We start from the raw sequence: 70,905 nt of genomic DNA, 5'->3' as shown, positions 1-70,905 counted from the left end.
ATTAGGGAGGATGCTAAAGATTTTGTTTCTAATAGAATTAATTTTACTTGTGAAAAATCCCATGAAGTCATTGGTGCTGAGGGCTAAGGGAATAGATGGCTCAGAGCTATGATTCTGTGTAAGTTTAGCAACTGTACTGAAAAGAAATTTAGAATTATGCTTATTCTCCTCAATTAATGCTGAGAAATAAGCAGTTCTAGTTTGTCGAAGCTTATTTTTACAAAGCACAAGACTATTTTTCCAGGATCAGTAGGAGTCCTCCTGGTGTGTAGAGCGCCATGTTCTCTCCAAGTTTCTAGAGTTTTGTTTTAAAGCTCGTAAATGAGAATTAAACCAGGGAGCCAACTTCCTGACACAGCCCATCCAGGCTATTTTTAGCCTAACTGCCTCTGAAGTTTCACTGGAAAGATCTTTTCTCTCATGATGACATGACAGCAGCCTGAGGCAGAAGAGAGGAGATGTGGGAGGTTGTTGCAGAAACTGGATTCCTCCACGGTGCTTAAAAGTGATGAAATGATGACTCGATCGGTGTAAGACGGGGCCAACATTTATGATCATCTGCTGAGTTTAAGTTGCATCAGATAAATAGTGATGTTAATGTAAAATTCAGACAAGTGATTCTTATCAAGAGGAACAGGTGGGCGAGTCCTGGAAGGCAGGTGTGTACGGATAAAGACTGGTTGGCTGAGGGAAAAATTGACGGGGAAAACCCGAACAGAATCCAAACATCATAGCTGGTGTTTCCACGAAAAAGCAGTTTCCACTGACGTGTTTCTTCTGTTTGTGATCTGCAGCAGATCTGTTGGTTTAAGATGTTTAGCTGCTATCCAAACCTTCATGATGCAAAACAACAACAGAGAACAACCCGAATCCCATTCAATTCAAGTTTATTAACCCTCCCACTGTCCTAATGGGTGACCCCGCGAGGAAAGGTGACCATTGAGCAGGATTGATGGTTAATCCCTTGAGGTCCACGTGGCAGGGGTGAGGTACACACACACACACACACACACACACACACACACACACACACACACACACACACACACACACACACACACAAACACACAAAGGTTACATTGTGATTTCTAAGTAAATATTCTATTTGGTGAGAGATAAACTTTATTGTATTTATTCTAGTGAATCTATAATTAAACGGGTAAACTAGTAGTAGCACATTCAATGTCAAAGAGAGTAAAAAGTTATTATCAGGAGAGGGAGAAATTTTAAGTGGTTAGCAGCAGTGTGCTAGCCGATGGCCCCCTCCATGAGGCCACCACAGCTCAGCAGAACGTCGTTGTAGCTTCTTCTGGGGAGAAAAACACTTAAGAGAGAAAATAAAGTTAACAGCTGAAATAGCAGGAAATAATGCAGTTAAAGAGCAGATTGTAGAAGAAACTAGTCGAGTGTGGAAAGTGGTCAGTGTGTCCTCCAGCAGTCTAAGCCTATAGCACTGTAATGGGAAATAATAGAGTAATGTGGGCTAAATAAATTGCTTAAAAGCTATTTACTTCTATTCTCATTACTTGTGACCGATCGCTGTAATACTCTATTAATTATAGAATATCACCTTGCTTGGTCTTAGGATGATTAATTAGAAGTTTCTAGGATTCTTTTAATTATTAAGGGATCGTTCACACTTTGTTTATGATTCAAGAACCAGTCAGTGTTTGCAAACAAATAAGAATTTATTTTACAAACAATGAAGACTTGACAAATGGTTTAAACTATTATCCTGTGAGTGGATGGAACTAAAAGATGGTTGTCTGGAACCTATGTGTGAATCTACTGTATTCAGAATCTCCGTTTCTCAGAGCTGAGTTCTGAGTGGAAAGAATTTGGTTTGCAAATAAGCTAGAAAGATGTTATTATCAAAACCACATTCAGACGCCATCTGTGTGTCTACATTACCCGGATTCGGAGACCCCCTTGAGGAACCGAAAGGGAGAGTGGTCGGATGACCGCTGGCACCGGAGGGCTGTAGAGTACCGAGGTACCACCTTTCAGTCCAGAGATGTCTCCCGGGTAACGAAAGATGGATGGAAACAACGCGTCTTAAAATAACTCTGAAGGAGTTTTGCAAAATCAGCTTTGTTCTGCAGGAAACTATCTTGTTGTTCAGCTTCGCAGGTGCGAAAAAGGTTTAAGGTTTTGACTGCGTGTCAAAATCTTTCTGAGCTAGAGATCTGCTAAGAGACGGCCAGTCTTTAACTTTCTCTCTCGACTCCCGAGAAAGCAGAGCGGCTGGTTTATGTACCCGCTGTTATCTATGACCAACTTACCAAGAATCTCACACACACACGCTCTGAGACGCTGAGTCTCTGAGTCTAGGTTAGTTATGTGTCATGCATTCTTAATTTTACTTCTTGTGACGAACCCGGAGGTTCTGCTCTCTGCTTTGCCCTGGTGTTCTTCTTGCTGCAGGCCTCCAGTCCTGAAGTCCTGCTATCCACCACTAGAGACCAGCAGAGAGAGTGATGAAGGACAGCTGCACCTGGAACCTTTGTAAGCCTCCCCTTTTCTTCACTCGGGGAGACAGTGACAGGGGGGACGAGAGCGTTAAAGCTGTTATCTCTTTAGAAAACTCTGTTGTGTAGGTGACCAGACTGTGATCTCCATGCCTGGGGTGTTTGATTAACTACTTAGTGCCCCAGTTTTGCTACAGCTAATTTGCCTTTTTGCCACCCGTTTGGTGTTCTGAATCTCCTATCCTCAGTTTTAGGCCTAGTCCACACGTAGCCGGGTTTTTTTTAAACGAATATCCGCCCCTCCAAAAACTTGCATCCACACCACCTCGTTTTAAAAACAAACTCTGTCCACATGTACCCGGATAAATACGTTGTTAAGGACATGCCAGACCTGTAGGCGGCAGTACTTCCCCCGTTCTTAACCTCGTCCTTCGTCTGTGGTCTTCCACAAGGAGCAGTAATTTCGCTTGCAAAAACAAACAAACAAAAAGCGCTTGGACAATTGATAAAGCGAGCGCAGCTCTGAGGGCATCCATGCTGTCGGCTAGTGTAAACACAGGTCGCACACGTGATGTCAGCATTTTTTTGTCGCGGAAAGTGACGTTGCGGACCTTAAAACTCCGGTTTTGTCTGTCCACACGCAGACATCCAAAACGGAGAAAACGCAGATCTTCACTTTGGCCGGAGTTTTTAAAAAGATCAGTTTTCGTGTGAAAAAACTCCGTTTTCGTGTGGATGACAGGCCAAAATGTAGAAAAATATCTACGTTTTGGCAGATCCCCAGCTACGTGTGGACAGGGCCTTAGTTAGTCTTTGTTCAATTCAATTCAATTCAACTCAAAAATACTTTATTAACCCCAGAGGGAAAATGATTGCTGTAGTAGCTCAGGATAATAATAATAATCAAGTCGTCAATGAGTTGTTGTATATTACAATGGCTGTTGGCAGGAAGGATCTCCAGTAGCGGTCAGTGTTGCAGCCAAACTGAAGAAGCCTCTGACTGAAGACACTCTTCCGTTGTCGGACAGTCTTGAGAAGAGAACGCTCAGGGTTGTCCATCATTTTCTTGATTCTCTGGAGAATCCTTCTTTGCATCATCTCCTCCAGTGGTTCCACAGTCGTCCCCAGAACAGAACCAGCCTTTTTTATTAGGCTGTTGAGCCTTTTCAGGTTCCTGCTTCTGATGCTGCTACCCAACAGACGATGGCTGAAGAGATCACACTCTCAACAACAGACTTGTAGAAGATCTGCAGCATCTTGCTACAGACATTGAAGGACCTAAGCGTCCTCAAGAAGTGCAGTCTGCTGTGTCCCTTCTTGTAAACGGCTTCACTGTTCTTTCTCCAGTCCAGTCTGTTGTCCAGGTGAACTCCAAGGTATTTGTATTCCTCAACCACCTCCACTTCTTCTCCCATGATGGAAACAGTGTTTGACTTGTGTTTTAACTTTGAGGATTGTAGCTCAGGGGAATTCGAGTTCAGTGATGGTAATTGTGGGTCATTTTGGTTATTTGGTCCTTCGGTGGTTGGTTTAGTTAAGATCAGTATATTGCCCCATTTTTCTTTATTCTCTCCTCTCTCTGGTTAGAGCGCTTTAAGCTGGTTATTGTTTTGCACACTCCCTATTTTAGCGGAGGGAGTTTATTTGGTTTAACTTGTTAATCATCTTAAATCCAACCTTTGTGTGAATAAATCTTTTAAACCATTTCGTAAATCTTTCTCCAGTCACTCATTTACCTGACACACCATCTCTCCTTACTTTTCCTTTCGTTTAACATTGCTTTATTTTACACTGTATTCTCCCCTCATCACTCCTAGACAAAAGAGGGGACGTAACACTTCTTGTCTGGTGTGTGATGACCTCATCCTGTGAACATTACTAAAACATTGAGCACATTAATGAGACATTTCATTGCTTATAATTCTACATAGCAAAAGTTCATTCAATGACTATTTTGAATTATAAGGATTACTTTTAATTATGAAATCTTTTCTTCTGGGAATAAAGTTTATCTAAAGCAGTTCTCTTGGGAAGGGCCTTGGGGAAAGAATGCTACTGTTCATCTTTATTATCTGATGAAGCTGCGCTCAGCTGATGAAGTCATCTGATTAAAGTGCTGAGTTGTGCAGACTCAAGACTCCTGTCAAGGGAAGATACAGCATGTAGTAGCCAGGGTTATTTGCTCTGGCTGCATGTTTGTTTATTTATTTGGCAGACGCTTTTATCCAAAGTGTCAGGGACTTGCCCAAACCAGCCAGAGACGCACTACTCATAAGACTCAAAAACCTCCATTTTATTTTGGAGCAGCTTCACAGGTAACAGAAACTTTAACCCAATCACAGCACAAGACCATCTCCAGAAAACAAAAGACATTTCAGACACACCAGGTTCAACTTAAATAGTGGCTGATCAGACCACTCTACATACAAGAGGGGAACAATTAACATACAATTAACACACACATCCTCACACACACACAAACTAACCAGTCTAATCAATTCAGGTAACTCAAATAACTAAATCATTATTACAAACTTCCTATCCATAACAGAAAACATCTACATTAAATTAAACACAAGTATAAACATGAATCTCCCCTCCCTTGGGAGTTGGTAGATCCCAGGAGTACCGATTAGGCTTCCTCAGGAGATGAGCTGCAGGTGTGAGACTCCATGGGAAACTCCAAGTCACTGGTAACTCAAAACAGAAACACAAAATTAACACAAACATTCATAAACAGAAGACTGATTGTGTGCACATCAACCAGTCATCCCGGACAGAACACAGAAAACACTACCAGCAGACCATGTCCATGAGGTGACAGACACCGCTGTCACACAAAGTGACTTACGATTTATAACCTGTAGGGCATGTTGTGATCTGTGGGGGAAACCGGAGTACCCGGAGGAAACCCACGCACGCATGGGGAGAACACACAACTCCACGCAGAAAGGCCACAGCCGAGTTTCGGTCCTGCGACCTTCGTGCTGCGAGGCAACAGTGCTAACAACTGCGCCACCATGCAGCCCAAAAAACCGTGTTACTGAAATATTTCCATTCTACTGATCACGTGGGGATGTATTTAGATAAGTTATTTTGACTAGGATGAGGGATTTTAATAAAAACTTAAAATGTGAATGAAATATAAGTTAAATGTTGTCCAATAAAATATGTATTAACTATAAATATCATGTCATCCATCTTTCTTTTAACCATCCTACCAGAGCCATTCTGCAGTTTGACCCGAGGGCCGCAGGCTGGAGACGACCACGAGGTAAACCCGGCACCCGATGGCTCAGGTCGTTGCGGGCAACTTCCAACAGTTCGGAGTTGCCGTAGCGAATGCAGAGCAGCAGGCACAAAACCGCCAGCACTTTAAACTGTCATGAGCCGGGGTGAGTACTCTGCCATCTTCTCACCATCTGTGAGTTTTTGCCGACAGGAGAGGGAGCGCAGCTGATCCTCATCAGCCTGATCAGCGGGACGGCTTTAAAAGGAGGACGGTTATCCAGATAGGATGCCGGATGATTAACTACTGCCTGGTAGTCTCTAGCTCATAGTAACTTTGAAACCTCGTCTTGTCTAGTAACTTTTGGAACTCATTTTAATCTGTACTCGTTGTGCTTGATACCTACCTTCAGACTCGCTTCTCCTCCGGATTCGCTCCCGTCTTGGATGCATCAGGAAACACACCGGTTCGCTACCTGGATACCAACTCCGCTCTGCCGTCCCGCTCTCCACCGTGCTCCCTCTCCGCTACCTCATCCTCGTCCTCCTCATCCGTCTCCCCTTCCACCTGGAATTTACTATTCTCCTCTGGATATCACCCCGGCTCAACTCCCCTCCACTTTCACCCCGAACTTCCGCATTGTAAGTTCTGCCTACAAATCTCTCTATGAACTACAATTCCCGTTACTCACCTCTGGTTCTCCTCAGTTGCCGCTTCCTGGTTTACCCTCCGCTGGATCATCAGTGCGCCCTCAGTTCTCCTCATCATTAAGAAATAAATTATTATTTATCTTTACCTCGACTCGTGTCTGATTCTGTATGTCTTGGGTTAGACGCTTACCCCAGAATATGACAGAAACAACTGGTACACCTGGTAGGCTCAACACACTGGTGCGGGACGACACCCGACCCTTCGCAGTAGCCTTGATGACGACGTTATAAATATCAGCTGGGAAAACAGGAACTGCACAACTAAAGAGTGGCTGGCTGCAAACGTCCTATGCTTGAATGCTGCAAAGAGTCAATACTCTCCAAGCACCTTTCACATGCATCATCCACCCTCAGTCCTCCGTTTAGTGAACTCCAGAAGTGTGTCACTAGTCTCGACCTAAAACTAGATGCAGAACTCTCGATGGTGCCGCAGATAAACACAGTTGAGTCAGTTTTTTCCAACGGCGCCGCCTTGCACGCCTCAAACCGGTCCTGAAGCATCCTCGTTTGGAGCCTGTAACACACGCTTTCATCACATCTCGCCTGGATTATGCAAACTCACCACTTATTGGTGCTCCTGCTTCAGCATTAAACCGGCTGCAGACTGTTCAAAATGCTGCAGCTAGGTTTCTAACCAACACAGTAGATGCAGTCACATTACTCAGGTTTTGGCTCATCTCCACTGGCAGCCGATGACTTTCAGGGTTAGGGTTTTATTTGCCTACAAGACGTTGAATGGCCTAGCACCCCCCTACCCCCACCCGTTGGGCGACGGGTGGCACAGGAGTTAAGTGCTTGCCCTGTAATTGGAAGGTTGCAGGTTCGAGCCCCGCTCAGTCTGTCGCTGTCATGGTGTCCTTGGGAAAGACACTTAACCCACCTTGCCTGCTGGTGGTGGTCGGAGGGACCGGTGGCGCCATTGTTAGGCAGCCTCGGCTCTGTCAGTGCGCCCCAGGGCAGCTGTGGCTACATCGTAGCCAGGGGTGGACTGGGACCAAAATTCGGCCCTGGCATTTTTACGAATCGTCGGCCCTCCCCATTGGGAGATCAGTGGGGGTGTTGCCGGTCGCTGCCTCGTCTCTAGGTCGAATGTGAGACCGAAAATGGACTGGGACTGTTAAATTACAAGCAGGGCCAGACCGCTGCGACCAGAAGCCCTGGCCTTCAAGATCAGCTCATTCTTCACGGGTGGAGACCAGCGGGACATTAGCTACATGCTAAAGCGGTAAAACAACTCCTACGTCATCGCTCTACCGCATTTTTCTTGCTAAAAATGCCTGGAAAAACTGTTAGCTTCGGGTTACCATGTAGCTAATGTTCTGCAGTTCGCCAAACGTGGAGTAGTGTCGGCCCAAGCTGGGCAAGCAGCCCACTTGGCTAAGCGGCCCACCGGGACAGTACCAGAATGCCAGATAGGCCAGTCCACCCCTGATCGTAGCTCATCACCACCAGTGTGTGAATGGGTGAATGACTAGTTGTGTTGTAAAGCGCCTTGGGGGGTTCCAGGACTCTAGACGGCGCTATATCAAATACAGGCCATTTACCATTTACCAGAGCTGCTTATACCCTGTGTGCCGGTGCGCCCCCTAAGATCAGCTGACCGCTTGCTGCTCTGTGTTCCCAAAATGAACTATAAAGCGAGAGTTAGCGAGCTTTTGTGCATGCTCTCCCTCTCACGAGTCTTCAACAGTCTCGGTTTTCAAGTTTCGACTGAAAACTCACTTTTATGTTTTGGCTTTTGGACGGTGACCTCTTCTATGCCGTGGGCAGGACCCTGTCTGAATGGGGTCGCGCGTGGGTAACGGTACAGAAGCTGCAGAGGGGTGTTCAACTACGACTGCTTCATCTCAAAGGTGAGAAACCATGTTTTAATGGTTATTATGTTCGAACCTCTTTTGGGTTTTAGCATGAACCCGTCTCGGATCGTCTCCACCGTTTCATACGGGACACTAAAAATGACTCAGAGATACATCAGAGTCTTTGAACACAAAGAACCCACGAGTCTTTATTCTAACAGCATTTCTCCACAGCGCTCATCTAGATCTGGCCTCTGTGCTCACTGCCACTTCTGTTTGGTGGTCCGTGAACATGCTCCATGTGTCCTGATGGACCAGACCTGCGTTAAGTCCCGCCTCCTAGTTTGATTGGCAGCAGCTGCTGCAACTTTCTCCACACAGTTTATGAAACACCGAACAGGAGAAAGTCAATAACAGACTTTTAATCTGCAGGACGCATGAAAAGTAATGAAAAATGTGCGACTGTCCCGCACAAAGTGGGACATTAGTCCCAACTAGCAGAAGCTACCCGTTAGCATTAGCAACTGCACCACAAGTTAGAACTCCTCCAGGCTTGTATTATTTGTGGAGATTAAACATCAATGAGCAGACAGAGTCAGTGATAGTCATGTTGCTGTTAGCCAATCAGAGTACAGACATCCAAATATCAGGAAGTCCTGTCATCTGATCTGGCAATCTCCTAAATCCTGAAACATGCGCACCAGAGTGTTTTGTACCCAGATGTTACGATCCCCGCCGATGGGGGGGGGAAGCATCCATCTTGTGAGTAAACAAAAGCTGCTGTGCCGGAGCAACCAGCTGATTGGTGCTTAGGATTTCCTCGCCCCTCTACTACACCATTGCTCTGAGTGACTGCACCTGTGGGTGCTGCATGATCAGAGGGAGCTCTGGCTTGTGTGGCATTTCTGGTGAGGTCGATTTTTTAATGAAATTACTCCTCAACTTGCTCTAAACCACAACAGCCGATGATGTTGTGTTAAACCTGCCTAAAGAGTTTATCCAACACGTTTCCACATAAAACAGTCACAGGTTCGTCCGGAGCTCATGTCTGGTTTCTGAGTCAAAGTAGAGAGGCGTGGCAACGCGGGACCACAAAGAAAACCCATCTGTGTCAATCCAAAACACACTTATAGAATTTCTCCATATTTGCTCCAGTCGCCGAGTCCCGGTGAGACGATATTGGTCAGAAGTCCTCTCAGCGATCTGGACGGTTCAGTGCCACCACTGACGAATCTGGTCATCATGGCTGACTGCAGACAGAAGACACAAACATGGCGTTCACACGTGCATGCTTTATTCCACTCCAGCCCAAAAGCAAAGGGAAGAAGGACGAGAACACGACTCCACTCAGACACGCGGAGTAGACAACACGCAAACGTGGGAAAGCAAAAACACGCAGAATTCATAAAAGAAAGCAGAAGCTGTCGGATCGTTTTAAACTAAGAGGTCAGCGCCACGCCTCAGGAGGAAGACAAGTTCAGTCATGATTCCTGTTAAAACAGTAAAAACCTCGGAACAACGCCCAATAAGACGGGATGTCCAGGCATCCTGGTCCCGTGTGGAACCAGAACCAGTCCAGGTCGTCCTGGATGATGAAAGTTACCCGACATGAGACATTAATCGGTCAAAAGCTGAAAGTCTGACGAAACGAACGATTCTCCTCAGCTGTGCATGTTGGTTTTTTCTAGATGGGACAGAAAAGTTCTTCTTTCCTCGAGGAATCCAAAGCTCTTCCCACTTCCTTCCTCTCCATTTAGGCTCCTTCATGGACATCTCGGGAATGAGTCGGCAGTGACTCACACACCACATCTGGACAGGCTCCGCCCACAACAAGATAAAAACAAACCCCCAGAAGCAGCGCCTCAAAGGGTCTGACATCACGTGATGTGATGAGCAGGTTCTCCACCGAGCCAGGTAGTTCTCACGCATCCTGGCCTCTGATTGGATCTGCTGGAAACGTTCGTCTCAGGTCCCTTTAGTCTGGTTCTGATTGCTCCCTCAGCCCGTGGATCCGGTTCTTCAGCAGAGTCTCGTCAGGAACATGAACATCTGGATCTGGAATAAAATGCCCCCCCCCCCCCCCCCCCCCCCTGGCTTGCATTGTGGTTTGTTTTAAACCGATGACTTGGAAACGTCAGACCCGTCAGACACGGGCCGTGGTTCGGCTCTAAAGAACAAATAAGCACATTTTAGGAACCATTAAAGGGGTGCATCTGATGTAGGGGGACACATAAAAACAGCAAAGAAGAGAAGTTTTCACACCAACAGTAAAAGTCAGCCAACAGGAGAAGGGTGATGTAATCCCGCTCCAAGTTACTGGAATAAGAGAAGTCCGTCGGATCACGTGGAGTAGATTTGTTGACCTGGGCAGGGGCGGCGTTAGGCCCAGCTACCTGGGCTGAAGCCCCAGATCTTTCATGATAAGCCCCGGATCTAAATCGTGGAAGTAACATGCAGTACCAAAGTCCAACAGAGAGGGAGCAGCTGGCAGTAGTTTGTATACAGCCTGCCTGAGCCTCCACCACTGAAGAAGAAGCCCTTCAGCAGCCGGCTTCTTCTACACTCTCTGCCTGAAACGCATGAGTGAAGATGGACATAAGGACGTTTTTTAGACAAAAAGTACGGCGACAGAACCCCAGCTTTGATGATACTGGTGTTGACTCAGGTTTGTGAGTCTTATTTGAAAATATTTGTTGTGCTGCTGGTTTGCCTAAAGTTAGCTTATCAGGTAAAGTTGTTGGAGAAAGAAAGGGAATATTTACTATCATCTCACAATAAACACTAACAGGAACAATACTCTGCCCTGAATATGCTTAATATGTAGCTTCAGATTAAAAATTATGTGGTACAAGACATATATATATATATATATATATATATATATATATGATGTTGACTAGTGCGTGTCACGTATGTGTGCGCGCGTGCGTGTGTGCACGCGCGTGTGTTAAGCCCCGGATCTTCTTCAGTCCTAAATCCGCCCCTGGACATGGGTCACATCAGCATGACGGCATCAGAGTAACAGGAAACAGCTGGATGAAGGACTGAAGCAGCCGAGACACGAACTACAAACATGAAAAGATTCGATAACCAGATTAAAACAGGAATAACGATTCATTCCCTCTCGGCCAGTTTTAGTGCTTTACGCGATTATTCCACCTGCTGCCGGCGCGTTTCTCCAGTTTGATAAAACTCAATTTTAAAGAAAACAAATAAAAAATCATACAAGTTTCTTTTTAGCCGTTTCTCTTCTTGAACCGTCTCCTTGTCTTCATGCCCTAAGATAGTTGACTTAGTTTTCCGTGTCCTTGTTTCTGCACCAGGACTGTTAACGAAGGCTGCGTTAACTCCGGGAGGCGGAGACGTGTCGTCCATCTTTAAACACGGGATAGTTTAAAAACGAAAGGTGTGTCCAAATCCAGATGTTCTGTTCGTGTGAGGACTCATCCTAGCCGTCCGTGTACGTCGGCCCTTCCTCGACCACTAAGACCGCTTTAGCTCCGCCCCACCTCAGCATAATTAGTCTTGTTGCCTAGCAACCACAACGTTTCTAAACAGGTCAAAACTACGTAAGACGGAAAAACAATGTTTTCTATCGCGCCTCTCAAGATAAAAACCACGAAGCGCTTCACAAGAACAAAAATTAAAAAATAAGATTAAAAATGATTAAAAATATTAATTTGGGGGAAGTAAAAAATATTTAAAAACAAGGTGAGGAAAGGGAATGAGAAAACGAATAAGAAAAGCGACACCGGATGTTGAGAAAGACCAAATCGGTTGAATCAGCAGGTCCTCCCAAAGCCTGAACAGGTGAGTTTAAAGGAGACCACTGAGTCCACCGATCTCAGGCTCTGGGGGAGAGAGCTCCAGAGTCTGGGGGCCACAGCAGCAGATGATCTGTCACCTTTGACCTTTAGCCTGGTGCTGCACAACCATTAGGCTTTGGTCACTGGACCTCAGGGACCTGCTGGGGGTGTAGGGACTGGTTATACAGGACCCACCAAACTAGCTTGTTTACCAGGATTTTTCTTATTTTTATTGAAAAATACAAATGACAAAGCCTAAAAACACGACCGCTCAATGTTAATATATTAATGTTTAAAACCGTAACCCTCTCCTGCTTCGTCCGCCTGAATGCAGAGCCCAATTGGACGACTGTGGTTAGCTTGGTCTGGGCTGGGCGGGGTCGTTACATTCACATCGGCGTAGTCCGTGACCGTGTGGAGCCAACCTCTTTTTTTAACCCTGCTTGCCTGGTCTTGTGCTGAGCCGACCATACAAACCCACTTTGACCTGATTGGCCAACTGAAGTTAGGTCATTCTCAGACCTACCCACTAGAGGAGCCTCTGATTGGCGAGCATAGAAGCAGCCAGCAGCAGCTTCCCATGTGCAGCGGCATGAGCGTCTTCTCTGACTGCGGCGCCGAGCGGGGACTGACCATGAGCGCTCTTGGATGGGAGGAGCCCACGGCAGCAACGCTACTCAGAGAGAGTAGGAAGCTGTGTGCTTCACCCCTGCTCCTAAAGCAGCACGGCTCACGCCCGCTCTGTGGTGGTTAGGAAGGACACCACGTGCTCAGCCACATCTACGTTCCTGAGTCGGCCCGGGTCGAGCTAACCAGAGAGTAAATGCAACTTTTAGTCTCCTGAGGGGCTCGTGACAAATCCGGGGATAACCTTTGCCAGTGAGGAAAGACCAAACCCGTCTTTGGAATTCCGACAGCCTCGTTGCTTCGCTGTGATGTCATCGGTCTAAAATGCATACGCGGAAGGATGCAGCCCCTGGATTTGAACACACACTCAGAGAAACTATATGCTAATAAGCCTGGTTAGTGAGCGCACCAGCTAGCTAACCCTGCTAACGCCACTGCTTTTCTGGCTGCAGCAGGTGTGATGTCGTTCCCACTTAGGAGTCACCATACCATACCATACCAAGTTTATTTGCATAGCACATTTAAACACGGCATGAGAGCCGACCAAAGTGCTGAACAAAAACACACAGTAAAAACAATCAGAAATAAAAACTAAAACCATTAAAATCGAGTAATCCAACTCGAAAAGAAAAGGAGAAAGAAAATAAGTTAGACTGAATTAAAAGCCAATGAATAAAAGTGAGTTTTTAAATGAGACTTAAAAAGGGAAAGAGAGGAAGAGAGTCTGATCAGGAGGGGCAAGTGGTTCCAGAGCTTCGGTGCACAAACCGAAAAGACGCGCTCCCCGCGGGATTTACAGCGGGAGCTAGGGACATGTAGGAGGTGCTGGTCGGCTGATTGGAGGGATCTTGTAGGGACATACGGGTGAATGAGCTCAGACAAGTAGCCAGGTGCTAAGTTATTGAGGGATTTAAACACAAAATCACATCTAATGAGAAGCCTGACCGCAGTGTCGGCTAGCTGCTAATGCTAACTACATGGTGGCTAATGGTGCAAGCAGCTAGGTTTTCTCAGTTCAGTCCTTCATACGCTGCTTCCTTAGCGGTTGATGCTACTTCTGATGGTTGGAATTAGCCCAGATGTTGCCTGATGTGCATTAGCATACGTTCACACCACAGAACCACCACAGCCAGATGTTCTGAAGGCAGGCGGTGCTAACCACGCAGAACGTATGCTAACAGCTAAGAGGAACAACCTGAAGCTCGCTGATGTGCCTGAACGTGACCGAACAAACTGGGTTTTATTAGTGTGAGCGCTGATTGGTCAGTTAGCTCAGCAGTTCCAGGTAGGTGACGGGAACTTTGCCTTTCTCGTTCCCCCGTTGCCCAATCAGCCAGTCCGGGTCCATCCCTGGTACCGTGTAGACGGAGATCAGCTGGAGAGAGAGAACAAAAACAAGCATGACCTTCCTGATTCCTCTCAGCTCAGCTGAACATTCAAGAGCTTCCGCTCCAGTAAACGGTTCCAGAGTGCATCGGTGAAACCCGCTAGAATCAGTCAGGCGGTTCTGTTCCCGGTGGCCCGGATCGGCCCCCGACCTCCTGAACCAGGTCTGGGTCTGCAGCTTGACCTGGGCTCAGAAAAGGACCGTTTTCTCTTTTCCATAACAAAGAAACATAAACTGAGAGTTGAACAACGCTGCAGCAGGTTTCCACCTGGCTGCAGCAAAGCTGGACGGAGGCTGGGACGTAATTTTGGGGGGGGACGGGTGGGACATGTCCCCCCCACTTTTTCAAAAGGCAGTTTTGGTCCCCTGCACTTTTTTCCGTCCAAAAACAATATTACGCTCCATTAAATGGATTTGGTTAAGCACTAGGACCGAAACGGAAACCGGTTTCCTATTAGACCCGCCCAAAAGCTAATCTATTGGCTCTGCTGATACTTGCTAACGTATTATTGGCTGTTGCTGCTGTCACTCAAGTTGTAAACAGTCAGAACGTGCTCACGTTGTTTTGCTAGTTTGGAGCCGCTAGGGAACACCGGTACTGAGTCACATCGTCAACTAGACGCTGTGTAATATCAGAGCTCAGCTCAGCTTCCATTACATAACATTTGAATAAGTGTTCATTTGTGAGTCTTTGGTAGTTAGGCACAGCCAGGAGGCAGCATGTCAAGAAAACGAAAAGTGATAAGAGACTTCTTTCAAAGTCAAAACGTAAGTTGGAACATGTGACACCCCTGCATTAAGCTCAGACTCACCTCCTCCTTCACAAACATACTCAAAACTAACTTTTACAAACTAATCTCCTCCACATAACTGACTCCTCTGACACAATTTATTCGTATTATTATAATTATTGTTTTATTATTATTACTAGTAGTAGTAGAAGTGTAACTTCAAAACTTTTATCATTTAACTTTATTGTAAACGTATCTATTGCAATGTATATGTTCACATTAAAAAGCTCTGAAAAATGAACAGTATCATCATCGTCAACAGATTTTTTTAAGCTTAATGTCAAAGATGTACACTTTTCATTAGATTTATCTTATTTTTTCCATTTATTTTTTGTGTGTTGAAATGCAACAACTGTTTAAACACTTTTAAGGGGAAAAACATTTAATATGTTTTTATACACTCAAATGTTAGGGTGATGATCATGTGTAAAACATTAGTTCAGCATGTCCTCTAACACAGCAAATGAACAAACGGCCAGATCTCAGGAGGGACCGTTTATGTATAAATAATTTTTATACTTTTGACTAGGCCTGGGAATGTAACAAATTTTGCTGGACGATATTTTGTCCAACAAATTGTTGATGATAAACGATATCATTGTCAACATTATCTAGACCAAAATAACCACTAATATAATGTTAATATATCATAATAATGCAAGTACACCTTTTAAAATGCAACAAATAAACCTTCATTTAACATTGAAATGTCCAGAACCAGAACTTCTAAATGAATAAAAATAACAAACAAAAATTCAATAAAAAAGGAATCTCACTCCCTGTTAGAAAATGTTGCACCAAAAACAATAAAAAAAAGACCCAAAACAATAAATACAATGGCCTATCCATTGTCAACAGCCAAAACTGCACTTCAATAATGATAATAAATAAAAATAATAATAGAGTTGTACATTTTTTAACTTTGATATATATATATATATATATATATATATATATATATATATATATATATATATATATATATTGAGGATGGAAAAATTATTGAGATGGGCACGTGACGTGTCAAGGGGTCTTTACATAACACCCCCCACCCCAAATCCGCATAAGCCTGCTGTGTCCCCCCCACTTCTGAAATCAAAATTTCGTCCCTGGACGGAGGAGAACCAGACCTGATGATCAGAGTCGCACCGGACGGGTGTGCGAGGCGGAGGAAGGGTTAAAAACAACAAACAGGACTCGGTCTGCTGGTGGAGCCGTTGGTGCTAGTGTTTGTCATCCTGAGTGGGGGGATAGAACCGAGCTCATCATCACATCAAAACAGCTGACTGGGACATTTGGGACATCTGGATGGTCCAACAGGACATTTACTAAAGATCATTTCAGTGGAGAAGAAAACGTTTATCCTCGGATTTCCAGACTGGATCTGATGGTGACTGTTTCTAGTCGGGGCTGGACCAGAACCTCGTAATGAGAATGGAAACGGACGTAGACTAAACTCCCAGCAGTAGAAAAACGCAAGTCATGCTGATAAAGATGTGATGTGCTGAATCACGGCGACGCTGGACTCCACATTAGGGCTGCAACAACGAATCGATAAATTCGATGAAAATCGATTACTAAAAGCGTTGGCAACGAATTGCGTCATCGATTCGTTGTGTTGCGCAACTCTTCCAAAAGCCCCCTCCCCTCCTGCCCGCCGTTGCGCGCAGACCGGTGGAGAGCCGGCAGGTGTTTGTAAGAGGAACATGGCAGAAGCAGCGAGACTCCAAAAAAGTAAAAACTTCTAAAGTTTGGGAGCATTTTCAGTTAAATCAGGCGAAGACATGCAACGTTTGTAGGTCAGACTTAGCATGGCACGGGGATACTACGGTGATGATGCAGCGTCTTAAACGCAAGCATGTCAGAATCATCAGCGAGGAGGGAGAGAGCTCTGTCAGTGGCGGTTCTACATCGAATTACTCCCCGGGCGAGGCCCCCTTTGAGCGCCCCCCCCCCCCCCACCACCACCACCACCACCACCACCACCACCACACCACCCCACCTGCATGAACACACGCATGTTTTCTACAAACAGGCATGTTTTATTAGAACGACTATTGAACATTCATTTTTCTAAGTTGCACATATTTACATTAATTACTATGAAGTTGTCAGAATGTAAAGCACTATTCATTATATACTGTATCAAAATATATAGAATCAAATATACAAAAACAAACAATAACTAAATATTAAGAATATATGAACATAATAGATAATAAATATTCTAAATAGCAAAAATATTTCACACGTAACAAACTAAAGATAATCACTACAGCATTGCACTTAGAATAGAAAACACAAACTAAAATTAAAACCTAACCTTGATGCAAAGTCATCAATAATGTCATCACATGAAATCTGCTCCCCTACTGAGTGATTGATACTAATCAGAGCCAGGTTAGTGAGCCGCCCCTGAAACATAGTTGACCTCAGGTATGACTTGATCAAGTTTTGAAAAGCTCCTCTCAGCTTGAGCCACAGTGACTGGCAGAGCAGTCCAAAAGTTGGGGTAGATCTCCAATAGATCTTTATCATGATCCATAATATTTTAGAATTGCCTCTGAAATTGTAATTTAAACTGACATAAATAAAACTGTAGACTACCAAAAATGCCAACTTTTACAGAACAAATCATGTAAAAAATAATCAGTGCAGCCATCTGCAATAAATAAACAGGATAGTTAGTGGTGACTGGGGAGTTTTCTTCTGCTTGTAGAATTGTTTTATTTATTATTATGTGAACATGATCAACATGCGTTTGTTGTTGTTCAGGCAGGCCACGGGCTGCAGTGAGCATTTAACAAATCCTAGTTTGAATCAGTAAAAAACGATTCGAGGACTTTTTTCAAACCATTTGAATATTCGTTTAAATATTTCAGCCCTATGCAATTAGTTGACCGCATTTAACCGTTAAAATCCCAGTTAACTGGTTCAAAAAATTGAAAACATGCATCATGAGAGCTACATACCTTTATCTTTCTGCTCTTTTTTCTTTTTTTCCCCTGAATGGGGGCACCTGGTGGTTTTAGCCTTTTTATGTTCATCTCTTCTGTTTGGCTCCTGACTCAGTAAGTTTCCTTTAGTCAGGACTAATCAATTTGAACTTGATGGGGGGTGACCACAAAATCGTTTTGTTTTTCCTTTTTTTATTCGGCCATTTCACACAATTCAGAGAAACCTGAAAGAATGATAGGCCTGTGTTTATGATATTATGAATGAAATATGGAAGAACGTTAAGATGTGATTGACTTTAGCCATGTTAATACAGTTGATTCAGCCCCTGCACGCTCATTTCATTTGGGAAAGACGCAGAGGTGAATTCCCCCGCCGCACCCCTCCCCTTCCTGTTCTTTAGACACACGGAGCACGTGAACGTTCTCAGTCAGCAGGAGCGCCTGCAACTGCAGGGGGCGCCAACTTGCTGTTTCCAATCCAGACACTGTCATAAGACAGATAATAGAAAACCTCGGTGCGGCGCAGATTTCCTTTTTTTTTTACTCCGCGCTTGTGCGCCCCTTTTGTGTCATGAAAAAATGCCGCCCCGGGCAACTGCCCTGTCTGCCCGTGCCTAAAACCGCTACTGAGCTCTGTGTCCGGGTAAGTAAAAAACTTTTCAAAAGTGATTCACCCAAGCCCCGGATTATTACAGGCTAGACATGCCCTAAGCTCGTAAAAAAAAGTCTATAAAATTGTAAGCGCGACGCTATTAGATAGGCGGGGGGGGTGGCGGGGGGGTGGGGGGGAGGGGGGTGGGGGCGGGGGACTCGCGCCGCTGCGAACCGGTTCCGCCGTCACATTCCCGCAGAAACTGGTTGATCACACCGGGGCCAGACTGCTAACATGTGGCTTTACAACCACAATGTCCTCACAAGCGAAAACGCTTTTAAAAGGGAGGGAGGAGTCCTAACTGTTGCTGCAGGCGTGTTGTGTGCGTGTAGTTATATACTGGTTAATATATTTTTGGGTTCAGTTGCTTTCATGTGGCCTAAGTCTATTTGGGATCATTGGAATGATCAGCAGCATCATGTGACTTTAAGGCAGTTGCCCAGGGCATCATCACAAGGAGGATGGCATTCATTTACTTTTGTTTTATTTGGTATTTTTCAGTCATTTTTGGAAATAGTGATTAATTCACAGCCTATGTTTAATTTCATTTAAAAATTAGTTGTTTGACATCCCCAATTATAATAAATGTCTACAGATGAGATCAAACAAAACAGATGAGAATTGCCCTTAAAGAGCAAGTCACCCCCAAATAAACTTTTTTTTGCTGATAAACTAAATAAACGAGTGTCTAATCGTGCTGCAGACACGTGTCGTCAGTAATTTGGCACTTCAGTGCATCTTAGTTAAAATTTAAATATTCTGCCTAAAACTAGCAGTGTTGTGCCGTTGTCAGGTAAAAACTCTGCACTGTATTTTAATTTAAATCTGCCACCGCTATTGGCTAAGAAGTATGCTATGATGTAAACTGGTACATTATGATGTCACAATGCTGTCGTGAGCCTGAGTGTGTGTGTATTTGTTAGCGGCTCCGCCCTCTCGGTCTGCCAGGCAACAGCATGTGTTGCATTTTTCAAACATGAAGCGGGAGTGGAGTTAGACTCTGGTAGGGGCTGACTTGCTCTTTAAGCTGTTTAACTTGGACCAAGCATTTTAGGTCACAGATAGGTGTAGCTTAAGGTCTCTGTCTATACACCTTATAAGACAATTTAGGTGATGGCATGTTGGTTTTCTGCTATTGAACTGTTTTCTAATAATGTGTTTAAGTGAAGGAAGGAAGGAGAAAAATAACGTTTCCCTAGCAGTTTTAAAAAATGTCCCTATGTAATCCGATTAATCGATTAATCGTGTCGAGACCCCATCCGATTAATCGATTATCCAAATAATCGTTTGTTGCAGCCCTACTCCACATCCTCAGAAACGCAGCAGGAGGATTCAGGAGGGGTGACCCACGACTCGTGTACAGATCCTGCTGGGTGTCTGAACTCGACCGGATGGTGACAGCGTCCGTGACTCAGAGCTCACGTAAATCCTCACGCTTGTAAAGTGATGGAGAAGCTATTCCACCGAAGGTTATTCAACCTCTCTCCACAGATGTTCAGCGCTTTGGGCTTCCTGACAGGGTTGCGGAAGGCGCTTTATAAATAAAGCTTTGATTGATTGAAATGCCTCGAGGTCATGCATTTGCTTCTAAAACTTTTCCTTTCCAGCTCAACAGAAGAATGAAGACAAAGGACTCTTTCCTTTTAATAAATCAAAGAACTCTATTTTTAATAAAGCTAATCAAACAAAGTGTTAGTCAATAATATAATGTTGACCAATCCGTGAAATGACGATGTAATGACTAATATGCTTTACTAAGTAATATGACTTTAATCTAGCTGCACTAGACATCCTGGCTACATGTAATGTAAACGCATGACACACTGTTTACTCGTCCAATCAGAACCTTCCTTTCTGAAGCGTGGCATAGTCTCTGTGGTGTTTATAAATCTGTCAACTTTGATTCGTCCAGAAATCAAAATATCCAGATAAATAAAACCAGTCCCCACGCCATCTAAAAGTCAGTTCACCGCATTCTAACCCCCAAATTCCACTACCTCCGCTCCGCTCCGACACGAACGCCGGAGCAAAATCGGCCCCGTTGTAGTCAATCAGAGCAATTCCACTACTGCGGCCGTGCTCTGGCAGTGCGGCGCCGTGCGCCGCCCTCTGTTCCGGCGTTCGGCAAAAATAGAATAGATCCTATTTTCGCCGGACGCCGGAGCACCTCCGCAGTAAATGGACAGAAATCACAACCACCCAACAGGAAAAGGAGCAAGCACAATTTCCGTTTTTCACAATAAATCGATAAACAAAAGGCGTTTTTTGTTTCATATGTACAGGTTTAACAACTTTTAACAACTATCAATGGCGGCTGAAGTTTAAATGCACAAAAATAAGCCATAAATACAGTTTCCTCTATCAAAGTAGTCACACTTTGTTGATCCAAACACTGCTGATCTCTCAACACAAATGATGGGCAGATTAAACAGTTCATGCCGATGTTTCTCCCACACAACGGGTGTTTGGATCTAACTTCCGCGTTTATTGCTCGGACTGTATCGCAAGATCTCGAAAATCCCGCGCATGCTTGTTTGCGCACCTCAGGTCTCCGCACCGGAGCGGAGCCGTTGTAGAGCGGGTACCAGTAAAAATTGAGTTCGGAAGCGAGCGGCTGCGGAAGGCGGGGGCGGACCGGAGCGGAGGTACTGGAGTTTGGGGGTTAGGGTTCTACAACCCCCCAAGGTGCTTTACAACACAGTCAGTCATCCACCCATTCACACACTGGTGGGGATGAGCTACGATGTAGCCACAGCTGCCCTGGGGGCGCCGGTCTGATACTTCTCTTAGGCGCTATACAAGCACAGGTCATTTATTTTCATGTTCAACCTGCATGAAAAACTCAGACCTTATATCAAAATGAAACACTGGTCCCCGGTGAAACTGGTCTTAACGGAAATATCCATTTAGCTAAATGCTATTTCTCCATGTGGACCTAAAGGTGTCAGGAGGAGGCCTGGACTCTGCAGAAACCAGAAGAAGAGGGTTAGGCCCATCAGAGCATGACTCAGACCAACCTCGTCAGCCAGCAGGGAGAGCTCACTGGCATCATGGGCATCGTAGTCGTACAGGACCTTGGCCTTCCTGGATCCTGTGACTGGCAGCTGAGAGGAACAAGCAGCTTCAGAGGTCAAGGGTTCAGATGGGAATGCAGAAGAAGCTGGGTCAGAACCACCAGCAGCAGAGGGTGGGGGGATGCCGTCTGCATTTACACATCTAAAGGAAGTTTGGATAGAAACATAATACAGAAGGTCAAACGGCTACAGAACAGCAGAGAGGGCTTAACGGATCGGTCCAGAGCAGCGAGAGGTCCCGACCTGTGGAGCTCCCTCTGCAGATCCTGCATGTGGTGATGACACTGAGCGTAAAACACAGTCTGAGCTTCTGCAAAGTCCTGCAGGCAGCGTAGGTGGTTGAGCTGAAGAGAGAAAACCGGAGGTGAGCTGGAGGAGCTCCACACGTCCACCGGACGCCCCACAAACCCCAACCCTGCTCTTTCAGACGTTTGTGTGTTAGGCTGGTTTCCCTCTCAGGGCTCGACTTGGTGACGTTTACGTCTTTGTGGTGGTATCAAACACATCTGGGTTCTGGTCCAGACGCCCAGAGAAACACACAGCAGTGATTCATGCTGCCCATCCTGATTGGACCGGCGCCACTGACTCACATGTGTGCTGCCGATTCCCTCCAGCAGCAGCCGGGTGACCTCAGCCTGTCGGTCAAACTCCGTCTGAGCCACTCGGAGCTCGTGCGCCGCCTACGGGAGGAACGAGGGGGGAGCGTTAGGAAGGGAGATACACACACAAGTATACACCCGCACACACACACACACACAAGTACATGCACACACGAGTACACACACACACACGCATGCGAGTACACACAAACACACACACACATGCACACGAGTGCACACACACAAACACATGCGAGTACACACACACACGAGTACATGCACACACATGAGTACACACACACACACATGCACACGATTACACACACAAACAAGTGCGAGTACACACACGCGCACACACACACACACACACGAGTACATGCACACACACACACACACACAAGCGAGTACACACACATGCACACGAGTACACATGCGGGTACACACACACACACAAACCCACACAAGTACACACACGCACACACACACACACACGCACACACACGCACACACACGCACACACAAACACACACGCACGCACGCACACACACACACACAAACATACACAGACAAACATACACACACAAACACACACAAGTACACACACACACAAGTACACACACACACACACAAACACACACGCACACACACACACACAGGAAGTGAAAGTACTCACTTTATCCACTTCTTCACTCAGCAGCTGAAATTTAAAGGAAAACAACGTTTCTCAGACCTGAGATCAGCTGATGGTCAGAATGTAAATTCTCTGAACTTCTCCAGGTCCTTGAACTCACCGTCGCTATGAATCAGCGCTAAGCGACGGTGAGTTCAAGGACCTGAACTCACCGTCGCTAAGTGCTAATTTTGCTAGCATAAGCAGACCTTTCTACTGTACAGCTAGTTTAAGCTAACAGCTAACCATTACCACAGACCAGTTATCCATATTTTGTTCTCTTCGTACACTTTTAGTGGAATTATTGTTGACCTGACGTGTTTCAGCTCGTTTCTCCAGTCGTCACCACAGTTGATGTCGTCACTTCCTCTTACCCGCGGGCAGCAGAGGACGGTGTCGTCCTCTACTGCCCGTGTCCTCCTTGCTGATGACACGGTCCCATGCGTGATCCATCGTCTCCGTTCATAGTTCCGTGTCCACGCCTCCGTATTTCTATCGCTTTCTGCATCCCTCTTTGTATTTCTGTTGTTCTCCGTGTGTGATCCGTGTTCCGTCCCAGTCCATCATGTGGTTTCCCGGTGCAGCGGTCTGTTACGGCTGATTCCTTTGTTGTACTTTCTGCTTCTTGTTTGGCTGCTCTTGTGCGTCTTCGATAAAAGGAAGTGACGCCACAGACAGCGGCGTCTCTGATGACGGCTAAGATACGAGCTGAAACGTGTCAGGTCAGAAACTTATTTTACTAAAACTGTAAGAAAAGAACAAACTATGAATAACGAAGATAAACAGAATGAACGCACAAAAGAAAAGCCGTTGGCTGACCATTCCTGTAGGACAAACTCCATTTCTCTGAACAGAGGCTGTTCAGCTTTAAAGGCCTCGTTAGAATTAAAATTTTTAGATGTATTCTGCTTCAGTTTCAGGTTTGATGTTTGAACAGAAACATTTTTTGTTGAAACCAGAAGAAAAGGGGGGGGGGCTGTTACGTTCCCCACTATTGTGTAAATGTGCTGTTTTTCTTTTTTTATTATTGTGTTTGTTTAAAATGGCGCATTTAAGTTCTAACCAGTTAAGGACACACCGGTACAAGACATCGCTGGAGGGTGGCGTCCCCGTTGCTGTGGAGACGTGCCGGGATTCCCTCTCTGCAGACGTTCTCTCCGATGACGTCATTGGGAAGTCCCCGCTCCGACGTGCTGCAGCCACACCTGCAGCTCATCTTGGACCGAGTGTGTTTTTTCCCGTGAGGGGATAAAAGGAACGCTGGATACACGCCCGAGGAGCTGCTCCTAACCCATGAGTAGCCTCCATTTCTGCTCCGTTCTGGACACCCTGACTTTGTAGAATACAGTTGTGATTATGTGCGTGTGTTTAGAGGAAAGCATCTGCATGGTATTCTACTTAAGCCTGAGTCAGTGGTTCCTAGTATCTAGTGCCAATCGCTGCATACTGGTATCTTTGCCTTGACAGAAAACTAATAATTCTCTATTCTTTAAAAGGCTTGTTTTGTTTGGCTTCAGAGAGCCTTTTTGCTTATAGAAGCTCTTAAAACCCGTACCAGCTTAAGTAAATATTTCATTTGAAAAGCTACCAGAGATCTGTTGATCTTAGGTGTGTTCTTGCTGTGTCTTGGTTCTAATTCCATGCTGTCGTTCTTTTTTAAAACACAGAAACGGTTCCGTTACCTGTTTTTCGCTACGTTTCGTCTGCGGCTGCAGACTTCCTCAGGCTGACGCTGATGGTGGCGTCACTTCCTTCTTCATTTATCTGCGGGCAGCAGAGGACGTTGTCGCCCTCTGCTGCCCGCTCTCCCCTCTCCGACGATGCAGTCCCATGCGCGGTCCAACGTGTAAACTCCATCGTCCCTGTTCATGGTCCCACATCCACGTCTCCTTATCTCGATTGCTTCTTTAATCCGTCTTCTGTATTTCTGTTGTTCGGTGTTTATGACCCTTGTGTTGTCCCAGTCCATTACATGGTTTTCTCTTGTGCAGTAATCTGTTACGGCTGACTTCTTTATTGTACTTCCTGCTTCTTCTTTTGCTGCTCTTGTGTGTCTTTGACATGTTTCTTTCTCACACTCCTTTCTATGTTCTATTGTTCGTGTGTTGAGTTGGCGTCCGGTTTCTCCTACGTATGTTTTATTGCAGAGTTTGCATGGGATTTCGTAAACGACTCCACATTTAAGTCCAGCTGGTATCTTGTTTTTTGGGTGCACTAGTCTGTTTCTAACTGTTGTGTATGGTGTTGTTGGTGTGTTTATGTTGTGTTTTTTCATTGTTGCTCTTATTTTTTCTGTTATGCCTCTGATATATGGTAGGGTTATCACTGGTTTTGGTTCTTGTCTTTCTGGGTTTCTGCTTCTTTGCTTTCGTAGTTCTTTTCTTTCTGTTGTTTGTTGTTTTCCTTTGTTTATTGCCCATGTCGGGTATCCGCAGGTCTTTAAAGCGTGTTGTATGTGTTTGTCCTCTTGTTTACGGTCTCTTTCTTCTGTTATTATGTTTGCTCGGTGATATAATGTTCTGATTACTGACATTTTGTGTATGGTGGGGTGTTCTGATGGAGACAACATCCTCTGCTGCCCGCGGATAAACGGAGAAGGAAGTGACGTGCCACCATCAGAGTCAGCCTGAGGAAGTCTGCAACCGCAGACGAAACGTAGCGAAAAAACAGGTAACGGAACCGTTTCTGTGTTTTAAAAAAGAACGACAGCATGGAAAGAGATCTGTTGATTTTTGTCTGTTTTCCAGCTTTTAATTAAAAGCTGTGATTTCTCTTTAGCACCTTTTTATTGACTCAGGAGTTTTCTTTGTTGGGCTGTGTCTAGTGGTATTTGTTAGAACCTCCAGCCCTAAGAACAAGTGTAATCTGTGTAACAAAAATAATGTGTTTTAATTAAATAAGGAAAATATTTTTATACCCAGGTTTCTTTCTCATCTGTTCTTATCTTTTCTCTGTCCTCTTAGCTTCTTAAAGTTAGGGGGAAAGCATAATAAGTTAAAACCTAACAGGGCCCATCGAGAGATAAGCTGAGCCGTTGGGAGGGTTGGACTTCCATGCCAGGATTGTTCGGAGCAGATCCAACCTCCGTTATCCGATCCAGCCTTTCTGACGTTTATGAATCGGATGTAGAGGCTGTTTGGATGCAGGAAGCGGTCTGACCGCTGTAACGGTCTCAGAGCGCTGCTGCAGGCACACCGCTGGTTCAGAGGCTGAACTTTGCTCCACATCCAGCAGATGTTCATTCAGAGCAGTGATTCCTGTGGAGAGCAGCGCCCCCCAGTGGCTGACAGCCTGTAGGCTCCTGCAGCTTCCCTCGTAAACACAGCTAACCAGAACCTCAGGGTCAAACCTGTAGCCCGTTACAGCGGTTCTGGACCAACGCTTCTGGGGTCGTTCTTCTGTTTGGACTCTGGAGGAATTTTTAGTTCAGTAAAAACTTCGGAGATCTCAGAAGTTTCATCTTAAAGGGAAAATTAACCAGGAGATTATGCTGTAGTGTTAGAGGTGTTACACTTAACTAGTTACTAGTTACTACTGCACAGACCAGTTAGAGGATCAACACCAAACAGACCCACAGATGTTCACATGAACAACACAAAATGTTCTAGTCCTGCTGGAGGTCCCACCTTTGAGTGTGCAGGCAAACTGGGATCAGGATCCAGATCCCTGTCCTCCCAGCTGCTCTGCAGTTGGACGAGTCAGGTTCCAGACCGGTGCCAATAAAACACAAACAGAACGTCTCCGTGAGCGCGCTGACAGCAGATCCGTCTGGAGCGTTGCTGGGATTTGGGATATTTGTGGAGCGACAGATAAACCGCACAGATCCGATTCCAGTCCCGATTCTGTTTTACAACTACCAGAACCTCCTCTGCTCCCCATCGCACACGTGTTGCCATGGTAACCAGAGTGAATGACAGCTGAGAGGCTGCACTCGGACATCTCCAGATGAAAGTAACTCCCTCCAGAAGGACTCCTTAAGTGTAAATGAGAACCCGTTACTCTACGAATGATCAGATTTACGTTTTCATTTGTTCCTGACAGGAACCTCTCCTCTGTCCCGACCGCGTTTACAAACTCTGACACTTGTTTGGTTTTGCACTTCGACAGAAAGTGTCTCGATCTCACGAGATTCCTTATTTCTGGGTAGAACGCAGGAATCCCTCACGAGCTGAGGAGGTAGCGTGACCAAATATGGGTAATTCAGGGCGTTCCTGTATGTAAGTGACTGAGAACGGACACGAGCACCAGGGCAGCACAGGCGGGATTTATCCAGGGGCGGAGCCAGTATTTTTTGGAAGGTGGCACAAGGGGTACAAACAATGAACCTGAGGGGAACGGGAGCACCGTCACCCACAACTGGCAAGAATAGGTCTGAGAATCACATCGACACAACACCACCACCATGTTGGCAGCCTTCGAGTCCTGACTTGTTGCTTGTGACTTCAGACAACAGCGCGCTCAGTCTGGGTCTTGCAGCTTCATTTAATCTACTGTCATCTGATTGGGAACATTTGGGGGGTCCCTAAGTTTATTTTTGTCTCCGGCACGTTTAACCGCCCAAAATCAATATTTCACTGTATAAAAGACACCGGTTGAGCATTAGGACCAGGCGGAAAACAGCCTGTTTCCCATGGCATATCATTACATATGTTTTTGTTGATTATGTTTTACATGTAATGTTTTTGTTGATTAAATGTTTTACATGTAATGTTTTTGTTGTGTATGTTTTACATGTAATGTTTTTGTTGTTTATATGTTTTACATGTAATGTTTTTGTTGTGTATATGTTTTACATGTAATGTTTTTGTTGATTATATGTTTTACATGCAATGTTTTTGTTGTGTATATGTTTTACATGTAATGTTTTTGTTGTTTATATGTTTTACATGTAATGTTTTTGTTGTGTATATGTTTTACATGCAATGTTTTTGTTGTGTATATGTTTTACATGCAATGTTTTTGTTGTGTATATGTTTTACATGTAATGTTTTTGTTGTGTATATGTTTTACATGCAATGTTTTTGTTGTGTATATGTTTTACATGCAATGTTTTTGTTGATTATATGTTTTACCAGCAATGTTTTTGTTGATTATATGTTTTACATGCAATGTTTTTGTTGATTATATGTTTTACATGCAATGTTTTTGTTGATTATATGTTTTACATGCAATGTTCTTGTTGATTATATGTTTTACATGCAATGTTTTTGTTGATTATATGTTTTACGTGCAATGTTTTTGTTGATTATATGTTTTACATGCAATGTTTTTGTTGTTTATATGTTTTACATGCAATGTTTTTGTTGTTTATATGTTTTACATGCAATTTTTTTGTTGTTTATATGTTTTACATGTATTGTTTTTGTTGTTTATATGTTTTACATGTATTGTTTTTGTTGATTATATGTTTTATATGTAATGTTTTTGTTGTGTATATGTTTTACATGTAATGTTTTTGTTGTGTATATGTTTTACATGCAATTTTTTTTGTTGATTTTATGTTTTATATTTTGTGTTTTGATTGTTAATAAGATACAGATGTTTTATTGCCTCAGTCCCGCCCCTGGACTTATCAGACAAGTACGGAGGAACGAGCGAACAAGAGGCCACGGCATGTTTCATAAATCAGGATTTTGATCGTCCGTACGAACGTTCTAGATTTCGTTCATAGGAAGGAATTTAGGAATATTTCTACGACCGTTTGATGACTGAGACCCCTGATGTCTCAACAGTCTGCGTCCTCCACCTGCAGCCCCGTTCTGCTGTTAGCGTCGTTTCAGATCTTCTGGAACTTGATGGACGAACCAGACCAGGTGGAGCCGGACCTGCTTGTTGCCGATTGGTGCAGAGGTACTGGTGTTTCCTTAGATAACGAACTTTGCTCATCTGTTTGAAGTTTAATAAAGTTGTCTGTTTTTGAACTCTTACCGCTGAGGCGCTGGCTGACAGGACGTAGTTCCGGGGCCTCGTCTCTTGGAAATCTGGAGCCGCCTAAAAACAGGAAAAACAAAACAGTTTTATGGGCAGTTTAACAAAATAAAGGCATAAAAATACTATTTTTTACTGAACCTTAGCAAAGATAAGCAAACAAACAAACCTATTGTATACAAAACTGAAGGAAAAACATGGGGCAGGGGTGCACTATTGAATGTTACATCCGTATTAATAAATTGTAGGTGGTGCAAACAGTGATTTTTATTTAGCGATCCACTAATTATTTTATGTAAGATTGTGTTTAAAATGAGGAATACTTGCATTTGTGGAGATTTTGCTGGAATAATTAATACTTTTATAATAAACCATTCTTCTTGATTTCTGTGCATGCCAAAAAACCCCAATATTTTCCTTTTTAAAGAGAAGTCCTTGTAGAGCTGTCCAATAATAAACCCGCTAGTCTTTCCAAAACGAACAGATCCAAAAGAGATGCTGAACGGTCTCTGGGTGGCCCCAGTTCTCATCTTCCAAAGAATATCAGGCAAGGGAATTCCAAGAAGAATCCCACAGGAACAGGTAAATCAGCAGCGCGCCCTCTGGTGGAGGTTCTAGAGATGTACAACCCAGATTTACGATTAAGACTTCTTAAAGATTCCATTCTGAACTCTGGTTTAAGGAACAACATTCCAGAAGCCGGCGGCTCTAGGTTGGTACCAGATTCCCGGCCTGAACATCCTCCCAGTCTACCCCCGCTCTGAGTAAATGTAGCAACTTCCCACGTGGATTCATCCCAATTCCCAAACTTTGGGTCGGGGAAATGAAACACGTGGTTCTGGCGCTGGCCTACTCGACCGGGCCACTGTAGTGGATGAGATCTGATCTGGTTAAATATGTTTATCAGCCCGTTCTCATCAGATCAGCCTGTTTGTGGAACTAGAACAGTTCCCGTCCAGGACCTCTAATCAGCTGATCGTCTCTGTAACGGTTAATGGGATTATGGTAATCTGGACCACACATTTCACTCAGATTAACATGACATCATTCTGGGTTTGGGCGTGCAGCACCCCCAGCGGGCTGACAGGTGGAACTGAAGCAGCTCCGCTGGACCTTCTGGGTCTGGTTCTGAGAAACAAACATCAGAGATCTCACCGACGCTTTGGCTTCAGCCTGCTTGGCTTTCTTCAGCCGGGCCTTACAGATGTCCAGGTCCAAACGCCGGTTCTCCAGGAGGCGACGTTCTTTCTGCAAGCAAACAAAACCGTTACCAGGGAAACGGACCGGGGAGGCTCAGGTCCAGACCAGAACCCCTGGTCCAGTTCTCCAGAACATCTGGAGGACTGATTTTCTATCAGGCTCTGTTTTGGCACGAGAGCATTTTCAGGGAGATGTTTTTAACCTTGACCTTTGACCCGTGTCACCCTGGACACGGGTCTTTTCGACTCGCTCCCATCTGGCAGGAGGCTCAGACCCAGTCAGACCAGAACCTCTCACCACAAGAACAGTTCCTTCCCTTCTGTGGCTGGACTCATGAAGGCCCGCCCACTCCAGGCATTCTGTTCCAGTCACATGACCCTGTTGTGTTTGGGCTCTGACCAGGGCCTTGTTATGTAATCATGATTATATTCTTACTTCCTGTATTTGATTTTCTCTTATTTTTATCTTCTTTTGTACTGATTTCTCACACATGTGGAAAAAGCCTGATTCTGATTCTCTGAACTATTCAGGCAACAAACAGCTTCTGTAACTCAAGTGATGAGGAAGCGCTGCCCTGAGCGGTTTAACTCATATTTGTCCAACAGATCAGTGTTGCTGACTTTTGTTTCAAGGAGGCTCCTCTTACATCTGGTGTCCCCCAGGGCTCAGTGCTTGGTCCTCTACTGTTCTCTTTATATTTGCCCTGGGTGCTATTTTTAGGAAATATGGTCCGGCCTTTCATGGTTACACGGACGACTGTCAAACCTATGCTCCGGTTAAAGGGGTGGCGGGTATTTTACAGTGTTTTGAGGAGGTAAACATGTGGATGGCCTAATTTTCTGAGCATAAATGAGAGCAAGACCGAAATAATCTAAACCTGGTGGGCCAACGGCTGTTTCTCCTTCTCTCTTGGATGCGCTGTCGCCTTTTCCCAAAGGTGTCATCTCAAACTTGAGGATCAAGCTAGACTCGGAGCTGAAATGAGCAGATAAGCTGTGGGAAAATCCTGCTTTTTCCAGTGAAGGAAACTGGTCAAGGTTAGGTCTGTCCTGGTAAAGAGGGACATGACTCATTATTACCTGAAGAATGGACAGTTGCAATGGTCTTTAGTTGGTGTGAGTCAAGAACGTGTCTTAATTCTGCAGTTGGAGCAGAATGCAGCAGCACGTTTGCTAACAGGCGCCTGTGGGAGTGATCACATCACCTGATGCTAGCCTCTCTTCACTGGATTCGTTTTTAGTTTTAAGATTCCTGTGTGGACGCATAAATCTTTATTTGGGCTGGCACCATCATAACTCGACATTCATCTGTGTATCTCCTTTGATCCGTATTAGTGATGTTTTCAGCACCAGAACAGTGAAGCAAAGAAACAGATGCCTGAGTTTGTTAGTAATTTTATTTATTAGGTGCATCTAACCTGTTCTATTTTTCCCTGAAATGAGATCAAATCAGTGCTTCTACGGGTTGTTATTTAGAGATGTGCCATAATTTCTCCCCAGGCAGACCGTGAAAGCGTCCGTGTCCGGAAAAAGGAACTTTTGGTCACCTTAGTGAATGGAATAATAATAGCGGAATAATCCTGGAATAACCAGAGAACATGAAGTGACAACTTTTTTTTACTGTGGTGGTGGCGGTCTGTCATAAAGGGATCTCCGACCGGTGATCAAAATCTAAAGATAATTGGTGTCTATGTTTGACATTTATGACCACATTTGACATACATATTTAAGTTTGTAGAACAAGCGTGTGATAAATGACTTACTGCTGGAAACCACTGGCTTTTTGATTCCCGCCTCCTGTGAGCCTGCGGGCTGCTGTGAAGCTGTGAGCGGGGCAGAGCCGGCAGCCCCGCCCGTTGGAAACGGCGTGTGTGGACCGACCGTACCAACTTGAGGAATTGGGCGGGGTGGACTATAATTTCTCAGCAATTAAAACACGTTGTTTTGTATTTGCAGACTAACTTTTACATTGTGGTTTAGAAGACAATACAGGATTACTGATAGCATTTATGTGTTTACAATAACTTTTGTGGGGAGGGGACAACTTTGTGTGAAGGGGGGGACGCGTCCCCCCCCGTCCCCCTGGGATCTCCGCCTATGCCTCCGGTCCACTACGCCCAGGCCGGCTGACCAGCTGCAACTGGTTGTTCCTAGGGTGAGGCGGAGAGGCGATGGGTGTGGCTGCTCCTATGGAGACAGCCGCCCGGCGGTGTCAGGAAAGCCTCCTCGCTTGTGGTTTTAACTCTTCTCAAAACGCACTTCTCCTCGCCAGCGTCGAACGCCATCTGACTGTCGTACGTCCGCTCTGGGTTAGAGTTTCATCTGCTCTCGTTTATTTTGTGTTTTCATCCAGAGTGATTTTATCTGTGCTCGTTTATTTGACCTGCGCAGCACTCTGGTTCTGTAGAACATAAAATCGGACTGAATGAGCCGGAAGCCCTTCCAAACAGAACAGAACCAGTTTAAACTGGATCTTTAGACTCTTTGGTACCAGCAGCCCCACAGAGACCCAGTCTGGTCCAGAACCAGGACTTCAGCTCCAACAAAGACATTCAAGCAGCTCCCTGAACCTGGTCCTGGTCCAGGGTTGGGTTCTGGACCGTGTGTCTGTCTCGTACCGAGATGGTCCTCCAGTCTCCCTCCAGGAAGTTCCGAAGCGGATTAAGGAACGCCGCTGCTGAAGTCTGGAGTAATTCCCGTTCGGCTCCTCCCAGTTTCCTCTGGAACTCTCCCACTGTGATCAGAGTTCTACCTGGAGCAGAGCAGAGCAGACCCGGTTCGCTGAACCCAAACACAGAGTCAGAGCTAAGGGTCGTCATCAGAACCGAGCCCGGTACCAGCTCACCGTACGGAGTCTCCGGTCCAAACTCCTGGGCAGCATCCAGCATGTGCTGACCCAGCAGCTCCGCGTTGGTGGTTCTGGACGGAATCTTCTTGTCCAGCTTGTCGTAGATGAACTCCTCTATCCGAGCACCTGGAGGGCAGGTGAGACAAACACCAGCATGAAGCCAGAACCAGAACCGGCCCGATCCAACAGCTCCCTGAAGTCTGAGGTTCTGGTTCGGATCTGTCGGGCCTCAATCAGCAGAAAGTTCTTCACCTTTACGGTCAAAGACGTAACTTTTACAACAACGTTAGTTTTTTCATTAGAAAAAAAGACAAAAAAAACAAGAGAAGTAACTGGGTCAGGTACCAGGCCCGTTTTAAAGCTGGTCCAGAACCGTGTGGACTCTAAACCAGGTACAGTACCAGAGTCTAACTGGATGGGACCAGGACCAGTTTAACCTTTTAGCTCTATGGAGATACTAAAGTAATCAGATTACTGTAAGGAGGCGTTCCTCCGAGCCTTCAGCGAGACGAGTGCCGGTCCAACGGCTCGTAAATAATTCAGAACCTGCTAGTATCAGGACTCACACGCAAAGCATTCTGGGAAAGGTAGACACTTACCTGTGTGATCGACTGAAGCATGAGAGAACAGAAAGGTCAAAGGTTAAAACATCACAGTTACAATCCACTCAGGTTCATCAGACATTCCCGCTGTCTCACCAGGAATTCCAACCAACTGAAACAAACGGAACGGGTCGATTTCTTCCTGGATCAGAACACTGAGAAAATATAAAACATCTAAATCCCAACTTCTGTTCTGACATAAAAAATAAAATCTTTTCCAGGCAAGGAGCAGTTTCAGGAAAACCACTTCCTCTCCAGGATGGGAATTCAGGCCCAGAGATCGGACTCTTAAGGATCAACAAGTTGATCTCCGACTACAGGATCTAGTTCCTGGAACTTTTGAGAAGTCTCTTGATGACTGAACCGATTTTGTTCTCTTCTCGGGTTTGTGGATTCCCAGATGGAACATTCCCATTGGTGACTCCGCTGAACTGTTCAGTAATTGGCTGAAAAGTACAGGAACAATCCTGGAAGCTGTTCTAAAAAAGGAACTTGAAAAATCTACTTGTGAACGGTGACTATTTGATTTGTCTCTATGGTTGGAAGCCGTAAAGGTGTGCTCCCCGACAGGTGAGCCGAAGAAGAAGAAGAAGAAGAAGAAGAAGAAGAAGAAGAAGAAGAAGAAGAAGAAGAAGAAGAAGAAGAAGAAGAAGAAGAAGAAGAAGAAGAAGAAGAAGAAGAAGAAGAAGAAGAAGAAGAAGAAGAAGAAGAAGAAGAAGAAGAAGAAGAAGAAGAAGAAGAAGAAGAAGAAGAAGAAGAAGAAGAAGAAGAAGAAGAAGAAGAAGAAGAAGAAGAAGAAGAAGAAGAAGAAGAAGATATCATTTCTATAGCGCCTCTCAGGATAAAAATCACGAGTCGCTTCACAAAAACAAAACGTAAAAATATAAAAAAGAATTTAGAAAATGTTTAAAAATATATTTAAAATGAGCAAAAAATAGACAATTGTGATTCAAAACATGTTAAGAAAGAGAGAGAGTGAACAGGAAAGAGGGAAATCAGTGGATCCTGAGGAAGGTGGAATAGGTGGGGAGAGCAGAATAAAGAGAGAGTGGTGAAGAAGGTCATACAAAAACCAGCTTGAACAAGTGAGTCTTCAGCTGCTTTTTAAAGGAGACCACTGAGTCCACTGATCTCAGACTCAGGGGGAGAGAGTTCCAGAGTCTGGGGGTCACAGCAGCAGATGATCTGTCACCTTTGACCTTTAGCCTGGTGCTGCACAACCAGTAGGCTTTGATCACCGGACCTCAGGGACCTGCTGGGGGTGTAGGGACTAAGAAGATCACCAATTTAAGATGGTGCTTGTCCATGTAAGGCCCTATAGACCAGAACCAGGATCTTGAAATGAAGGTCTGGTAACCATCACAACCGGGACTTACAGACAGGAAGTTCTTTACCCAAATGTGATTCCTAGAAAATATTTCTGTAAATAAAAAAGTTGTCCTTTGTTTTGAAGAGAGTAAAAACACATTAATGATCCCGACATGGAGGAAGTGCCTGGGGGCCCCCGGGCCCAGCCTGGCTTTGCACGCCTCTGGACATTGGGGGCGGTGGTCTCCATTTTCAAAGAAAGGAACCAGAAGATGTGTTTTGGGAGGACCAGCCTCCTCAGCGTTCATGGACATGTCTCCTTCAAGGTTCTGGAGAGGATGGTCTGGTTGATTCTGGTCAGCTATGTGGTTCTGATCTCGGCTGTGGTTCCGTGGACCAGCTGAGTGGGAAGCAGCTGGGACGAAGAGCAGAACCTTCAAATCTGTGGCTGTGGTTCTCGCCCGGAGAAGGGTGGGTTGTAAACTCCAGGTCGGGCTGAGGTTCTTCCTCAGTAGGAGGGTTTAAATATCGGGAGGTTAGCAGGTGGATCAGGGGAGTCTGCTGGGATGTGGACAGTAAAACATCTGCTGTGGAGCAGAGGAGCTCAGGCAGAACTAACCCAAGTCCTAAATTTACCGGTCATCTCCATCCCAATCCTCACCTGTGGTCAGAAACAACAAGACTATGAAAACAAGCGGCTGACATTGTCTCTTCCTCGGCTTTAGAGACGTGGTGAAGAGGAAATCTGCTCTCCTTCAGTTGGTGCTTCAGGCATGTCGTTCCAGCTGGAGGCCCGGGTCTCTGCCCTCTTGACCCGGACCCAGATAGACCCGGACCCAGATAGTCGGACAACAAACTATTCTGTGGTTTAACCACAAGCTGAAATGATCATTTTGATTCAAGGAAAATGAAAATGAACTGAAGATGCATGAAGTTGTGGAGGTGCCTTCATCCATCTGGACTATCTGTGAAGGACTCACTCGGGTTGGGCTGCAGGAGGACTTCCGTTTGTCTCAGGATCTTTTCTGTCCAATTCTTGGTGCTGTCCCCCCTCGCTATCAGATGGTCCAGGTGTGGATCCAGTTCGGTCTTCTCAGCCTGACCCAGCTTCTCCTCTGTGAACTAACAGACAGCAAACACAATAGATTAAACATTATAACTAATAAATGGGGAGAAACGGAAATACAATTGTTGTTTGGGCTGAAAACAAAAAGGTTCTGATCAGTGTTGAGTTTAGTCCTCACAAATAAAAAGAGCCTGAGACAACTTCCAAACAGCTGTTGGGACGCGGGCTTTACACAGCGATCTGAGACGGAATCAGGACAGAATTGAAAAAAAGGCTTCTTATTAAATCTAAATTATGCCGGTTTGTACAATAAGCATTGCAGAATGATATCCTGAAAACGCGCCGTGTTCGCAACAATGACGCGTCTGTTAAACTACTGTTTGGCTTAAATGCGTGCTTTTTTCATGGAGTCTGGCGGGTAGGAGTGGCAGGTGGCAGCCTTCAGCTGCTGGCGTCACATGGAGATGGAGTCGATCAGTCATAAATAATAGATCGAGCACGGACGAACCTTTATCGGCTTACAGCTGCTCATCAGATCAGAACGCAGCGACAAAAACATCCAAATAAACACAAAAACGATCAGCTGCTGACACACAAACAGCGCCGCAGCTGCTGGTCGCGCGGACGGGATAGAGGTCCTGGATCTCTTTCAACCGCAGACTGCTCGATCTGCCGCAGCCGAACAGAGGAGCTGTTACCTGCACGGCTCGGGTGAAGAACACCCCGGCATCTGAAGCCAGTTTCTTCACGTTGAAGTCCATGGTACCGCCGAGGTTCGGGCTTGTTTTGTTTCCTCCGGATCCGCTGAGCGAATGATGCCGCGGCAGGTGACTAAAAACTGGAGCCGTAATCCAGGATCGGTGATCTACTATCCTTCCTGCGTTTAAAGGGACCTCAGCGGCGGGAAACAAAAAAAAAAAAAAAGTTGAGAGGGAACCGACTGTTCTATTTCGTCTAGTCTTAGCCCTTAAGCTGCTATTGGAAGGATGATCTCCGCATCAGCCAATCATGAAGAGCTTAAATGTACGCCCACCAATAGTGGGCCCCCTCATGGTATATAACCGCAGTGACCCCACTGCTCGCCTCCTTTTTCTCTTCATGCCAAGCTGAGAGCTTCTTAAAGAGCAAATTTATCCAGAAAGAGCAAGATTATCCGAGAAGACTTACTAGCCATGTCCAGCGACGCCAGACCCTGCCCGACCTGCCAGTCGGGCTCCATTTCCAGCGGAGACCTGCACGCTAAGTGTGAGGTCTGTCTCGGGGCTCACCACGCTGGCCTGGCCTTGACCCCGCAGGCCTCGTGCCCGTTCTGTGCCGCTCTGCCCGTGGCAGAGAAGATTTGCCGGGTCGAGTACTTCACTCCCACCGCCGACGAAGAATTTCCGGTGGCTGACTCGTACCCGCTGGACAAGGCGTTGGATTTCTTCGACGCCGGTCAGGAGCCGGCTGGCTTCAACCGGCTGGATGACGTCACCGACAGCGAGAACTACGACGAGGCGGCATCCCTCCTAGACATAACGGAGGTCGATGAGCTCCGCCCAGCGGGTCCTTCTGCCCCAGTGGCTTCTCGCTCCTCCCTGCCAGCAGTAAGAGCACTGCTCCAGGAGCTGCCCGCCATCATTTCTGCGGCAGCAGCCCACAAGGGGCTAGCTGTGCCAGAACCAGCCCCGCCTGAAGCGGATGATTTGGCGGGAATCTTCGGGGCAACTCAGACACGCTGTCTAGACCCTATTTGGCCGCGCTTTCCCGCTGCTATGAGCTGCTGGTCTGCCGCCTTCTCCGAGCCTGCCAAGCTCAAGGCGCCAGTCTCCACCTATGCGCCCATCACCAAGGTCGAGGGGTTTTCCGACCAAGTTCCTCCGCTAGAGCCGGACTTGGCCTCGCTGTTTGGCGCCAAGAACCACCTCGCTGGCCCGCGAGCCGTTCCCGCTTCAAAACATGACCAGCTGCTGACGCGGCTCACCGACCGCGCACATCAGTGTGCCTTTCAGACTGGCGCTGCAGGGAATAACATCGCCCTCCTTGCCTTCGGCGTCTCGAGGATGATGGAGGAGCTGGAAGCCCCCGAGGAGTCGAAAGCCGTCATTACTAAGACTGCTGATGCTATCCTCAATTTGTGTGCTGCTGTGCTCACCGGTTCTGCTCGCATCGCTGCCTGGCAGACCCTCATCCAGCGAGCGATCTGGCTCAAGGCCCTGCCCTCCATTCCGGAACATCTGCAAAGGGAGATGCTGGACGGCCCCATCACCACCGATGTTCTGTTTGGTCCCCATCTTAGGGGCGTCATTGAGAGGGCTCAGAAGACGGCCGAACTATTGGCTACGGTACGAGACCTGGTTCACCCTCGGTCAGCCTCGCACTCTGGCCGTTCTGCCAGAGGATGGGACGAACGGCGCGGAAGCTTCAAACGCCCAGCTGCACCGTCCGCTCCACGGAGCCGGCCTCCTGCTTCGGCTCCACATCAGCGGGACCAGCGAGGTGGCGGGCAACGGTTCCGGCGGGGCCAGCAGACGCCGTCTTGGCAGTCCCAGGTGCACGAGCCTCGCCGAAAGCAGCCACGGAAGTGACTCTTTGGGGGGAATGTGTGTGTACATGATTGTAATGATGTTGATGTTGGTTTTGAAATAAAACCCAAAACATGTCACTCAAAGAGCACAATCCTACAGTCCTCCGCAGAATCCTCTGCCGAGTTCTCACACATGTTCCCCACACCAAGCACTGCTGCACGCATACATGTTCCTGCAGGCAGTCATAATATACGGCCAACCGTAAGGGTGCGCTCCATTTGCGCTCCGGCCCCAGCATCCGGCCGGGCCCAACTCTCCCAGCTCTCACCACATCGTCGGGTGGGGCGAGATGTCAGGTCGCTGTCTCAACCACGCGCGGCGGCACAGTGCGCGGCTTCATCCGCTGGCACTCTGTCGCCCCCGTGCACAGGCTCGGCTCCCACTCGTCCTTCACTCTCGGACTCCACGCTCCGTGGTGCGGACCAGCCTGTTCCAGCTGTTTCGCACTCGCCCTTTCGAGCGCAGCCCTCCATGGGTCGCCCCCAGTTCTCTGGTACGGGCGACGGCGGTAAGGGCGCATGCACAACCCTCAGTCGTTGCTCACGTGACCGCGCACACGCGTCCACTGTCGGAACGCGCGCACCAGTGGCGCCGCCTTTGTATCATGAGCAAATGGATTTCGGACACCATTCATTGCGGTCACACACTTCATTTTCAGGTCACTCCACCTCCCTTCAACGGGATCGTGGAAACGACGTTCACATCGCAAGTACAGTCTCAGGCCCTAGAGCTGGAGTTGCGGGAACTTCTGTCCAAGGACGCTATTTCACGAGTCCCTCGCGGACAAGAGCTCTCGGGCTTCTACTCCCGCTACTTCATAGTACCGAAGAAGTCGGGAGGAATGAGACCGATTCTCGACCTGTCCCTGTTCAACTGCTCCATAGCAGTAATGCATTTCCGCATGTTAACGATGAGACAAGTCCTGGAATATGTGCGCCCCGGGGATTGGTTCACGTCAATCGACCTGAAAGACGCATACTTCCACATACCAGTAATTCCAAATCACCGGAAGTTTCTGTGTTTTTCGTTCAAGGGAGTTCAATATCAGTTCAATCGCCTCCCTTTCGGCTACTCGCTAGCCCCGCGCACCTTCTCCAAATGTCTGGAGACCGCGCTGCAGCCACTGCGCACGGAGGGAATGAGGGTTTTATTTTACTTGGACGATCTTCTCCTGTGCGCTCGGTCCAAGGACGAGGCGTCACAGCAAACCAGGAGGTTGACAGAGCATCTGTCGACCCTGGGGTTTTCTATAAACTGGGAAAAGAGCTCCGTTCTTCCATCCCAGTCGATTGTGTATCTCGGGGTGGAGTTGGACGCCTCCCTAATGAGAGCACGTTTGTCGCCTGCAAGAGCGGCAGATCTCTCCACGGTGATCTCCCGTGTACAACCCCGCAAGATCGTGAGAGCCCTGTTAGTCATGAAACTCCTGGGCATGATGTCCGCAGCCCATTCGGTGGTGCCGCTAGGCTTGCTGCACACGAGGCGCTTGCAACGTTGGTTCACCCGCCTCCGGGTGCACCCGATACGTCAGAAGAGACGTATGTTGAGGATTCCCCCTTCAGTGGGCGGGGACCTTGCTCACTGGGGGAACCCCTGCATCCTCTCACGCGGGGTTCCCATCGGACGTCCTGCGTCACACGTATCTGTGTTTACGGATGCGTCACTGTCGGGGTGGGGGGGCACGTGCTTGTCCCATACGGTGGCAGATCGTTGGCCCTCCCACACGCACGAGCACATAAATGTGTTGGAGCTTATGACAGTGAGGAATGTGATCAGACACTTTGCTGCCCTTCTCGAGGGCCGTCATTTCGAAGTTCACACAGACAACCAGGTGGCGGCAGCCTACATAAATCGCCAAGGGGGAGTTCGATCCCTCCCTCTGTTGCGTGTCGCCACAGATTTACTGTGTTGGACACATGTCCACCTGCTGTCCATCAGAGCCATCTACATTCCGGGGGTCCTGAATGTAGCGGCAGACATCCTGTCGAGAGGGGGACCCCGCGACTCCGACTGGCGTCTGCATCCCGCACTGATATCACAGATCTGGATCAGGTTCGGGGAACCGTCTGTGGACCTGTTTGCGGCTCGCGAAAACGCTCAGTGTCGCCTGTGGTTTTCCCTGAGTCCCCGGGACGGACCTCCGCTCGGGGCGGATGCCTTCTCACACCAGCCCTGGCCTCGAGCGCTCCTTTATGCGTTTCCACCAGTCCCTCTGATTCCCCGTCTCTTAGACCGAATTCGGTCGGAACGGCTCTCGGTGATTCTGGTGGCTCCCAGGCGCTTGTCCGCGTCATGGTTTCCGGACCTGCAAGCGCTAGTGTCCGGCTCCCCGTGGAGGCTCCCGTGGAGGGCGGACGCCCTTCTCCAGGCGGATGGAATAATCAAACATCCTCCGGAAATAGGCCAACGGTTGTGGGTCTGGCCGCTGAGCGGTCACGCTTAGAGGCTTCTGGGCTGCCGCATGATGTGGTCGCCACGATTCAGAGTGCGCGGGCGCCCTCTACCATTGCGTCTTACGCTGCTAAATGGGCAGCTTTCCAGAAATGGTGCACTGAGCGGAATGTTCAAGCGCTCTCCTGCCAGCTGGCGGATGTCCTATCGTTTCTGCAGATACTGATGGACAGGGGCCTCGCCTTCAGCACTATTAAAACATATGCTGCAGCTATCTCATCCTGTCACCAAGGGTTTGGAGATAGATCTGTTTTCAATCATCCCCTCACAAAACGTTTTCTAAAAGGTGTCAGGAGGAACAGACCTGTGTCCCGCCCGCTTTTTCCCCAGTGGGATCTAACGGTGGTTCTGCACGGCTTATCCAAAGCCCCATTTGAACCCTTGGACCAGGTCTCACTCAAGTTCCTGTCACTTAAAACTGCATTGCTGCTAGCGCTAGCATCAGTTAAGAGAGTGAGTGACCTGACCGCCCTTTCAGTGGCTCCCGCATGCCTCAGGATCCGGGAAGATGGCGGGTCTGCTGTTTTATGCCCCAATCCAGCCTTTGTGCCCAAAAGCATTAATGCTTCCTTCTGTTATGGGTTACTCCTCCTGATTGTTGTAATGCGTGTTTTTCTTTCTCTGTGTAGGTTGGCTGTGGCTCTTCCTGCTGTTCCTGCCCCTCTTTGGAGCATCGGGGAATGCCGCAGCTGACTGCAATTTCCTGATTGCCACACCATGTATTTAAGCAGCTGCTTCCTGTGCATGGTGTGGTGTTGTTGTGAAGAGTTTCTGGTGTTTAGAGCATAGCTTTGTTTCGAGTCTGTGGTAGTTTTGTTTTGTATTACCCGTGAAGTCCTTTTCCCACTTATGTGGTGACTTTTTGTAATTAAAAGTAATCAGTATCGGATCTGGTCATCCTGTCTCCTGCATTTGGGTTTATTCCTGTGTACCCTCGCGTGACATTACAACGCCACCATGACCAACCCAGCAGGAGGAATACCAGCTGCCAACGTTCCCTTACCTGGGTCAGATGAGGACGCGACAAGTGGAGGTGAACTTGCTGTATTGGCTCGGGAGTTACGCGGCTGCCTGTCCGGAATGCAACAACTCCATGGACGCCTCTCTAGGCTGGAGCAGGCTCCCACTCCGCAGGCTCCCACTCCGCCTCGTCAGGTCCGCCTGGGTTCCCCCGAGCTCTTCAATGGCACGGCTGTGGACTGCCGGCCGTTCCTCGCCTCCTGCAGGCTGCATTTTGACTTTAACCCGGGTCAGTTCCCCTCTGAAGAAAGCAAAGTAGCCTTCGCCATGAGCTTTTTAACTGGACAAGCTAAGAGGTGGGGCCTGGCGGAATGGGACCGAGGCTCGGACCTCCGCCGCTCTTTTCGGGAATTCTCTCGCCAGCTGCTCATGGTGTTCGATCCATCCACTCCTCACCGAACTGCTGCTGCTGACTTACTCTGCCTTAGGCAGGGCGGATGTAGCGTCTCTGCCTATGCAGTGGAGTTCCGTACCTTGGCAGCTAACACTCGCTGGCCGGAAGAGGCGCAGATCGACGTCTTCCTTCAAGGTCTCTCCAGCACTCTGAAGGACGAGCTGGCTGCACGGAAGGTTCCGGAGGATCTGGAGGAGCTAATCAAGCTGGCTACCCGCATCGATCGTCGATGGAGCGAAGCAGAGAGGAACGCCGTCTACCGGATTTTAACCACGCACCCCTCAGGGCCTTGTCACAGCCTCCCGTCGCTCGTGAGGCTCCGTCTCCTGTGGAACCCATGCAGCTGGGAGTGGGACGGCTCCCCGCATCTGAACGACGGAGACGGATGAGGGAGGGGCTGTGTCTCTACTGTGCTCGTCCCGGTCACCAGGTGCGTCACTGTCCGGGAAACGGGGGGGCTCACTAGCGGGGGGGCAACTAGTGAGTCGGTTTTCATCTTCCTCCCCACCCTCTCGACCCCCCGTCAATGTGCTGGTGACCTATGGCCAGATGCAGAATGCTTATGAGACTTTGATTGACTCTGGATCAGATGGTGATCTGATATCCCAGGAGGTGGTAAGCGCACTTTTTATTCCAGTAATACCCTTATCCCCTGCCTTGCTCATCCGTGCCATAAACGGTTCCATCATCCACAGAGTAACAGCACGCACGGTTCCTATTAAGGTAACTGTTTCTGGAAACCATTCTGAACTTATGGATTTTTATGTAGTGGATTCCCTGAGGCCTCCGGTTATTTTAGGTTTTCCTTGGTTGTGTAAACATTCTCCTCACATTGACTGGTGTTCAGGCCGTGTGCTCTCCTGGAGCTATTTCTGTTTGCTGAACTGTTTAACGGCTGCTGCTACACGCTCCTCTGTCTCTAACCCTCCTGTTGAACCTCCAGACTTAAGTTCGGTGCCACCCGAGTATGCAGACTTGGCCGCTGTGTTTTGCAGGGTGCGAGCCAAGGCCCTGCCCCCTCATCGTCCTTATGACTGCGCCATTGACCTCCTGCCTGGAACGCAGCCTCCTAAGGGCCACATCTACCCCCTCGCCATCCCTGAGCGTGCGGCCATGGAGGAGTACCTACAGGAGAGCCTGCAGGCTGGGATCATTCGCCCTTCCTCATCGCCAGCTGGGGCGGGATTCTTCTTTGTGGGCAAGCGGGATGGGGGCTTACGGCCCTGCATTGACTACAGAGGGCTGAATGGTATTACAGTCCGGAACACTTACCCTTTGCCTCTGTTACAGTCTGCTTTTGATCTTCTCAGGGGGGCTCAGATCTTCACAAAGCTGGACCTGCGGAGCGCTTACCATTTGGTTCGTATCCGTGAGGGAGATGAGTGGAAGACTGCTTTCAATACTCCCAATGGCCATTTTGAGTATTTGGTCATGCCGTTTGGTCTCACCAATGCGCCCACAGTTTTCCAATGCCTCATAAATGACGTTCTCAAGGACATGATCAACAAATTTGTGTTTGTTTATTTGGATGATATCTTGATATTTTCCCCAGACCGAGACACTCATGTGCAGCACGTCAGAGCCGTATTGCAGCGTCTTCTCGAGAACCAGCTGTTCTGCAAGGCGGAGAAATGTGAGTTCCACACAACACAAACCAAGTTCCTTGGGCATGTGGTTTCTCCTGGTTCAGTGCAGATGGACGAGGCTAAGGTACAAGCTGTTCTCGATTGGCCTGTCCCCGCGGATCGTAAGCAACTCCAGCGCTTCTTGGGGTTTGCTAACTTCTACAGACGTTTCATCAAAGGGTTCAGTGGCGTGGCTGCACCTCTCCATAAACTCACCTCAGCTCAGGTACGTTTTGTCTGGGACGTTGGAGCCAATAGGGCTTTTACTGAGCTTAAAAGACGTTTCTCTACGGCTCCTATCCTGACACAGCCAGACCCCTCCAAACAGTTTATTGTGGAGGTCGATGCGTCTGAGTCTGGGGTGGGGGCCGTGTTGTCACAGAGAGCGTCTGATAACAAAGTTCATCCCTGCGCGTATTTCTCCTGCAAGCTCAATCCTGCAGAGAGAAACTACGACATAGGGAACAGAGAATTGCTAGCTGTTAAGCTAGCCCTTGATGAATGGCGCCACTGGCTGGAGGGTGCAAGACAGCCTTTTCTGGTGTGGACAGACCACAAGAACCTTGAGTACATTCGCACGGCTAAGCGACTTAATCCACGCCAAGCCCGGTGGGCTCTGTTTTTTGACCGTTTCAACTTCACCCTCTCTTATCGCCCTGGCAGCAAAAACATCAAACCTGACGCCTTGTCCCGACAATATCAGCAGGACTGCAGGTCGACAGAGGTCCCAGGTACCACCACCATCGTTCCTCCTGTCCTGGTACTTGGGGCTAACCGCTGGGCCTTGGAACATAGGGTCAAGTCTGCAGTTTCAGGCACGGTCCCAATCCCTGATGGATGCCCCCCTAACTGCTTGTTTGTACCTTCGAGTCTACGCCCCGCGGTGCTGAAGTGGGGGCACTCGTCACGCCTGGCTTGCCATCCCGGGATGACAAGGACCACCTTCCTGGTGGCTCAGCGTTTCTGGTGGCCCACCATGTCCTCTGACATACGAGCTTTCGTCTCCTCGTGCCCTGTGTGTGCCAGTGCTAAAGTGCCCAGAACCCCTGCTGCAGGTCTCCTACAGCCTTTACCTATCCCCTCAAGACCATGGTCCCACATAGCCATGGACTTCATCACGGGTCTGCCCCGTTCAAGAGGTAACACTGTCATTCTGACTATCGTGGACAGGTTTTCGAAGTTGGTTCATGCTGTGCCCCTACAGAAACTGCCTTCGGCAAAACAACTGGCCAAGATAGTGGCACGACATGTGTTTCGACTGCACGGGCTTCCTGAGAACATTACCTCTGATCGGGGTCCACAGTTCGTGGCAGCATTCTGGAGGGAATTCTGCAAGCTCCTCGGGATAACGGTCAGTTTAAGTTCTGGTTTCCATCCTCAGACCAACGGGCAAGTGGAGCGGTTTAATCAGGACTTGGAGACCACCCTACGAGCTATGTGCTCTAAGAACCCCCCGACCTGGTCCTCACAGCTCCCTTGGGCAGAATATTCCCATAATTCTCTTGTGAACTCTACCGGTTTCTCCCCTTTTCAGGCTGCCTATGGTTATCAGCCCCCACTTTTCCCCCATCAGGAGAGGTCTGCATCGGCCTCCGGCCCCGCCGCGTTTGTACGACGCTGTCGGCGCACTTGGGTGGATTACCGCTCTCGTCTGGTCCAGAATCAGAAACGGTTCGCCGCAGTGGCGAACCGTCGGAGATCAGCCGCACCCGACTACAAGGTGGGAGACAAGGTTTGGCTTGCCTCGACAGATGTGCCATTGAAAGGGGGTTTGAGAAAGCTCCTTCCTCGGTACATCGGCCCCTATTCAGTGTCCAGGGTCATCAACCCGGTGGCGGTCAGGTTGGACCTTCCTCGCTCCCTGCGGATCCACCCTGTTTTCCACGTGAGCAAGCTTAAGCCCTTTGTGACTAGCCCCTTGCATCCGCCCCCTGCGGCTCCGCCTGCTCCTCGCCTTGTGGAAGGTGGCCCGGTCTTCAAGGTGAACAAACTCCTGGCCTCTCGGAGGGTGGGTCGGGGCATCCAGTACCTGGTGGATTGGGAGGGTTACGGCCCGGCGGACCGCCAGTGGGTCCCCGAACGCCACGTCCTGTGCCGTGACCTGATCACCCGTTTTCACCGGGACAACCCTGATCAGCCTCGTCGTCCGTCTGGAAGCCGGACCTTGTGAGGGGGGTTATATTATGGGTTACTCCTCCTGATTGTTGTAATGCGTGTTTTTCTTTCTCTGTGTAGGTTGGCTGTGGCTCTTCCTGCTGTTCCTGCCCCTCTTTGGAGCATCGGGGAATGCCGCAGCTGACTGCAATTTCCTGATTGCCACACCATGTATTTAAGCAGCTGCTTCCTGTGCATGGTGTGGCGTTGTTGTGAAGAGTTTCTGGTGTTTAGAGCATAGCTTTGTTTCGAGTCTGTGGTAGTTTTGTTTTGTATTACCCGTGAAGTCCTTTTCCCACTTATGTGGTGACTTTTTGTTATTAAAAGTAATCAGTATCGGATCTGGTCATCCTGTCTCCTGCATTTGGGTTTATTCCTGTGTACCCTCGCGTGACACCTTCAAATCCAGGTCAATTTCATTGGCTGGACTTTTTCCTCCTCCCCATAATTCTGAGGAGGAAGCGGCTTCTCACCTTCTCTGCCCGGTGCGCGCGCTTGTACGGTATGTGTCACGCACTTCGGAGATTCGTCGTTCACAAAATCTGTTTGTGCACTACAGGGAGTCTTCCCTTGGTCAGGCGCTGTCGACCCAGCGTCTTTCGCACTGGCTGTGTGAAGCCATTTCCCTCGCTTACACGTCATCGGGGCAGGATTCCCCTGAGGCACTCAGGGCTCACTCAGCCAGGGGGATTTCCTCTTCGATGACGCTCCATAGTGGTGTGTCGATGGAAGACATTTGTCAGGCTGCTTCATGGGCTTCATCCTGTTCCTTTACTCGTTATTATTTACGAGATGTGTCTTCAGGTTCCATCACTCGTTCAGTGCTTGGACCCCAGCAGGCTGAATGAATGCTTATGGCACCCCATTGGCCTTGCTGAGATGGATTTCATCCTCTCGTGGATGATGTTTTTTTAGTGGGGGCCCCTCTCTTATCGTGGCTGCCTCAGTCTTTAAGCCTGGTCTGAGGCTGAACCTCCCTCACTAAAGGAGATTGATTGGGTGTGTCCATTGGTTGTGTTAACCAGTGTGGCGTAAACCCATCCAGCTGCGCTTTATTCCAATAGTAGCTCGCTTAAGGGCTAAGACTAGACGAAATAGAACGTTGGTTACGTATTGTAACCCCAGATTCTATGAGTCTAGTCGCAGCCCTTAAGCCACTTGGCCCCACTGGTTATGATGGAATAAGAGCCATTGGAGGCGAGCAGTGGGGTCACTGCGGTTATATACCACGAGGGGGCCCACTATTGGTGGGCGTACATTTAAGCTCTTCATGATTGGCTGATGCGGAGATCATCCTTCCAATAGCAGCTCGCTTAAGGGCTGCGACTAGACTCATAGAATCTGGGGTTACAATACGTAACCAACGATTTGTAGTCTTTTACAAGCTAATAAATCTCAATCGATGTACGTGACATAGTCCAAACACATGAAGAGCATAAGATTAGTGCTGCCAGCCCTTCTTTACCATGGAATGTGCTAGTACTAGGTCAGCTGTTGAATTAATTATATAATCACTCTGATAAAGACAATAAAGTTAATTTTATACTAAATTGAATATCTACTGAGAAATCACATTGTAGCCATAGAAACATCTATTGGCTACTCAGACTAGCAGGTCCGTACCAAGCCAGAACAACATCCCCAAAGGGCACTGCACCCGATCACTCCAACCCAATACACTGCACACCCACCATTAAACCAGACTGCACTCACCTAAAATCCATCTGCAGCTGTGGGTTAAAACTCATAAAATGGCCACAACAACATGAGGAATAAAGTTAAAAAGCACCCTGAAGGTCAAGACCCTCCCCTGGGGTCTGGGCCTACACGCCAATGCCATACTCTTTTGGTCCATTTGAGCTCTAGTAAAGCAGCCCACTGGATCGGCGCAGTGGGATCCTTCACAGATGGCAGGAGGATCCAGTGAGTCGTGGCAGATGGCTGCTTATACTGAGCCAGGATCCTCTGGAGGTTTAAAGGGGAGTTTTCCTCTCCACTGTTGCTACATGCTTGCTTATTTGAGGATTTCTGTTAAAAATTGATTTTATATCCCTGTTCACTTATAGCTTAAGTCTAAGTCTCCTCCCCTTACAGTGGGCTCACGGGTCACTGAACCAAATAAATGAACGTAAGTGAACAGCCCCTTCAGGTGTGATCACACTAAACACTTCGGTCAGCTGACATGCTGCTTTTTAAATGCGCTATAGAATAAACGTGGTATGGTAAAACCTAGTTACTTTTCCATCAGTAGAAAATAAATGCTGTTGGCATCAAAATGTGTATCTCATAACTATGAGATAGAGAAGTAAATTAGATTAAAATTGTTACTTCTAAAGAAAATGCAGATAAATGTTATTGATGAAAATCAACTTTATTTTGACTGATTTGAGGCCCACCTGCCTACCCACGTCCACGTGGTTGAGAAGGTAATGACTAATGGATCAGTTGCAACCTCGTAGGAAAAGTTTCTACAAAGGTTTGAGGGCCCTGGTTTACTTTGGTCCAGAATAAAACCGTATAAACTTTGTTTTCCACAAATTGGAAGTTTTAAATTTCAGACTCGTCTCTGTAGTTTCATTCATCTTTTAAAATATTTCTTTAAATACTTTTAACGGTTTTTAAGTGTCTTAACGGTCTTGGGCCTTCCTGTCGTTCAGAACTGCTTTTACCGTATGAACCCACCCGGTCTCTGCGCTCCTCTGGCAGCCGTCTCCTTGTCATCCCTAAAGTCAGGACTCATATTCACGGCGAGGCGTCCTTCCAGTACTACGGTCCTCGCCTCTGGAACGAGCTGCCAGGGGACCTCAGGGCCGCAGAGAACGTTCATGTTTTTAGAAACAGAATCAAGACTCATCTTTTTAGCTTGGCTTCTAACTGAATACGCTCACTTTTTTAATTAATGAATGAATTAATTAGTTTATTTATCTATTTATTTGATGTATTCTTTCTTTATACGTGCTTTTTAAACAGTTTTTACCATAGATTTATGATCAACATTATTTAAAAATCTATATAACTTTTATATTACAATTCTCATTTTAGCTCTTATGATTTTATATTTTAACCTTAATTTAACCTTTTTCCAGTGTTTCCTCTGTGGGAGCCCTCTGCCCCGGGGGCGGTGGTCGGCTGTGGCGGCCTGGGTGCTTTCCCGGTGTGCCTAGGTGGAGGTGGGGGTCTCCGCCCTCCCTGACCTGGGCGCCCTGTGTCGGTGCCGTGGATCTGCTGCTGTCGGGGCAGATGGCTCCCCTGATGGCGTTTCCTTATCTTAGCTGGTCTGGCTTATCTAATCTCAGCCCATTGTGTTTTTTCCATGGGGGTTGGGGGGGGGGATGAGTGTTGTGAAGGTTTTTTGTGTCAGACTGTTTTTAAAATTCTGGGGATGGGAGGGAATGTGGGTATGCGGCACCTTTTTAACTTGTTAAGCACTTTGAGTTGCATGTATTGTAGGATAAAGTGCTATATAAACGTTTCATAAAGTTTGATGATCTTCATTTAAAAACGGACTCAAAGTTTTTTACCACTCCATGTTTATTGCTTACTCATATTTTACATTAATGCCGGCATTCCCGCTTCCCTCCTCAGCAGCACACGAACAAATCCACACCCACAGGAACATCAAACCGTTTCAAACACAGCAGCTCCACCCAAGCAGGTTTGGATTCTCATAAATAATCACAAACTGTCTCCAAACATCTTGGAAAAGCAGAAACTAGAGCATTCCCGTGACACAGAATCTAGGTTTTCCTTTTGATTTGTAGCCAAACTCGGAAAGTTTTAGAAAAACATGAATTTGATCGTGAGTTCCTAAAAAAAACATTTCTCTCTTACCTATTTACAGATTTGAATCCCAAACTAAGGAACTGAATCCAGTCTGGAAAAATGCAACTACTGAATTCTTCATATTCCAGAAAATCTAAAAAGGACAGAAGATGAGAAGTCCAGTCGGAGCTCAAACAGAAGCCGGACCAGGAGGAAATGGCAATCCCACCACCTTCGTGATCCAACTCTGGATACTGAACCAGATCTAAAGCGTTTGGAGCTTTAACAACATGATGGGTTTAGGATTTACTGTTTTATGGAACATCAGGAATAAAACCTGGATCTGGAATCAGAACCTTCTAAAACATCCCACCCATGACTTTGTTCATCCATAAACAAAACAGATCACCGATGAAGAATCAGACCAACCAGGAATTCTGTTCTGTGAGCATCAAATCCCAGTTCTTTATTTCAGAAGAATCAGGAAAAGGGTCTGATATCCAGTCTTTGTGGCACTCCTCTGGATCATTTTAAAAAACTTTAAAAGAAAACAAATCCAAACTTGTTTCTGAAGTTAAAAATCTGCTTCAGCGATCCATTCAGAACTGATCCAGCTCCTCTAGGACCCGTCTGGATCCAACAGGGAAGCAACGAGGAGGAGTTGAGACCAGATGGGAAACAAAGGGAGACTCTGAGACCAAAATGAGGTTTTTAGCTCCGTCATTCATCCTAATCAGAGATGGAACGTGTCGGAAAAACGTCAAACGGAAAGTCCACATCTTTTCTGTCTCCAGGTCAGAACCTGCCAGATCCTAGAGTACTGGATCCATCTAGGAGGAGGAAAATCCAGAGGAAGAGGAGCAACAACCAGCTGTAAAAAGATGTCTCTTTAGAATATTATCCCAGGATAATTCCATAGTGAAGCCAAATCCCAGCAGGAAGGATCTGAATTCCGTGTTTTTGATCTCATTTCCGTTAATGATGAGGAATTTCTCCTAAAAAATGGTGTTTGAGAAGCTTCCTCTCCGGTCAGAATGGGTAATCCCATCCACAGCTGATCATTCCAGAGAGGGAACTGGTCAGGTTCCCGAAATCCAGGAGCTTTACATGATTCATAGGACTTTGGATCTGGAGATGGGATGGAGAACATGGGTCCACCAGGGGGCTGGCAATGGGTCGGGTACATGTGGATCCATCTGGGAATGGGTCAGGTTTCCACTGGACCTTACAGTCCTTCTTCTTCTGTGGTTTTGAGAGGACAGGAGGGTAAACCGGACCCGTATGAGCTGGTTTCTCATAAACCCGGTTCTGTTTGGAGGAACTCGGGTAGACTTGATGAGGCAGCTGAGAGTCCAAGTCCTCTGGTGGGTTCAGGTGGAAAACGGGCCCAACAGAACCAGAAACATTTGGTGGTTCAGACAGGAGGGTTGTGTTATTCCGTCCTCTGGGTTTCAGGACAGACTGGCCTTTGGACATCAGCTGATCAGACATCCAGCAGGCCCGAGACCAGGACTGCTGGACTCCAGAACCAGGTCTCACCGTTTCTGTAGGTCTGGACTGGGTCAGAGTTCTTAGAAACCAGCAGAAGGATGAGAACCAATCAGAACCAAGCAGAATATTTACATATATAACACGCGTGTTCGCCTGCAGGAAGTCCAAACACGTGTTGGCCTCTGTGAGCCGGGCCAGAGTCCAGAACCTCCACTGGCTGTCCAGCTCACAGCCAAGAACCTGGCAGAAGTTTCTGTCCCGTTTGAGAACTTAAAACAATAACACACACACACACACACACACACACACACACACACACACACACACACACACACACAAGAGAGAGAGAGGGGAAACAGCGACCCAACAAACGGGTCTGATCCAGAGACTCGGTTCTGTTCTATCAAAAAGGAGAAAACAAAAAGATGTGGTGAAAACCCGGTGGTACCGACAGCAGGAGGTGTCGGGTCGAGCCCATCCACATCTGGGCCCGGTTCTGGTGGACTCAGCCCCTCTGGCCGTAGTTCACCTCTGGCCCATTGTTGGTTTCCATCGGATCCTCCTTAAAGTTCTCACACTGCTCCATCACCTTCCTGAGGAAGCAGTCAGACAGGAAGAAGGTCCTCGAATAAACTGGTAACGTTCTCCAGGGAAACACCTCTGAACCAGGATGAATTCCTACCTGGCCATGTCCTTGGTCTCTGGATGAGAACTCTCCAGCTCCAGAACTTTCTCCAGGAGATGTATCCCACCTTCCTTGATCAGCAGGGGGCAGTATTTACCAGCTGCAGGTCAAAGTCAGAACATCACAGGCTCAGATCTAATTCAGACGCCTCGGTCGTTGTCACAAGTAAAATACTCAAAACTAGTTAGCGTACCGGGTTATACGAAGGGGCGTGGCTTGGTAAAGGTGTGATCAGCACACCCTGAAAAGTCCCTTTTCATCAGGGCTGAGCTAACAGAGACCATACCCTAACCGTAACCCTAACAAAGTCATTTCACTACACGCCTCTAAAACCGAGCTTCAGGGGGTTCCCATGGTGGGGACTAGCCAACTGTTCCCATAGTGGGATAGCTAGGTGTGCAAACAAGGAAGCACCGGTAGCTTTGTGCGTTGTGAGGCCGTTGGTGATTACCCCAACGCATACAGGTGCGCAGACACTTTAAACGTTACACAGAACATTTGGAGGTAACGAGGTCTATCCAGAAGATTCCCATCAGAACATCTGAGCATCATCTCCATGATCAGCAGCCATCGGCGCCCTGCGGAGCTGTGGACAGCAGCTCGGAGCGTCTGTGGGTCGGAGCCCAGCAGCAGAACCAGAAGGCAGCAGGTAAAATGTTTCTACGCTCTAGTTTAGTTGTAACATTAATATGATGCTGGGCATGTTTGTCCGCTTGTTTAGAACAAATATTCATGATTATATATTCATCCATCTGCTTGACCACATTTAACTCATTCACTGCCAATGAGACTAAAGTCGTCATTTGCATTTTTTTACTGTTTGAGCATCAGAACGAGCCCCAGCGCTGAGAGAACAAACATCTCAGCCCTGAAGTCGATCTTCATCCGCATACGTCACAGATCACATGATCAGGAAGCAACACACCCATGTGTTAGGAGATCGTTTTGGGCCGTTCCTGTAAAAAAAGTGAGGCGCGAACCGGAAAAGCGTCTGCCGATCATAATTCGACAACGGATTATGAAAGAGCGGATAACGCTCGAAACACGCGGACTCTTCCTGATTTAAGAGGTGAGTCTCCTCTTTGTTTTGGTTGTTTTGGCATCGACATCATGTTAGTGCGCAACGTTCTATGACTCTTAAAAAAACAGTAAAAACGGTGAGAAACGCTGGCAGCGAAGGCCGTTAGTGATCAGGAAACGGCTGGCAGTGAATGAGTTAAAAGCAGACTGAGCCCTTGAGACGGACTCACTGTTTTGTAATGTGGTACATAACATGTAACTGAAGTATTTGTAACATGTAACTGAAGTATTTGTAACTGTAACTGAAGTATTTGTAACATGTAACTGAAGTATTTGTAATGTGTTACTGAAGTTTTTGTAACTGTAACTGAAGTTTTTGTAACTGAGGTTTTTGTAACTGAATTATTTGTAACATGTACCTGAAGCATTAGTAACTGTAACTGAAGCATTAGTAACTGTAACTGAAGCATTAGTAACTGTAACTGAAGTATTTGTAAATGTAACTGAAGTATTTGTAACTGTAACTGAAGTATTTGTAACATGTAACTATTTGTAACTGAAGTATTTGTAACTGTAACTATTTGTAACTGAAGTATTTGTAACTATAACTGAAGTATTTATAATTGAAGTATTTGTTACTGTAACTGAAGTATTTGTAACATGTAACTGAAGTAATTGTAACTGTAACTATTTGTAACTGAAGTATTAGTAACTGTAACTTGAGCTGCCTCTTGGCCAGGACTCCCATGAAAGTGAGGTTTTTATCTCAAAGAAACCTTCCTGGTTAAATAAAGCATAAATAAATAAAAATACAGATTAAATGATGGATATTTATTTATTATGTGAGAAATGAAAATGTCGGGAGGAAATGATCATGACCGTTTTTTAACTCTCGCTCTAAATGAAAACAGATGTGCAGCTAACCTCTGATGGTTTCTGTAGCTGCTTGTGACTTTTATTAATAAGGGTTAAGATGCACGGAAGTCCAGGGAACCGAACCAGAACCGCTCAGCGAATGTTTTAAACAGGTAATCAAAGGACGTTCCAAATAGCATACAGCCACTCCTGCCTTTGATGTCCTTGTTTTGTACTTGGTAGCGTCTTGGTTGCATTGGATGGCGGAGTGGGAGCGGCAGAAACACTTTACCGGACAGGAAATGACTCACAACCACTCTGGTTGTCTGGAAGGCTGTTCTTTAATAAACACACAACGGCTGCTATCTCGCCAAACCTGCAACCAGCAGCGTTCATACAACCCGTAACGTTACTGGAGTGACGGAGCGAAAGTTCAGTTCACCTGCAGCGCGCTTCTCCCAAGTTATGCAAGGGCGGGGGGGTAGTGGCGCATACTGGTGACATCATAACAAGATGACTTTAGCCGTCTTACAGAAAGCACATACTTACGGCTGTTACAACTTCCTAAAGGCTTGTTAGCTAAAACGTTAGCTTAACAACTGAGCTGCCGGATCCTAGCAACATTTACCGGAACGCGTCCTTTCAACGACAGTTTTCCTGTTTGAATGCGGTGAAACGACCAGCTGGCCTCCGCATTGTGAACTTGTTCCCGGCTTCAGTCGATGGCGTAAGCAACGTTACTTATGAAGCTAACAGCCTCAACGAAGCCATCAGCAAGGCAGTGGAGTGGATGGAACATCGCCATGGCAACGCCTTCGGTTTCTTTTAATCATATAGATGATTTTATATGAAGTCTGTGTGTCCACTAACTGGTCTACAGATTAGCTATCTGTATGGCTTCTTCACGTTTTGGTCCGAACCGCTGACTTGACCCGTTTCCTGATCAAATATTCATGCAGAAGCGAGCCCGCCTCCCTCTGAGCTGCCCCACACACACTACCTGATGCATGCACAGCCCAAGGTCACATTCAACAGCTTTCAGAGGAAATCAGGAACATGAAGGAGATGGTGCCGGTTTATTATCCGGTGTGAAGGGGAGGTTGCTGGTTTGAATCCTGCTGATACTCACGGTAAACTGACACAAGGTTGAACAGAGCCCAGGTGGCCCAGTGCTGGCTGACGGGGGCGATGCCCTGAGGCAGCAGGCGGAGGATCGGCTCGAACGACCTGAGAGCAAAAAGAAAGAGCTGCCGGTTCAATCCCAAACTCCCACAATTCCTTCTGACTTCATGGCTGTTAACTGTGCAGAGTTCCAAGCTTTAATATCATTCAAATGGCCCACACCAGCTGGTGAGGTGCTGCATGTGACCTTTGACCCCCAACAGGAAACCACTCCAGAACCTCACCTGTAGTTGATGTTGCGGCGCGAGCAGACGTCCCAGCTCTGGATGGCGTCCCACATCCTGTCCATCACGGCGTCTCTCCGGGGCTCGTCCATGGCCCAGGCCTCCGGGCCGTCGAACATGATGTGGGACAGAACCCCGCAGGCATTGTAGGACACCTCGATCCCATCAGCTTTGCTTTCCAGCAGATTACTGCAGAGAAGGAGAAGGAGAACGCTGAGCAGGAATCAGCCCAGCTGCAGCTGCTCCACAGGAACCCATCAGATCCGATCTTCTGGCTCCTCCTAAGCTGGTTCTTCTCCCTACGACTGAGACACACCTGTCTAAGAGGAGGTCTCACCTGAACACGGTGATGAACTGCGGCGTGAGCAGCTGTGGCCTCAGCGCTCTGACCTCAGCAACATTTCCCAGAAGACCCAACATGTTACGGTGAAGCTCCTGTTTATCCGGAAACTCCTGGTGACAGAAGCAACAGAACGAAGTCGGTTTCAGAACTGCTGAGGGAACCTGCTCAGGTGAGGCGAGCGCCTGGACCCACCTTCAGACAGTCCAGGAACAGACTCATGCCGCGACAGTTCAGGAACATCTGGCAGTTGTCGGGCGTCTCATCCGTGATGTTCCACAGGGCGCTCCAGGAGAACTCCATCACCTGATCACACTGACATCAAACACACCTGACTTACAGGAAATTCTACAACCTGCTGAGACTCAGACTCCAGGACGCCACCTGCTGGAGGACTCACCGTTTGGTCCTGAAGCTTCTTCTGGATTAAATTCAACATCGTCTGAGGATGAGAAGGGAAAAGGAGTCAGGTAATCTAACAAACACCTGCTGGCCCAGGACTCCAATAAACATCTGGGACCATCTACTGCTGATTCCCTTTAGGAGTCAACCCAATTCAAGATGGCCACCGCGGCTGCAGCAACACCAGTAGAGGTGGTGATTTTATTACCTTTAGAACACGTTTGTACGTCACGAATTTTTGCTCTAATTACAAACTAATGATTTATTTCATGCCGCTACGGTACGTGTTAATAAAAGTGATCCTCTTCAGTGCACAAGTTCGTTACGTGTTAATAAAAGTGATCCTCTTCAGTGCACGAGTTCGTTACGTGCACACCTCAGCAAGCCAACGTCCCGACCGACGGCTTTGTGAGCACGTTGGTCACCAGACTCCTGTCCATGGTCGGTATCAAGGTTTCAGAGATGATCAAGCTGTTCAACCCAGGTTACCATGACAACTACCTACCAGGCTGATGCCATTTCACCACCATGATGGAAAAGAAATATGAAACACTTAAGGTATGTGTGCGTGTGTGTGTGAGAGTGTGTGGGAGTGTGAGAGAGAGAGAGAGAGAGAGAGAGAGAGAGAGAGAGAGAGAGTGAGTGTGTGTGTGTGTGTGTGCGCGTGCACCTGTGTGTGTGAGTGTGTGTGCGTGTGTGTGTGTGCGTGCGTGCATTCGCACGCGTGTGTGTGCGTGTGAGAGTGAGTGAGTGTGAGTGTGTGTGTGTGTGGGAGTGTGAGAGAGAGAGAGAGAGAGAGAGAGAGAGAGAGTGAGTGTGTGTGTGTGTGTGTGTGCGTGCGTGCATTCGCACGCGTGTGTGTGCGTGTGAGAGTGAGTGAGTGTGAGTGTGTGTGTGTGTGTGTGTGTGTGTGTGTGTGTGTGTGTGCGTGCGTGTATGCTTGCTTGCTTGCGTGTGTGTGTGTGTGTGCGTGCGTGTATGCTTGCTTGCGTGTGTGTGTGTACGTGCGCGCGTGTGCGTGCGTGTATGTGTATATGTGTGTGTGCATTTGCGTGCGTGCACATGTGTGTGTGCGTTTGTGTGCGTGCATGCGCGCGTGTGTGTGCGTGTATGTGTATATGAGTGTGTGTGTGTGTGTGTGTGTGCGTGCGTGCGTTTGTGCGCGTGTGTGTGCGCGTGTGTGTGTGTGTGCGTGTGTGTGAGAGTGAGTGAGTGAGTGAGTGAGTGAGTGAGTGAGTGAGTGAGTGTGAGTGTGTGTGCGTGCGTGCGTGTATGCTTGCTTGCGTGTGTGTGTGTACGTGCGTGCGTGTGCGTGCGTGTATGTGTATATGTGTGTGTGCATTTGCGTGCGTGCACATGTGTGTGTGCGTGCATGCGCGCGTGTGTGTGTGCGTGTATGTGTATATGAGTGTGTGTGTGTGTGTGCGTGTGTGTGTGTGTGTGTGTGTGTGTGTGTGTGTGTGTGCGCGTGTGCGCGCGCGTGTGTGTGCGTGAGTGAGTGAGTGAGTGAGTGAGTGAGTGAGTGTGTGTGCGTGCGTGCGTGCGTGTATGCTTGCTTGCTTGCTTGTGTGTGTGTGTGCGTGCGTGCGTGTATGCTTGCTTGCGTGTGTGTGTACGTGCGCGCGTGTGCGTGCGTGTATGTGTATATGTGTGTGTGCGTGCATGCGCGCGTGTGTGTGCATGTATGTGTATATGAGTGTGTGTGTGTGTGTGCGTGCGTGCGTTTGTGCGCGTGTGTGTGTGCGCGCGTGTGTGTGTGCGCGTGTGAGAGTGTGTGTGTGTGCGTGCGTGCGCGCGCGTGTGCGTGCATGTGAGAGTGAGTGAGTGAGTGAGTGTGAGTGTGTGTGCGTGCGTGCGTGTATGCTTGCTTGCGTGTGTGTGTGTACGTGCGCGCGTGTGCGTGCGTGTATGTGTATATGTGTGTGTGCATTTGCGTGCGTGCACATGTGTGTGTGCGTTTGTGTGCGTGCATGCACGCGTGTGTGTGCGCGTGTATGTGTATATGAGTGTGTGTGTGTGCGTGCGTGCGTTTGTGCGCGTGTGTGTTCGCGTGTGAGTGTGCGTGTGCGTGTGTGTGTGTGTGTGTGTGTGTGTGTGTGTGTGGGTGGGTGGGTGGGTGGATGCATGGGCCGGACTGAGACTGCAGAGTTGTGTATAGGGAGGGGCGGGCGCTCTATGTGACTGGCCAATCACAGAGCGTGAAGTCAGTTTCCCAATAAGGATTTTCCTTCAGCAATGATTAATTATTTACGAGTTTTACTCGTTTCATGCTCGTATTCGTCAAAAATTTTAGTCGACTAAAATAAGACTAAAACTAAAAAAAATGGACGGCTAAAACTGTGACTAAAATTTAAGAGTTTTAGTCAAAAGACTAAAACTAAATAAAAATTTCCTGTCAAAATTAACACTGGGCAGGTGAGCCCAGAGCCAAGCCTCAAAGCCGCTGTCAGACACGGGCTGGCCCTGCTCTGCCGCTTCTGGACCAGAACCAGAACCATGTGATCACTTCACACTCAGCCTGTGCAGATGTTGCCACAGCTGCTCCCTTTTACATTTCACTAGCTGCCTTGTTTATATGATGTGTTTGCTTTCCATTCCTCCTGCTGTTCACTTAGACCCTGGCTGATACCGGAACTGCAGAACCTAAGGTCTCATCAGGTCCTAATAGAACATGGTTCTGGTTCTGTTGGGTCCGTCTGGCATCACAGAGCTCAAACACACACTGGAATGTTCCGAGACATCTAGAGCAGATCCGACGTTCCAAATTTACCTTGACGAAGCCCATCTTCCCCACAGCCTCCTTGTGATGGTTGTCCACCTGACACACCAGAGCGTTGCACAGGTGAACGGCGATCCTCTGGATGGACTCGTCCTGCCGGGCCGGCTCTAGGATCTTCAGCAGTAGCTGGTTGACCCGGCTGTACTGGAACTCCAGCTCCTCTGGAATACTGAAGTTACACAGAGTCAGGCAGCAGTTCCTCTGGACCTGGAGCAGGAAGACCAACACGTTCCATCAGGAACGACGGGAAACTCCACAGTAACACCCTGTCCACGTCAGCTAACTCTCAGTGGCTGCGGCAGCCATCTTGGATCATGTGGACTCACTGTGACTTCCTGGTACTGCTCCATCCCATTCAGAACCACCTGAATCACATCCCGCCGTAGACGAACACTTTGGTCGCTGCGGTAGTCTGTGTTGGTCAGGTAGAACAGCGCCGCGCTACCCGTCACCTGGACGCTCTTATCAAACTTGTGACACTTCAATGCTGCGATCACCAGCTGGAACATTAAAGGGAAGGCATCAGAACCAGAACCAGGAGCAGAACACTGTCAGAGACGAGCCGGGTCAGACCTGCAAGGCCCGGAGCAGCTGGCTACAGTGCTGGATCCTGGCGATGTCAAACAGCTGATTGATGGCTCTGTGGGCCAGTTCAGGGCGGAACTCCGTGTAGGCCTCAATGGCGTTCAGGACCTGGTCTTCATTCTTGGACCCAGTCACCTGAAGGGTCCACAGAAGAAAAGGTGTAGTGAAGAAAAATTACTGATGGCTACAACAAATCAGAGCACGGCTTCAGAAAAGGGGCGTGTCTATCTGAACTGAGCAGCAGAAAACTCACGACTTCGGTCCAAAACTTTATCAAAGCACTAAACCCGCTCAAAGATTCTGGTTCTGATTTATTACAGGTGATAATTAAATGTGTCGCTGGTCTGAGCTCCGCCTGACGCCAAGGAGCCAGAACCTAAACAGAACCGGAGAGCCGGCCCACTTTAAGCCCCAAACAGGAGAGGAGATCAGGCCCCGTTACCATGGTGATCTGACCGAGGACCAGTTTCAGGCCCCGTTACCACGGTGATCTGACCGAGGACCAGTTTCAGGCCCCGTTACCACGGTGATCTGACCGAGGACCAGTTTCAGGCCCCGTTACCACGGTGATCTGACCGAGGACCAGTTTCAGGCCCCGTTACCACGGTGATCTGACCGAGGACCAGTTTCAGGCCCCGTTACCACGGTGATCTGACCGAGGACCAGTTTCAGGCCCCGTTACCACGGTGATCTGACCGAGGACCAGTTTCAGGCCCCGTTACCACGGTGATCTGACCGAGGACCAGTTTCAGGCCCCGTTACCACGGTGATCTGACCGAGGACCAGTTTCAGGCCTCGTTACCACGGTGATCTGACTGAGGACCAGTTTCAGGCCCTGTTACCACGGTGATCTGACTGAGGACCAGTTTCAGGCCCCGTTACCACGGTGATCTGACTGAGGACCAGTTTCAGGCCCTGTTACCACGGTGATCTGACTGAGGACCAGTTTCAGGCCCTGTTACCATGGTGATTGGTAAAAGTTTTACTTTTTGTTTCACTCTCAGGTGTTTTCTTCTGCTCTGACCAACGAAATAAATAAAACCGTAACTCAGCAGCAACAGCTGATCCAACGTTTACATCATTAATAAACAAAAAAAATCACAAAGGAGGTTAAAGTGCCCTTGGGTCTCTGGGATGAAAGGATGAATGCTGGTGAGGCATCCTGTTCCAGGGGTAGAGGTTAGTCTGTAGAGAGAGAGAGTGTGTGTGTATGTGGTGGGTTGGGGGGTGGGGGGTGGGGTAGTCATGACGAGGCGACACCATGCCCAGGTGGCGCCGCCGCGGCACGTACCTTGTAGGCTGGGATGTGGGTCACGTTGCACAGCGTGGTGTCGTACAGACCCAAGAACTGCAGCGGCCTCTTCAGCTCTTGGAATGGGATGATGCTGCTCTTACTCGGCTCCGTGCTGAAACACAAACAAGATTATCAGATCTCCTCCCTCCTCCCCCCCAAGCCCCTCCCTCCTCCCCCCAGGCAGGCAGTAACCTCGGACGTCCCATGGCTTCCTCAAAGTGTGGCACAGTGCAGTTGTCCAGCATCACAAGACCTGAGATGTCCAGAGAAACCAGATGAACGAGTCGCTGGACAACAGCTGTTAGGATTTTACGGCTCATCTGGAACTTGGTCGACTTCCTGCCTTCTCGAGAAATGTCCAGATGCCTGAAGAGGAGAAAGATGTTTACAGATCTGGATCAGAGGGGTTCTGACTGGTTCTGACTGGGTTCCAAAAGCATCCTGTTGGGAGTTCTGACCCGATTAAGGAAAGAAGTGAAGCATGCAGGAAGCTAACTCGGTTTAATCTCGTTTCCAAGTTCAAATCAACAATCCAGATTAAAACCACAGAACTGGGCCTAAACTTTGTTTCCAGCTGAGATCCAAACCCAAGAATGACTGTTCCACTGCCGTGGTATCAGACGCCTGAACCTTCTAAACCACCAGGAGAGGAGGATGCTCTCCACATCGCTTTTGGGAATGTTTGATCGCTGGAGGATCCATGATTGTTTTAGGGATAGATGAGGAAGGTAAGTTTCAGTCCGACACAGTTGATATTGTTCACAAGGCGTCTTAACTAGGTCTTGTTTCATTCCCAATCTGCTCTCCAACTCCTCCCAAAGTCATCTCGCATTTCTAAACAGGGATTTTAGAGTACATCTGTCGCCCTGAACATCTGGAGTGACAGGAGAGAGGCCCCAACACTCCTGGGAGGAATTCAATATTCCTGGAGAATGTCAGACATTTTGGAAGCTCCAACGCGTTTGTAGCTGCTGAGCGTGTCTGGATAAGAGACGTGATCAAATCAAATCAGATCCACCATGAATGGATTTACTCTTAACTTTTATTCAGTAAGTGAAAGCTCTGGCTGGTCTGAGGTATCGTCTTACATGCCAGGTTTCTTTTATGGTCCTGTTGAGTCCTAAAGATGCTGGAAGTTTAACGGATGCAAAGGAAGTGGGAATTCTTTCGTCTCCAAAGGTTGTGGCTAAACAACTCACAGCTGCTCTTGATGAACATAACATCTATGATAGCTTCCAGTCAGGTTTTCGTAGAGCTCATTCTACTGAAACAGCTCTTCTTAGGGTCTCTAATGACCTTCTGACTCACAGTGATGCAGGGGACTGTTCTGTTCTGGTCCTGCTGGACCTGACTCCAGCCTTTGACACTGTTGACCATCACCTGCTACTGGAGAGGCTGAGAGACTGGGTAGGCCTATCAGGATCTGCTCTGGAGTGGTTCTCCTCTTATCTCTCTGAGCACTCCTTTTCTGTGGCCGTCTCCAAGTTTAGGTCCTCCACCACCTCCCTCACCCATGGTGTCCCACAAGGTTCTTTGCTGGGGCCTCTGCTCTTCCTCCTCTATCTGCTTCCTCTTCAGCACCTCCTGAGCTCCTTCAAAGGAATCTCCTACCATCTTTATGCAGATGACATCCAACTGTACATCTCCTTTAAGCCCCATGAGATGTCTAAGCTGCAGCTGTTACACACCTGCTTAGACTCTATCTAAACCTGGATGGTGGGAGCTTTCTTCAGCTGAATGAAGATAAGACTGAGATCCTCATCTGTGCCCCAGACAAGCTGGTTCCCAAAGTCAGAGACTCTCTTGGTCAGCTTGCTTCTCACACCAAACCTTCCGTCAGGAATCTTGGCGTGACCTTTGACCCAGCTCTCACCCTGGATTCTCATGTCAGTTCTCTTGTTCGCTCTTCCTTCTTCCATCTCAGGAACGTTGCTAAGCTGAGTCCCATTCTGTCCCGCTCTGAACTTGAGACAGTTCTGGTAAATGACCTGTATTTGATGCTGCGCATTCTAGAGTCCTGGAAAACCCCAAGGAACTTTCCAACACAATATGTCATTCACACCCTGGTGGCGGCGAACTACATTTGCCCTGGGGTGCACTGACAGGGGTGAGGCTGCCGTACAGACACCACCAAGCAGGGTTAAGTGTCTTGCCCAAGGACACAACAGCAGTGACAAACTAAGCGGGGCTCGAACCTGCAACCTTCCGACTACAGGGCAAGCCATTAACTCTCCTCCAGCTTCACTGGCTGCCAGTCAACTTCAGGGTTCATTTCAAGATCCTGGTTCTGGGGCCTCATTTATCAAGCTTGCTTACGCACAAAACGGGGTCGGAAAACTGAGTAAGCAACTTTCCACCCAAACTTTGGGACTTATAAAAGAAAACTTAGCGGAAAAATGTGCGCAACTTCAAGTTGACGAAGGACCTGGCTTTCATTTCTCCACCTCGCCCACAGATACCTCATCTTCTGCTTGTGTGAAATTGCGCTTCCTTGATCTGCCTTGATCTACGGTCGCCATGTCATTGGCGGAGTGCTGCAACAGCCGGCTTACGTATATGCATGAGATCCACAAGGCACTTTGCATTGACCATTTATGGCAGTAAGTGGGCGTGGTGAGGGCGGGATGTGACTAAAAAGCAGCTGAGAAACATTCTCGTTAGTCTCTGATTTATGAAGCGGAGATTGTGTGCAGCTGTGCATACTCCATGTTTGATAGATCACAAACCTACTTGGCGTTAGTACTTTTTTTTTTGCTGAGCTTAAGTACGGTTTTAGTAAGGATTCTACGCCATGTTTGATAAATGAGACCCCAGGTCTTTAGGGCCTTACATGGACAAGCACCATCATACATTGATCTTCTCAGCCCCTACACCCCCAGCAGGTCCCTGAGGTCCAGCAAAGTCCATTTATTTCAGTAAATCAACGAGACAGAGACAATATAAAGGCTCAGGGGCGCTCTGCAGGTGTTTAGTTGATCTGGGTCTTGTTTCATATCACACAGTAACATTTGAATAACTAAATGCATTTTTTTTTTAGAAATTAAAAGCTTTAGCAGAAGCAGAAGCTCAGAATTCGGACATTTTCCTGGGTCCGTGAGCTCAACTCATCTACCTAATTCCCACCGGCAGGAAGGGATCCTCCGTGTGGAAGTCTAACTTCTGAAATCTGGCTTCTGTAAACTGTAGTGTAGACGTGAGTTAGAGCTCCAACTGAACCCGTGACCAGAACCGCTGCAGCCGTTACTTCATGTTGTGGGTAAACCTAGGGACTGGTGCTGGACCAGCATGCACTGGGGTGGCCCGCTGAGCAGGAGAAGCATCTTTGCTTCATTCCCAGATGGGATAAATTAAAGACAACTGTCAGGTTTTTGGAATTCTTATTCCTGTGTGAGACCCCGGTGTCGTAGAAGCTCCTGGATTTTTAGGAAAAAACTGAAGTATGGCTTGAAAAACAAGGAATGCCCTCTACGAAGATTAGTCTCCGCCCACCCCACCTTACCTGAGATTAACCAGCTCCAGTATGGTGCAGAGCAGCTCCTCGGACAGCTCCACGTTGTACAGAACCAGAGATGCCAGCCTGTCCCTCCACTGGGAGAGGAAAGCCGCTCCCTGTAAGTTCACGTTGGACAGATCCAGAGAGGTGATGGACCTGAGGGGTTTGAGCAGACGCTCAGCGTTCACTGCTTCAGGTAGACCCGCCAGGTTCAGCAGCCTGAGGCGGTTAAAGCCCTGGAAGCTAAAGTCCAAATCTAACACCCGCCAGGAGGCAGACCTGTCCTCCTCCTCCTCTTCCTCGCTGTCTTCGTTACAGGCCAGAGGAGGTCCCACTTTCTTACAGAAGATCTGGCTGCAGCCGAACAGGCAGAGAGACACCAACGTCTCCCGGAAACAGGTGAGTGTCTTCAGGCTGCGGGGCGTCAGGCTGTGGCAGCAGGTGAGGCTGAGTTCAATCAGGTCCTGGAAGAACAGAGCCCGTTTATCTCTGAACCAAGGGAAGGTTCCCCTCACCGGTCCATCAGGATGTGGCCCCAAAACTACACATAAGCCCCGCCCCAGCATCATGTGACGCCGGTTTATCTCAAAGAACAAACAGAAAACTATTCTGCTCGTTTGGTTCTGTCTCTAGAAAGGCCACAACATCACACCCCCACCTGTTTCCGTATGGCCTCCAGGTCTCGGTCCAGAACCAAGTTCTCCCTCAGCTGAACCCGGGTCAGCCTAGTGCTCCGAGGGTCCGCGAACAGCTGGAAGAAACTCTCCTCTGGTTCAAAGTAACTGTCGGTGTGGACCAGCTCCACGTACCTGGTGAAGACGGAGAAAAGACAGGCGAGTGTGTGAGGTGTGGGTTACAGGTGTGTGTGTGTGTGGGGGGGGGGGGGGGGGTGATCTGTTACATACGTGTTGACCAGCTTGTCACAGATTTCACTCGGCAGGAAGATGTCGGAGCGCAAGAGCAGCCGGTTCCTGAGTCCTTGGTAACACATGGTCTTCCTCAGGTTCCTGAGGCAGAACACCGTCGCCAGAGCCATGAGGCTGTCCGGGTCGTCTCCAGCTTTAGCGGCCATGTTGGCCCCTTTATCCCGGTCTCAGGTTAAAGATGGACGGAGCGGGGGAGGGGGACCTGAAAGAACACCCAATCGCCGAAACTAGAAATCATCATTTTCTAACCCTAACCCTCAACAGCAGCAGTTTCATGAACATGTTTATTGTTGTTGTTGTTGTTTAGAATAACAAACATTCCTCTGATGTGTCCAGAGACTGGAGCACAACCCAACCTGTCCCAGAACACATGATCTAGGCCAGAAGCCTGGACTGGATCCGTTTTTAAAGCATTTAACTTGAGCTAGAGACAAGCTAAAGCATCAGCTGATCAGAACCAGTCCAATAAACCTGATGGGATTTTTACAGGTCAGTGAACGCACCACAGTTATGGGGTCCATGAACTCTCATTGCTAGGCACCAGTTTGTCTCCTGCCGCTGATCTGGGACCAGCAGCCTAAGCAAGGAGGCCCAGACTTCCCTCTCCCCAGCCACTTGGGCCAGCTCCTCCGGGGGAGTCCCAAGGCGTTCCCTGGCCAGGTGAGAGACATAGTCCCTCCAGCGTGCCCTGGGTCTTCCCTTGTGTCTCCTCCTGGTTGGACGTACTCTAAAAACCTCACCAGGGAGGCGTCTAGGAGGCATCCTAATCAGGTGCTCGAGCCACCTCAACTGGCTCCTCTCCATGTGTGCGATGAGCTATAACAGATGTTTTTATTTCCACTTTCAGAATTTAAACCAGTGAGACTTTTAACCTGATTACGTGGTTTTAGTTGTCAGAGATAATTCTACATCTGCAGGCAGATGGAGAGCAATGAGAAATCGGTATCGGCCCAGTAAATCTGAAGAGGTGCACTTGCAATAATCACCTTATTTACTTAATAAACTGATAATATCTTAAATTATTAACGTTGACTTAAGATCAAACACACCGAGTGCAACACTCTGGGAAGGTGACATGACCGAGTTTGATGGGAAACAAGAACAGATGGATAATTAGTGATAAACTTTACAACCACTGCAGCCAACCCAACCACTTCTCACCTGTTACCTGCAGCCTGGGTCCGGTGGCCCGGTTCGGTTCTGTCTTTGTGTGTGAACACAGGTGGACCCAGAAAGAGACGGACCGTTGACAAGTTAGCGGGCTAACGAGCTACAGCTAGCTGCTTGTTTGGAAGAATTCGCCGTGAAGGTTTTAAATCTGCTGACAAACTGGAAATATCACACCGAACCATAAGTTCCGGTCCACACGCTCAGCGAAACTACTTCTTATTAAAAGTTCGGCCTTATTAACCGGTACCGGTTCGTTTTAAGGTCCAAACTAGCCTGATGCTAGCTGTGACTTTCCCCGCTGTGATACTAGCAAGAAGGCTAACAGAACCGGAGAGCTGAGCGGTACCACAACACCGGCTCCCGGTGGCTGGTACCGGGTCAGCGGCGTCAGCCCGCCCGGTTCTTCAGACGGAACCTTACCTGAGCTGTCCCCGAGGAGGTGTCTCGTTGAGGGGGACAAAACCAGGCGTTATCGGCTGTCCTCACTCATCTGATTTCGGATTCGTCCCGATGTCAACAAACAGACTCCTCCTCTCACTTCTACTTCTCCTGCTGCTCCTTCCTCTGCTCTTCCCACCTCCTCTCCGTCTGCTGCCACTTCCTGCTGCTGTCAGCACCGCTGCGCTCCGGCCCAGCTCGGCTCACCTGTGAGACCGCAAAGGAAACACCTGAGAACACCTGAACGCGTTTTAAGGTTTAATAATCAGCCTCGAGTTTTATCAGCACATAAAAGAGAAGGTAGATAGATAGATAGATAGATAGATAGATAGATAGATAGATAGATAGATAGATAGATAGATAGATAGATAGATAGATAGATAGATAGATAGATAGATAGATAGATAGATAGATAGATAGATATATGATAGATAGATAGATAGATAGATAGATAGATAGATAGATAGATAGATAGATAGATAGATAGATAGATAGATAGATAGATAGATAGATAGATAGATAGATAGATAGATAGATAGATAGATAGATAGGGACCTCAGCCTCCTCAGGAGGTGCTGGTGAGGTGAACACTGGGTACTTAAAGGTATCCACCATCTCCATGTCTGCTCCCTGGATGTTTACTGGTGAGTGAGGAGGAGTGCTTCTCTGGAAGTCAGTCATTTCCTTTGTCTCACTGGTGTTTAAGCGAAGGTGGTTACCCTCACACCAGTTCACCAAGTCCATGATGACTGACCTGTACTCCAGGTCATTCCCCTCAGACACACAGCCGACAATGGCCGAGTCATCAGAGAACTTCTGGAGGTGACAGCTGCTGGTGTTGTAGGTGAGGTCTGAAGTGTAGAAGGTGAAGAGAAAGGGAGAGAGCATCGTACCCTGTGGAGCTCCAGAACTGCACACAACCACCTCAGACGCACAGTTGTGCAGCCTCGCGTACTGTGGCCTGTTGGTGAGGTAGTTGATGGTCCATGCAGTCAGATGTTCTTCCACTCCTGCACCCCTCATCTTCTGCTGCAGTAGACACGGCTGGATGGTGCTGAAGGCACTTGAGAAGCAGAAGAACACGATTCTCACAGTGTTCTTTCACATCTCGAGGTGAGTCAGCGCCCGGTGCTGCAGGTATGGTTTATATGCAGATCGCAGTGGGTCTGTTTAGCATAGCATAGCATAGTTTATTTATATAGCACGTTTAAAATGCAGCATGGGAGCTGCCCAAAGTGCTGCACAGGCTAAAACAAAACACAATCATTACAAGGAGCTAAAACAGAGGATAAAAATCTCAATCAAAGGCAGATAAACCATGATGAATACTAAGAACACAATTAAAACAATGATACAATAAAACACTAAAACGAGTCACTGTCTAAAAGCCAAAGTGTAAAAGTGGGTCTTTAAACGAGATTTAAAAACTGCCAGAGATGGAGCCTGCCGAACTGTTTCAGCAACCACTGAACGTAGATGGGTGAGGATGAGTCTCTCCATAGTCTTCATCAGATTGGAGGTCAAGGCGACAGGTCTGTAGTGGTCTCTGGATCCCTGGGATGTGATGTTTTGGGAACTGGAACTACAGAAGAGGTCTTCCAGAGGATGGGGACCTAATCCAGCTGACGGCTCAGGTTGAACATGTGCGTGACCACTTCACAAAGCTGGTCAGCACAGCCTTGAGCAGTTTGGGGCTGATCCCATTGCTGCTGCTGATGATCATCTTTCGTTTTTCCTTCGTGTGTGCTCTGTCTTCTCAATCCCTAGTGAGTTGTGACAGATGTGTCCTCATACTGATCCAGGTTCTGCTGGAGGTTTCTTCCTGTTAAAAGGGAGTTTTTTCTGTCCACTGTTGCTACATGCTTGCACACTAGAGACCGTCAGCATGTTATTTTTTTACCAATTCCCTTTGAGCATGCGCGAACCGGATAAAGCCTGAGAACCATAGACATATATACGTAGACGCCCCGTGCTGCTTCTGCCTATTGGCGCTGCTGTAGTCCCCAGCCGCCATTTTAGATGGGTCTCTATTTGCACCCAGTGCATTCTTTTCGACTGAGGAAGGTGCTTATCCAACAAAAACACCTTTTATCAAGCTTGTTCATAAAATCAGACACAAGGTATGGCATGACGGAAAAGTCACTAGTAATCCCACATGATCTGTTTTCTGTTGTGTTTTTCATTGATGAAAACGACATTTACGAAGCAAGTCAGGAACTTGTTATAACAATTTCAGGTACAAAAATATGAGGTGAGCTACTTTTGCAAATGCGGCAAGGTGGAGAAACGAGGGCCCGGGCGGGATTCAGTCCCCAGACTCCCGGGTGAGAGTCATGCGCGCTGACCAGTCAGCCAAAGGTACATCCCCTTGGCCAAGTAGCCAGGGTGCATGATCAATCGGGACACTGACAGGATGCTCACACTGCCACACAAACATAAAAGAAAAAAAATGACATAAAAAGAAAGACAACAACACTGCATGTGCAAGTCTGGTTTAAAACCACAGGAATCTTTTGGTAAATTATATTTTCTTATTCATTCTAAAGATGCATTTAAGACATTTAAAATATTGTGTGAAGTAGTTCCAAAAGACAGAAAAAACACGATTTTCAGTGAGATCCAACAGAAAAAGTCGGGCCATAATCCCCCTGACTTAAAACAGATGCTCTACTGTTTCTGTTTCTGATGAGCAAAAAGTACAACTCAGCAGGTTTTACAGTGTAGAGCAAAAGATGCTTTTACTCGCTCTAAAACTAGAGAAAAACAAACTAATTCATGAAACTATAAATAAGTTATATGTTGGTAATAATTTTATTAAAGACCATAATGCTATAAGCACCTTTATTACACATTTTTGTACAGCTCTCCACTCTACCGATTATTCCAACCAAGAAATCTGCTCAGTTCAGGACAAAATCCCAAAATAGAAAATTGTTTAAGAGCTCAGTGGCTCTGAAATAGTGTTGACTGAATTAGATGCTGCTGTTTCTTAAATGGCTTGTGGTAAATGGTCCTGATGGGTCAAGTTCTACAGATTTTTGGGGAATTGGGATTTTTTTAGAGAATTGTTGTTAGAAGTATACGTATTTAATGAATAAAAAACAGAGGCTGTCTCCAACAACAAAACGATACCAAAACCAAACAAGGATAACTTATTACTTGGTAACTGGAGACCAATTACACGATTTTCCTGTGACTATAAGTTTTTAGCTCCCGTATTTCCCAACAGACTAAAAACTGGAATAAGTGAAATAATTGATGAAACAGTCAGTGTTCATAACGGGGCGTCACATACACCATCATACTCGTTTTAATTCAATTCAATTTCAATTCAAGTTTATTTATAAAGCGCCAAATCACGACAAGAGTCGTCTCAAGGCACTTCACATAGTAAACATTCCAATTCAGGTCAGTTCATTAAGCCAATCAGAAATAATGTTTCCTATATAAGGAACCCAGCAAATTGCATCAAGTCACTGACTAGTGTCAGTGACTATATAGCAATCCTCATACTAAGCAAGCATGCATTGACAGTGGAGAGGAAAACTCCCTTTTAACAGGAAGAAACCTCCAGAGAATCCCGGCTCAGTATAAACAGCCATCCTCCACGACTCACTGGGGATGGAGAAGACAGAGCAGACACACACACACACACACGCGCACGCACATGCGCACACGCACACAAACACACACACGCACACACACAAAGACAAGTAATGTGTCTATAGTTATGTGATGTCTTAGTAAATATTCTATTTGGAGAGACAACGAGATCGTTTCATCTTGGATATTTTGGATTATAATTCTATTATCCCTCATGACAGTCTTATTCTATTCCTCGACTTTTAAGGCATTTGACTCTCTTAAACACCCTTTTTTCTTCAAGGCTCTGGAAATGTTTGGTTTTGGACCCAAATTCTGTAACGTGAGGAGGATGCTGTACTGAGATCTAACGAGCAATCTAGGTATTTCAAATAGGTTTGCTAGAAATCGTTGGATTTGCCAGGGCTGTCTGTAGCCCACTGTTACGTATTACTGCAGTGGAGTTACTACAAACAAAATTCCCCAGACCTCGAAGGCATCCATATCTTAGATAGAGGATTTAAAATTAGCCAGTTTGCTGATGACACAGTTTTATTTCTAAAAATAAAGAAATGCTTTCTGTTGGAATCAATAAAATCCTTTCATTCTCAAGGGTTAGTTAGCCCTAACCCTGGATTAACATTAAATCTGAAAAAGTGTAAACTGTTAGCTACAAAACTGCAATCAAAGTCAAACTGACGACATTCCAATGAAAGATTAAGTGAAATATCTTCATATAATAAAATGAT

General features: G+C 47.4%; 2 protein-coding genes across 4 annotated transcripts; both read right to left on the bottom strand.

Annotated features, from left to right (window-relative positions):
• Positions 1-13,122: 13,122 nt before the first annotated feature.
• Positions 13,123-36,572, bottom strand: sh3glb2b (SH3-domain GRB2-like endophilin B2b). 3 transcript variants are annotated; one of them, XM_015974393.3, is made up of 12 exons: positions 36,416-36,572; positions 35,632-35,773; positions 33,341-33,352; positions 32,739-32,867; positions 32,512-32,645; positions 29,850-29,942; positions 28,695-28,757; positions 22,770-22,793; positions 22,088-22,177; positions 21,741-21,841; positions 21,441-21,639; positions 13,123-14,011 (listed from the first exon to the last, which is right to left on the bottom strand). In XM_015974393.3, exons 1-12 carry the CDS (start codon positions 36,476-36,478, stop codon positions 13,904-13,906), a joined length of 1,158 nt encoding a protein of 385 aa, XP_015829879.3. In that variant the 5' UTR covers positions 36,479-36,572; the 3' UTR covers positions 13,123-13,903. The 3 variants fall into 3 exon arrangements, with proteins under 3 accessions (XP_015829879.3, XP_070408614.1, XP_015829880.3); XM_070552513.1 differs by lacking the exon at positions 36,416-36,572 and adding an exon at positions 35,896-35,975; XM_015974394.3 differs by lacking the exon at positions 33,341-33,352.
• A 14,933-nt stretch (positions 36,573-51,505) lies between these two features.
• Positions 51,506-66,752, bottom strand: zer1 (zyg-11 related, cell cycle regulator). The gene is made up of 16 exons (XM_015943360.3): positions 66,557-66,752; positions 64,946-65,168; positions 64,699-64,849; positions 64,047-64,504; positions 60,740-60,913; positions 60,545-60,659; positions 59,242-59,388; positions 58,995-59,168; positions 58,660-58,875; positions 55,888-55,929; positions 55,683-55,802; positions 55,485-55,600; positions 55,148-55,336; positions 54,871-54,968; positions 51,864-51,966; positions 51,506-51,774 (listed from the first exon to the last, which is right to left on the bottom strand). The coding sequence occupies exons 2-16, from the start codon at positions 65,110-65,112 to the stop codon at positions 51,687-51,689; spliced, it is 2,358 nt and encodes a 785-aa protein (XP_015798846.1). The 5' UTR covers positions 65,113-65,168; positions 66,557-66,752; the 3' UTR covers positions 51,506-51,686.
• Positions 66,753-70,905: the final 4,153 nt, after the last annotated feature.

Source organism: Nothobranchius furzeri, chromosome 6 (assembly GCF_043380555.1).
Source record: "Nothobranchius furzeri strain GRZ-AD chromosome 6, NfurGRZ-RIMD1, whole genome shotgun sequence".
NCBI lineage: Eukaryota > Metazoa > Chordata > Actinopteri > Cyprinodontiformes > Nothobranchiidae > Nothobranchius > Nothobranchius furzeri.
The sequence above is the reverse complement of the archived record's forward strand: the minus strand, read 5'-3'. Positions and strand labels throughout refer to the sequence as shown.

Excerpts from the sequence above, each read along its gene's own strand:
- sh3glb2b (XM_015974393.3), bottom strand. The coding sequence starts at position 36,478 with ATGGACTTCAACGTGAAGAAACTGGCTTCAGATGCCGGGGTGTTCTTC. Across the intron at positions 29,943-32,511 it reads GAGACTGGAGGACCATCTCG|AAAGAACGTCGCCTCCTGGA; the intron begins GTACGAGACAGA and ends GTTTGCTTGCAG. Across the intron at positions 22,794-28,694 it reads TGTCAGCCAGCGCCTCAGCG|CTGCTGAGTGAAGAAGTGGA; the intron begins GTAAGAGTTCAA and ends TTTAAATTTCAG.
- zer1 (XM_015943360.3), bottom strand. The coding sequence starts at position 65,112 with ATGGCCGCTAAAGCTGGAGACGACCCGGACAGCCTCATGGCTCTGGCG. Across the intron at positions 60,660-60,739 it reads GAAGCCATGGGACGTCCGAG|CACGGAGCCGAGTAAGAGCA; the intron begins GTTACTGCCTGC and ends TTTGTGTTTCAG. Across the intron at positions 55,930-58,659 it reads GGAAGATGGGCTTCGTCAAG|ACGATGTTGAATTTAATCCA; the intron begins GTAAATTTGGAA and ends TCTCATCCTCAG.